The sequence below is a fragment of the Metopolophium dirhodum genome, chromosome 3 (genome assembly GCF_019925205.1).
Source record: "Metopolophium dirhodum isolate CAU chromosome 3, ASM1992520v1, whole genome shotgun sequence".
NCBI lineage: Eukaryota > Metazoa > Arthropoda > Insecta > Hemiptera > Aphididae > Metopolophium > Metopolophium dirhodum.
This window is the reverse complement of record NC_083562.1, coordinates 33,904,257-33,976,345: the sequence shown is the minus strand read 5'-3', so window position 1 is coordinate 33,976,345 and position 72,089 is coordinate 33,904,257. Positions and strand designations below refer to the sequence as shown.

The window sequence follows — 72,089 nt, the reverse complement described above, 5'->3', positions numbered from 1 at the left end:
ATTTCTTTTACATAATTATAAGTCGTTACAAAACAAAACTTTTCCAATAAAATTACATAATATTCTACTGTTTAGTAACGTTATAATTTTAAAATTTTTTTTTAAAGACATATTCCTTATTCTTAACACAATAAATCTTAAGCTGAATATCTTTAGGAGTATTTCAATCTATAAAAATCACATTCCAGACAAGTAGTTATTATTAGCTATGAGTATTTAAAGTTTCTTCGAGCGGAGAAGTGGAGCAACATTTACTAGGTAGGTACTTACCACTGGTTGTGCCACACTACTTCGTTAATCAAAACTTTAAATACTTACTTGTAAGTTATAATAACTACTTAAACTAAGTTATAACTCGTAAGTTGCTCGTCCAAAATTCAATAACTATAAGACAAAGTACTCCAAAAAATATTATGCTTTGTTATAAGGAATTAAAAATGTATGTTGACATTAAAAAAAGTTAAAACATCAAAAACTAAAATCTATAAAAATGGTAAAAACTATAGATTTTGAACGAGTGTCTTATGTCACCCGCCATAGGGCCATATAAGGCGTGACTTATACGATCAATTTTTAAAGCGTAATAACTGATAAGTTATGGTTTTGATATTTTAGTATTTTGCATATATTTTTGGTTAGTCCAAAATATAACTAAGTGGGATGGATAAATACGTTTCACTTACTTGTGATGAAAATGTTGCTATTTTTATTTTGCACCTTTTTGCATATTTTGGAAATGTTGAAGATCACTGCACATTTCAAAACACATTTTTGTCGACGAAAATTTTAAATTTTGTTTAATGCTTATAGTATATCGATTAACGCTATCGTATTGTATATGACTATGGGTTTTTATGAATGCATATTACATTTTTTTCTGTAAAACGCAACACAATATTGGGTAAAGCATGGTGTTATTGGCAGGGGTGTAGTTGTTGGCACCAAGTAATTTTGTTTTTCGAATATAAAATGTTTGATTATGAATTTTAGGGATATTTTTTTTCGATTATTCGGTCATACTGTTACTGTTTTATTTTCAATCTTGATGTTATCATATTATTTATTTGATAATTTGCTCTTCGATTTCGTAATGGACCAGGTTATGTGCCAATAACTACCAAAAACGAATTCTTAAGGTGCCAATAACTGCTTACTTTACCCTCTGTATATTTTTGAACATATTTTGATATTCTTGCAGCATATCAGCATGTTTCGTAGTTTTTTTAGAAAATATAAGTCCTAACCTAAGAATATAAATTAATTATTAATAACCAATACGAGCAATATATATCAAATACAAAACGCAAAGATATCGCAAAATAGTTTTTTTTTATGACTTAATGAGGTTATTGAGTAATATTGTTGTAAAACTATACAGAATAATTTTGCTGAGATTTTGACAAACGGGTTATGTATTTTATTGATAATTGATTGAATGATGACACTGTATTCGATTTTTATAATTAAACACTTTCCGACAACACAAATCTCAAATCTCAAAAATATTATTCTCTATAATTTTGTTAGTTGGTGATGATTATAAAACAAGGATTAAAAATGTTGCTTAAATCTGTTATGACGTCTGTGTTGGCACTGTTGCGTGCGAGTCAGATATAGAAAGACAACAATTAATAGTGTGCTGATGACATCATTGTAGCGGATGATATCTGTGACACCGCTATACATATATAGACTAAACTAGAGAGTATAGATTTAAGTATTAATAATAAGGTAGAAGGCTTATAGACATGTTAAAGTCATCAGAGTACGCACATACAGTGTTAGCATAATATTATAATAATATTATAACCACGTTACACATTCTATGAGAATCAATTTTACACGTTTTAAAAAAAATGATTTAATGATTCCTGGGAATATTCCTAACAAATTATTACCAGACTCGCGATGAACGAATCGTCCTGTATGTTTATGTAATGCGACGTATTATTTTTATATTTTAATTTGTGTTTTAATGGCCCGCGCGGGTTCAATGTTTATTTGCGCGTAAAACAAGTATGCAAAAATTTATCATATTTACATAATATAAATGTATATTATTATGATACGGGAAACAGAAAAATAATATTTTTATATGACGTAAAATTTGAAATTATGTTCGTCTTTATTTCTCGTGTACGCACCAAGTTTAAAAATCGGTAAACATAAATATTATGGCAGTCGGTAGTTTTGTAGTAATATTATTATATTATTTTATGCGCACGATATATACATGCCAACTATTTTATAGTTCACCGCCTTTACACTTACATATTCTATACAGTCATACAATTATATAAGTCGATATGGTCTATACGACCAAGATTTGATACGCAACAATGTCAAATGCCGTGTTAGGTATTTTAATTCTCCGATTATTATATGATCAATCCTTTTTATATTTTAAACAATTATTTAATAATTACATATTTAGAAGACTGGATTTTTAGAAAAATGTTGGTGACTAAAGCATTCATATATTTAAGTTGATGATATTAATACAACCGTACTGCCGTAAGTATTCCCATTGGCGAATGTTAAGCTCATTTATATAGTGCGAGGGTGACCTAGGCAGTATCAAAGGTAGATACTATTTAAAAAGAACGTAACTAAAAACAAATTTATGTTTTTTAATAAATATGTACTACCCACATAATCTATTGTTACGTTCAAATGTATACGTTTTTATACTTATATTAATTTTTTATCATTTCTGGAGGGTCTGGACCACTGAACACCGCTGCCAAAGATATTTTGATATTGGGTAATTATATAATTCGAGGATTCTTTAAACCTATAGAAAAAAGGATGAATACGAGTTTTGAACAATAAGATTCTACCTCTACACATTTTTGTTTTATATATGTCTATAGGTGTTTGCTAGCTATACAAAATATAATAGCAGTAGGACTTAGCATATAAATATTTCGATAACTTGGTAATTATACATGATTAATTTTATTCTAAATAAATAATAGTTTAAATCTTATCTATTATAATAAGATAATACCAAATAAATAGGTACATAATATTATGGCATATTATATACGACATCATGATATGAATTAATTGAAAGTGAATAGAAATAAAAAAAAATTATAATTATAGATATAATAGTTACAGAAATAATTTTATTGTTTTGTTTTTTTCATTGTAAAATCTGTAGATAATTTTCTCGACCTATGTTTATATCCCTGTGTGTTTAAAGTAATTTTAAAGTTTATAGATAATATTTTCGACTAATTATTATCTATTATATATAACCAAAAACTAGGGTTCCATGTCCCTGACACCGTCCAATTAAAATTTTGAATTTAAGCCCAGGGGCTTTCGTTTGTACTCAATCCCTTCCAAAGTAATTCGCAATTTACACTCGGTGGTACTGAGCTACATGCTGGCGACCCCCAATTAAAATCATGGACCTCAAAAATTATTACCATGATCGGCGTGATCTACTAAAACGATTTATGATATAATCAGTTTGCTGTAAACATAATATTATTTAAATTCAAAAATTTGTATCGATGAGATAATCAAAAAAATATTTTAGATTTAATAACATTTAATAATAAATCAAGTTATGAAGGCCATATGATTATACTTATTTAGTAACGAGTAACTTGTTACGGTCTCTAAGAGATTTTGGTACATCATTTTAAATCAAAAGGTTCAAATCCCTCAGACACACTCGCTAGTCGATATATATTATATATATATATATATATATAAACACTATAAATACACGTTTGCCGCGTTTATAGCGAAAATTTCAAGTCGTCATCGATTCAGTAAAATAGATAATAATTTATTATCAGTGTGTCTTATATACGCATACTAATATATTAATAATATGTTATCACACAAATAATCGCTCATTAAATAATATTTTAATAAGTAATATTGTATAATATTGTATAATATTGTATATTATAATTATACAAAATAATATTTTAATAATTTATATTATAATATTGTATTAATTTAGCGGTTTGATATTTGAAGTATATCTACTCGAGTTTTAAACAAATTTAAAGTGATACGGTTATGGGTACAAATGGACAGGATGAGCAGAGAGTGGTCAAAGAGCATATGTCGTTTAAAGAAATTTCTTTTTTGAAATTCCCGTTTTGTTTAAAATTACTCGAAATACGTCATGCTGGGTGGGTAGGTTTGTACACAATCATTACATCGTTTAGAATACAAAAAAAGAGTCTTTAATTTATTTTATCAGTCGTCGCACGGCGCCGTTTCATTATTCATGTACATAATATATATTTTTTTTTTTACAGTGTCAAATTTAAACTTCTCCGACGTTTTTATTCGGAACACGTTTTTCTCGACGCCGAGAGCACAAAAGTACCTACGTGTATATATGCGGTTTCGGGCCCACCAAAAAGATCAAATGTGTTTTACGGGTGTATCCGTGGCGGCGTTTTATTGTACGGACAATAATTGTTGAGAGTATAGACATCTGCAGAGGCAATAAAAAAGACGAACCGCACAAGGCGCACAATAACAAAACGAGAAAAAATAGGGCTACAAAATTATTTTCATATCGAAAAACCAATGTCTACGACTTAGGTACCTACTGTAGTGGTGCGTGGTGGTTTGAAATATATTTTATTTTACGATTTCAATATTTTGTTTATGCAGCCATGCACATCTACGTCTTATGTTCTGTGTTGTACCGAAACGCATAATTAAATATGTCAATATCTATAGTTGAACCGTGTTGTATTCAGGGTGCGTCCTGTTAGGATTTACCCATTGCGATATTTCCTGAGATAATAATTAACCTATCATAAATCTGTTTTTTTTTTTATTATTAGACTCACAGAGACGATGACTACACACATTTTTTTGTTGGTAAAAAAGTTAAAAAAAAGTTTTATTTTCATCGATCTCATTATTTTTAGTAATTTTTTTAGTTTATAGGTAAAACGGAAAAAACCAGTTTTGTCCGGGTGGCAAGTCTCCCTTTACGGCTGATGGGTATTATCTCACGGGACAGCTTGTATAGTATATATGATAATATTATAATAAATAATCGTACCTACTGATCATGGACAAACTAATCAGTAGAAAAACTGTATTTGAAACTGGTTAGTCAACCATTTGTATATTTACCTGTCTAAAATATGTTACGTTGACATCATAGTCCACGGGTCGGAATACTATATCTGTTTCGCTGCTAAATTCTGTCTAACGATTTCATATTTCCCAGGATAGCCACATGGTTGAATCCCCACTGGCCACTATATTAAAATATTTATTAATATTATGTAATATATAATATACTCGGTGCATGGGTAAACTGCATTTCGTGTTAAGCATCGCTTTTTTATTAAGTACATCCATTTTTATTACAATCCATTTTATTCCGGACTCATTGATATTCAATTCATTTTTTTAGTGCACACATTTCCGAACGCTTTTAATAATAAATACATTTGAAACATTTATTTGTTGTGTTTTAAATTAATAATTAAACAGCGCGTATTTAAATGTTGTCCATTTTATAAATGAAAATATTGAATAACGAATAAGAACAATATGAAATACGTAAACATACATGGACGCTCTAAACTCAAACAGAATTAATATGAATTAATTGTTAAAACTTATAACTATTACAGCTATCGATGTATATACACGGAAACAAGTACAGTCGATATATTCAGTAATATTAGGCATATGATATTAGTTGATTATAGGTATCACATTATATTTTATACAGGTATCTGATTTTTTGGTACATCAAGTATCATAATATTATATTAACTTGGTTACCGCCACTGTGACTTTATAATTATTATTAACTTTAATTATTACCAAATTAGCTCCACTCGCCTCCACTAAATTACGGTAAAAACCTAGGTCGCTTATTATGACCAACTTACACACACACTAACTATTTTAACATTATATTAGGCAGTTTGTTATTAAATTCGTTAATCTATCTATGTGTGAACTATATATTTCTTGTGTGCGGCTTTGAGTGAAGTTAAAATTATTGTGTTATGGTCGGCATGTAGCTAATATCCAAAAATAAACCCAATAAATGTCGTAAAAATTCAAAATAAATCTTCTTATTCTGAATAAAATGACATGAATCGTATATGTTATAAAGAGAGCACGGTGCGTAGTTATATAGCTTTGAAAAACAATGCAAATAGCTTTTATCCTTTTATCTGTAGGGCCAGAAGAGCCGCAGGCATATCATCTTTATACAACTCCTTCTTGACCCTGAAGGGCCACATATATAAATGTAACATTATACTGTTTTAATTACCGGAGACCTTGTGTTACCATATTATTTTATTTTAGTTACCTACATTTTTGTCAATAGTTAAACGCATAATCACGGCCAGTGAGCCATCTTTAGTCTTTACTATGAATTATCAATAACACACACACACACACACACACACGTGCGCGTGCGAGTTGTTCAATTGGTATTATATATTATGTAATACATGTGTATATTTGTGAGCGTGCAAAGTATATTGTTGTAAGTACATTCATATTATCATTTTATGTTCCATGCCCTATCAAATTTATATAATAATAATATATAGAATAATTTGTAAAAATCGATATAATGTTGACAATATATTTTATGTATTTACATCATAAAAATATTATATTATATTCAATATAATCGTAAATTTGTTTAGCGTTTGTTGATTTTGATAGGTAAATACTTGAGAAGCGTTAAGACTGGCGAAATCAATAGATTAACTTTTTTAGCATACATGGTATAATGTCCTTGTCGAGCAGGCCGGTATTGCATCTACTCAGTTGGATATTAATTAATTACTAACCGGTATAATATATCATATTATATATTATCTATAATTTATTGTAGGTTTAAGAGCCTCAAATTGATTTTATTTATTTATTTAATCATAAATAAATAGTTATATCCAACCATGTACCTTTCATATAAAGGCATTCTACCTACTATGTTCATAAATAGAATTATAATTTATAAAATATATTATCATGTTAAACCTACACTTATTTCACAACTATAGGATCGTCCATCGTTATAAGTATTGTGTTGATATATTTTTTAAACACAAACAAAAAAAAATACGTGTTTATGGTGCTCTGTTTTTACAAGCTTATTTTGGTTTAAATTAAAACCACGTTTTATCAAACTAATTAATGTAGTTTAAACAGCTATAAAGTATGGAACTATATTGATTATTGAGATATATATTATGTTTAAATTATGATATAAATAACCGGACAAGCGGTAATCATTAGGTATCTTATAAGTTATAATTAATCCATTATATTATTATTATTATTATTTATTTATTTACAAAATACAAGAATATTACATAAATAACATATTATAATATAGTGTGGAGGCCCAAATTAAATATTTTAACTAATTAAATCACATTTAAAATTTAAATTTGAATAATTTTGATTACTTATTTTAATAGTGTGGCAGTGTGCATTAACTTTTGGTTTCTATATTATGTTATATTATTGATATAATGATATCACTATATTATTAATTCATAAAAATAAAAATATGTCCAAACGTTTCGTAAATAGTCCAGGTAGGAAATACAATATAATAACATCATCGACGACGATGGCTGGTGGGCGTGGTATGTCTCCTCTCTCCAAGTAAAACTATCACTCTTGTTGGGTATTCTCCCGCCGATCCACCCTCCCCTTATATCACCGTTGTATGTCCGTCCATTAGTTACCAGTAGGTATAATAGTACATACTACATAGTGACAATTGTTGGTATTCATATTGTTCTATTTAATATTAGTACATTATTGATAGTATTTAAAAACATTAATGTAGAAATACATTTTACTAGCGACTTATAATTATTATAAATATTTTAATACTGTTTGAATAAATAAATAAATTTATTTTTACGTATAGGTATCTACAGACTACAGGGAATAGTTAAGTACCGATCTCTCGAAATATTTATTCTGGAACATAAATACTTATCAGTAGTTACTTTCAGTAGTATAAAATATTAACCTAAAGGCTCAGTCAAACACAAAGCGGTCTGTCCGCGCGGACATTGTAAAATAATACAACCGGACCGCTGTCCGCCGCTTTCTCAGACCGCTTTTTGTTTGACCGAACCTTAACTACATATATTAACAAATTGTTGTTATTTCCAGAAATAATACTGACAATGTCATTAAAATATAAAACTGGCATCCCCGATACATAGTATCTGCAATCTATATATTTATTTTGATATACATTTTAGTATAGGTACAAATACTAAACACCAGTACTGGTTTATTATCTATTACACGGGAATTGCAATTTAATATATTATTTGTTTTATAACGAAATAGACTGTATATATTATAATATTATATGACTGTGTAGGACAGCTGATAATAGTTAAAACAAAAATAATAATATTCTAATTATTGATACACTTTAAGTTTTAACATATTTTTTACGATTTTATAATTATTACTTAATACTTATTAGTAGTTATTACTACTATAATTTTGCATTAAATTAGTTAGGTATTACTACTATAGTTCTAAATTATAAATAGATGATAAATTAGTCAATGGAATTTAAAACCAAAAAAATTTAAAAAAAAAAACCGCTTCACATCAAAATATGTGATCTAAATAGGGACCTATTGGTTTGGGTTTCACGGTTTCTAAAGTGAGATGATTTCGGTCCCAAGATTTTTAAAAGGTTTCGTTCAATAATAAACCTGTTAATCAATAGGTCATCTCTGGTGCAGGTATCGAGCATTCCGGTGGAGTACCTACGATTGCGTGCGTTTTACCTTTTTGGGCATACGGTTGCGCGCAGTGCCGGAATAACAAAGAACATGATTTTGAATATTCAAAAGTGTACGATTGCGCGTGAAATGTGATGCGACGTGGCCAAATTGTTTGTAACAAATTTCAGTTATTTCGTAATTCATTTTTATATTTAAATACAGATACAAATTCATCCATTTAGGAAGTTTTTAAATACATCTACTTAAATACTTATTATTATAAAAATAATATAAAGTTAAATATACGTAAATAACACAAAATAAAACGAACATTTTATAAAAAAAAAAATATTCATAAACAATGGTTAAATATTCGAATAGATAAATAAATTAAAAAGTAAACAATTAAAAAAAGTTGACAAATTACATTAAATATTTTTAAGTTAAATTTTAAAGCCCGATATTATATTATCGCGATACCGATTTCCAACTATGGCTAAAAACTTAAGTAAATTTTCTGTCGTTTTATTTTTTTATACCCTTCGTATTGCTTACACATAAATTCTATTTTCTTAAGTTCTTCCTTCAATATTTACCGTGCACCTATATATTTGGCAACGTTGCTTAGAAGTTAAAATAATTTAGCGCGCGCAATCGTACGCCTAAAAAGCAGTCTTGTAAAGTATTTGAGTAAATGTATTTAAATACTGTCTTGGACGTATTTGTATTTGAAAATCAAATACTTTTGAAAATTCAAACAAATTATTCGTCGGTCGTCACTTTTTTTTTGAAAATTATTTTACTATTTTATTTATAAATTATAAAAATATTTTTCTTTTATAATTGTTGAGAACTCCTGTTCCCTAGCTCTGTATCCACATCATTTATATTTCATTAAGAATTGTTTAATTAGGTACCTATTATTAAAGAATTTCTATATTATAACAAGTTTTATTTATTTTCATTTTTCAGTATACAATTGAAAGTGGTACAAAAAGTTCTAGTAATACCTAGGTGTATCGTGACAATTTTAAATTAGTAATTACAAAATTAATTTAGCAAACCAACTTGTGGAAAAGTAAAATGAAAAAAAGTATTTGAAAAGTATTTAAATACATGGCAAGTATTTATATTTTGTTCTTAAATACTTTCTGAATGGATGTATTTGTATCTGTATTTAAATACAATTTTAAAAGTATCTTTTACAAGACTGCTAAAAAGGCACCGCTGATAAGGACCGCGCGCAATCGTATTGCACCCGAGCATTCGAGCGCACCTCGTCGTTGAGTAGTTAGGTATAAAATGTCCACAATATTTAACTAAAAAATGTCTTTATTCCCATCAAATTAAGATTGTTTTGTAATTTTGTATATATTTTTCTTTGTTTCATCCATTTCATAGCACTCAGATCATTGCAGCGAGTAGGCCCCTTTTTCACAATGTCCGAAAACGATGATAACGATCGTAGACCATAGTACCGAAAAACAAAGTAAAACAAAGATTTACTCGTATGTAAATTGAAACATTAATGCGATTAAATAATTTACCGGAAGCCCGAAGGACTTCCAACAACTAGTCCGCGCGTCTGAAAACTGCTGCAGGAAGCAGTAATGAGACGGGCCGTCGTTCCAGGAAATATCTAAAGTTAAAGTAAAATTTTAAAAAACTACAAAATACGAGTTTAATGTGGAACACATCGTTAAATGTCATACCGGAAGTAATTCGGGCTTCTGCAGTAATCCACGCATCAAACCAATAATAACCATACTGCACATGCAGTGACTGGAGACTGGAGTACTGGACTAATGCATAATTATTAGCGTAATATCAGGCAGTGGATTCAGCCGCATTCAGCAATCGGATCCGACTAAAAATATGTGCAGCCTTGTCCAGTAAATAGCAAGCATCCACAAAATATAAGAAATTTAAAACTTTAAGTCGCGTTGTTCTTTAACTATCATATTATATTATCTTCGTTCTATATTTTGTATAACGTTCCACGTTTAACTAGTTCTGTTTTGGGCGTCCTGTACATATTATACTAATATAATATACAATTTATATTATACATACAAAAAGTGGAAGTCCTATCAAAACTGAGCTCAGACGGTAATAAACCAACAATAATATACGACCTGACAAATAGTGCATAATTATGGTTCGTTGGCATGAGCGAAAACTGGCACTGTTAGACCTATACAAATGTGTGCAGAGCGTCCAGTAAAGTGCAAACATCAACCGAATATTTTGAATTTAAAACTTCAAGTCACGTTGTATCATATAGCCACCAAATTTTATATCGTTTGATTAACAATGTTTTTAATGGGAGTCATAAACTCCTGTCTTTAAGTCATATTGTTCTTCAATTATCATATATCTTCGTTCTATTTGTATAACGTTTCATGTTTGGCAGTTTCGCTATTTATTTATTGGGTGTCCTGTGCATATTATAATATATATATATATATACATATACACAATAGTGAAAGTCCTAGAAAAACTGTGTTTAGGCGATATTAAACAAACTCTACGACCTGACGTCCAGACAAATAGTGTATAATTGGGATGCGTTGACATAAAGACCCGTGTACGCAGTTGAACTTGCAAAAAACATGCGTATAAGTATAACATCCAACAAACATTTTTAATTTACAACTGTAAGTGCGTTATTCTTAAATTATTATAATTTATTATCTTCATTATATTTGTATAATGTTTAATCATGTCTTTATTGGGTGTCCTGTACTCATGTGCCTATTATAATATTATATTACGTAGATAAAAGTCCAATCAAAACTGAGCTCAGACGGTACTAAGCAAACTATATACGACCTGGTAAATTGTGCATATCTATGGTTTGTTGGCATGAGCACAAACTGGCACTGTTATACCTATAAAAATGTGTGCATAGCGTCCAGTAAAGTGCAAACACTAACCGGATATTTTGAATTTAAAACTTCAAGTCACGTTGCTCTTAATTATCATATATCCACCATATTTTATTTGTATATAGTTTGGTTAACAATGTTTTTAATGGGAGTCATGAACTCCTGTCTTTAAGTTACGTTGTTCTTTAATTATCATATATCTTCGTTCTATTTGTATAACGTTTCATGTTTGGCTATTTATTTATTGGGCGTCCTGTGCATATTATAATATATATACATATAGGTAAAAGTGGAAGTCCTAGAAAAACTGCGCTCAGGCGGTACTAAGCAAACTCTACAACCTGACGTCCAGACATATAGTATATAATTGCAATGCGTTGCCATGAAGACCCGTGTACGCAGTTGAACTTGAAAAAAATATGTGTATAAGTATAAAATCCAACAAACATTTTCAATTTACAACTGTAAGTGCGTTGTTCTTAAATTATTATAATATATTATCTTCATTATATTTGTATAATGTTTAACCATTTATTTATTGGGTGTCCTGTTAACAACCTGTGCATGTCATAATATTATATTACGTAGATAAAAGTGGAAGTCCTATCAAAACTGAGCTCAGGCAGTACTAAGCAAACTATATACGACCTGGCAAATAGTGCATAGATATGGTTCGTTGGCGTGAGCACCCACTTGCTGTTCAACTTATAAAAATCTGTGCGTGATGCCCGGTAGAGTGCAAACAATAACCAAATATTATGAATTTAAAACTTCAAGTCACGTTGCTCTTAATTATCATATGTCCACTATATTTTATTTGTATATAGTTTAGTTAACAATGTTTTTAATGGGAGTCATGAACCCCTGTCTTTAAGTCACGTTGTTCTTTAATTATCATATATCTTCGTTCTATTTGTATAACGTTTCATGTTTGGCTATTTATTTATTGGGTGTCCTGTGCATATTATAATATATAAATATACATATACACAATAGTGAAAGTCCTAGAAAAACTGCGTTTAGGCGATATTAAACAAACTCTACGACCTGACGTCCAGACAAATAGTGCATAATTGCGATGTGTTGACGTTATAAAGACCCGAATACGCAGTTGAACTTACAAAAAACATGACGTGTAAATAGTTAACATCCAACAAATATTTTAAATTTCCAATTTTAAGTGCGTTGTTCTTAAATTATTGTAATATATCTTCATTATAATATTAATTGTATAATATTTAATCATGTCTTTATTGGGTGTCCTGTACCCCTGTGCATAATATTATATTATGTAGATAAAAGTCCTATCAAAACTACGCTCAGACGGTACTAAGCAAACTATATATATATACGACCTGATAAACAGTGCATAATTGTGGTGCATTGACGTGGGACCCACTTGCACTGTTCAACCTATATAGAATGTGTGCAGGGCGTCCGGTAAAGTGCAAACAACAACCAAATATTTTAAATAAAAAACTTCAAGTCATTGTTTTTTAATTATCATATTATATTATCCACATTTATTCACGTTGTTCTTAAATCATCATAATACCTATAATCTTTATTATATTTGTATAACGTTTGGCCATGTGGCATTGGGTGTCCTGTGTACATAATATTTTCATATTATATTATACATATAAGAATAATGTATTCATAAAATTGGGAGTCCTAGCAAAACTGCGCTCATGTGGTCTAACAAAATTATACGACCTGACGTCCTCACAAATAGTGCATAAGTATGGTAGGTACGTTAATGACACGAAATATCCCTCGTACACAGTTGAATATACAAAAATATGTGCAGAGCATCCAGTAAAAACGTCTCTTTTTTTGGCATCCTGTACGTGTTGTGTATAAAATTGAGAAACCCGACAAAACTGCGATTCAGCTGAAAGAGGCGATATGCATTTTGTCTCGCCGCAGTTGTCCACCGTCTGAAACAATCGATTTTGAAAATGTTGCGTTTGGCCGTTCGAAAAATACTAAATGAAATTCTATTCCAATGTATTGTATATTGATAATATAGGTTTTGATTATGTTCTGTACTGTATAGTGTTTATTATTTCATTGCTACGCGATGCCCGTTATTGTGGCCTGAATCGAAAAGAATATACCAATGAATATAGTTTAATATAAAAACGTTATGTCGTATAGTTATAACCAATAGACGACGGCACGGCGCCATAATATAAAATGCACCTATGTGCATAACCACGCCATGGTTGTCCAAATCTATTAAAATAGTTGTTAAAAAGTTAATAATACCGTATTCAAAAACCATGTAAAAAAATAATTAAAACCATAAAAATATAGGCCTCACGTCATATTAGTATAAAATTGTAAAATTAAAAAAGAGTGCAAGTAGGTAACCTCGGGGTTGTTATGCTTAAGACACGATGTTATAAACATGTTTAAAACATGAATGATTTGTTTTAAACGTTTTGTTCATTGTTTAAAACGAAAAAAATATATGTTTAAAACAGTGTAAAATCCCAGTGAATATTGTGATTTTTGTTTGGTTTATTATTAATAATAAATTATAATAGATATCCTTCGGAAAAAAAGTTAATGTATAAAATAATAATATCTATTAGGTACCATCCATTATTTTAATTTGTTTTTAAATTTTATTGAATATCATAATATAATGACCACATAAAACATCCATTCAGAAAGTATTTAAAATACTTTTAAGATTTAAAATAAGTAATAAATAAACAGTGAAACATAAAGGTACTAGTACACTGCATATTGGCGTATAAGTAAATTACATATTCAATTAAAATTATGTTATTTCAAATATGAGTTTAGAACTCAAACAATTCATTTTGTTTAAAAATAAAAGTTACACCATCTCTGCAGGGTAACCTGTACTTTGCTGTACAGGAGGTTTTGATAGTAGGTAACCTCTTAATTAAATAGGTAAAAGTACCAACTAGGTCCAATTTACTACCAGAAACTACATTTGAAGACTGAAGTTGTAGATCGAAGCATTTTTTAAATATTTAAATTTTTCATAAATTGCGTGTACACGGATACAAAAAAAAAATACATCATTGTAAAATCAATGCAATATTCATCGCTTCCATTCAGAATTAAAAAAAATGATTTACTACCTACTTGAAATAATAAGCATATTATTATGATTATGTACAGTTGCTTTTCAATCGTTTTTATACAGAAACGTTCTCAATCCGTCAGGGTTTTTGTATTTATTATTGTTTGCTGTAGTCGCGGTCGGTTTGTACTGCTGCAGGGACAAAGTAGTTAAATATTTATTTAGCACGCGTATACTTATCTAGAGGTTAGGGTATGTCTGTGGTTAAATATTGGAAAATTTAAACGTTCGTGAAAATGGGTCAAAGCACAAATAACACTCCTTGAAGTGATACGAATCATTCCCTAATATTTTAGTTTTATGCTTGTTTTACGATTACCCCCACAACTTGACCATTACAATTATTAATATTAATTCATACAGCAACTCTTATTATTCCGTCTATATTTACGGCCTTCTCGTCATTGACGAGTATTTATAATAATTTATAGCATATTTTAGGTAGGTACGTTGACTGCAGTGGCACATTTTAAAATAATGATCACAAGATTAACTAAATTAAAAGATAATTAAAAGAAATCACAGGAATCTCAATTAAAATAAAATATTTCTAATCGGTAGTATCATACCTACAAAGTACAAAGTACAAAGTAGTTAAACTCGGCACGCCTCACCAAGATGTTTATCTTATATTATGTATAAAATAAATGACCTCGGCTGACAATGACAATATTAATAGATTAATGTGATATGGAAACTGAAAAATATACTAATAAAGATGGATGTCTACAACATTTTTATTTGTTATACGGTAATAATAAAAAATACGGAGAGCCCCTGGTTTCACATTATGGCGCCACCGCCTCGCCGCCGACATTCCAATCTAACTGGCAATTGACAACGACTATAATATATTCGTACGACCCTGCTATTGTATGTGTCACCTCACCACCGTCCATGTGTCGGGTTTCCGTAAGAACCTATTTAATAATGTAAAATTTTTAAAGGATCCATTTTTTATGAACTGATTCAGCCATCGATGTATCATTACACATAACAATACATCGATATGTAAATTATGTGTTATAATTTTTGCGAAATACCTATAGGCTATAATAATTATTCTATATCTGCTATAATTACCCTTAGACGGTGCGATATAATATTCTAACACTCGTCGAATTTGGGATTAATAAGTTGTTTTAAATATTTTTTGTTATGTTAATTTATGCACTAAATAATAATACAAAATTAGGTTAATTATATAATATAGAGTTAATAGTAATTAGTAATACAATTATAAGTTACTTGTAATTGTAAATGCAATGGCCGAGAGTATAATAATAATAAAAATAAAAAATAAATTTTAAGTTATATATTAGCATATGTATAGTAATGAGACATGATCTTCACATATTCACCAATAAATGTACAACAGTATTTAAAATATAGATAATAGTCAATAGACAATAGACATATTTATTACCTGCTCAATGCGGGCGAAATTTACAAGCGTCCAAAATTAAGCACCGCCGTTGACACCTACGAGTTGACATCGGCGTTCAACCTGTTAAATAACGAATGACTGCGTAATACCTATTATTATTATTATTATTATTTGGAAATATTAATGTATAATTTATACATATTTTATAAAATAAAATAGTTTATGTTTATGACTTTTTATTTTTCATAAACTTATCTGGCACGTATAGCCACACGCCGGAAAGACATATTACAGGTCTGTGGACTAGGTCTTGTGTAGTAATTAATATTAATAAAATGGGAACCGATTTTTTTGTGAGAATTCATTTTGGTCTATTCTGGCAAATCTAATATATTTTTAAGTACCTACATCGTTCCTTAATTTAGATAAAACCTGTAGTCTAACTAGGAAAACGAAACGATATTTTCAAACTCATACATAATTTAACCTATGTATCGTCGAAACTAGTGTGAAATACCACATATTATATTACAATATGTTATATTCAAAATCAGGCCATAATATATTAATATAAAATCCAAGAATTTACCATGTGTTATATTATTATCTCACAAACTCTATAAATACAAAGAAAAAGAAATAATAAATAATTTTCTTATATTTTGGAAAAAAACACATGTCAATGTATGTTTAGTTATATTCTCATAAATAGTTTTTTTTGAACGTCTTGCATACGACCGTGGGTGATGGTATACAACAATGGTAAGACAGACGTGAAATATCGTTTTGACCCTTTTAGGCAGTTTGTAGGTTCGGACCCTATAAACGTCGAGAACAATATCGGTATTCAAGTTAAAATTACAATAAATATTGGAGGGTAGATATTAGTGAACACGATCGGTTCGGACTGATAATAATATAATCGTGCCATGTAAGCGCGTTTGACCTTGTGTGGATGCGACGGTCCTTAGGGTCGTCACCATTGAAGAGGCGTCGGCCTATAGACATGGGATTCATTTTCATTGTGACCATTGAAAGTATTAAAACTACCTAGACAAACAATCCTGGCGCCGATCGTAGATCGTTATGGCGAATCGTTAAGTTATTTTTTTGTTAAACAAATGGAAAATAAAATAATACGACGAATCCGTGTCTACAGCACACGACACTATTGGTACCACCACCATGTGATACGCATTATTATACAAAACAGCAGGAACGAATGAACAGTTTAAACGCTTCAATGCAAGGAAATGCGGAATGGTCGGGATGCACGTGGGCATCGAATAATATAATTCACAACGAGAGAAACTAGAACCGTTTCAGAGACCCTCCAAACCCGAATCACGATTTCTGGAACACACGTTAACACAACCTAGGTAGCAGTATATTATTATCTGTAAAAGGAGTCGGCGGGGCAGGGGATGTCTTCACGAGTTTTTAATGTTGTATCAATATACTATATAATCACTGGCAATTCGGACCGCACGACATTTGTCATTCGCCTCAACAGCCGGACGCAGCTCTGTTCATATACCACACACATACCTCCGTCGACGATTAAATCATATTATTAATCATGAATGAACTAAAAGACTTATTCACACCCCATGGTATTATATACAATATATTATAATATTTAATACGTGTGTAATATTACGGACTGTTTTATTGCAGCTCTTAAGTTTTTAGGTGTAATTAATATTTTTGTTTCTAGACGAGTTTTACTGCAGTGCATGTGACCGACCTTACTATCTAAGGTCTGGAATCAAGAAACACATGCAAAACTCGCACAATCAGGACTTGGATGGAAATATTATTGATGAAAAAAAAGCTGCCAAACGTCGTAAGTTTATCGTGATATCATATTATAATATTATAGTTTATTGCTTGATATTAAATAATAAGGGCCTTCTTCGATATGCCATCTACCTAAACTTTTTGACGTAGTACATTCTAATATCCTATGCCGACCGTGAATATTGTATTTTTATCTATGAAGTATAATAATATTTTTTTTATTCTTTACTTAATCTTTTTCTATTTAACGGTAACTAATACTAATAAGCCTCTAATCGTACGATTTGGTAACCCCGCGAATATAAAAGGTAGGTAGTTACGTAGAACTAAATCAGAGCGTATCCCGGTACTAGGTAGGTAGTAGGTATCTACAAAATAATGGCCGATAGGTATTTAGGTAATGATATTAAAGGTAGCAGAGCAGGTAGCTTAATATCCAATGACTTGTTTTGTTTCATAAAAATAATACCATGTTAAATTACATAAAATGCGAAACGTCTAGTAGTGGTTCAATTTTTTTTTTTTTTTTAGTTGTCTAAAGACTTTAACGCTAACCTTTAATCGTTTTAAATGTTCGTTGAAATGTATTGTTAATATTTAATAAGTCTTACAAACGTAAGTAGAAGATGACAACTTCGCGTTCAGCAGAACCAATTTCGTGTTGCTAGCAAGTATTAAAGCTAATTTTGATCTATTATCAGACTTGAGCAGTATCTGCGTTTTTAAATTATACAACCGGTTTTTATTATATTTTTTTAATTTTCAAGTTATGAGTATGTACTATATTAAAATTTAAAAGGGATCATAACACGCATAACAATTTATTTAAACCTACGTACAAACACAGTTAATGTAAGCTAGGAGAATGTTGTACGTTTCTGTTGTTTTATTAACAGTTATAGTTAGTTACAATAATTTTTAATTTTTAGACTCTTATACCTACCATATTAAGCACTCAAACAATAAGTATAGAACAAAATAATTATGTTGTTGCCTTATTAGTTGTAAGTAGCTACGATTTTAATGCAGCAGCGAAATATGAATAAATTATTAGGTATATTGATATACCTACTACCTAGCTATACATTATTAATTAAAAACAAAAATTAAATTGTTACATTTTTGAAAGAATACCATTACCAACAAGTAAACAATTATGGTATGTCATATTTTCATATGATTACAATAATATACCTATGTAATATTATGTTTTAATAATAATATCATGAATTATGATCGAGCTTAATTTTCTTTGCTTTATTTGACTTATATAAGGGACCTTGCTACTACTGTCAATTATGAAAAATACCTAATATTTTTACAAAAGTAAAGGCTGTTTATGTTGTTTTTTTTTAATTCAGCGGAAAAATGTCTATAGGTCGTGTAAAGCACATTGAATAATTTTTTTTATTTTATTGAATTTTGAACTGTAACTTAGAACTTAAAAATGTAAATTCTATTAAATCATAATCGTAATTAAAACTAAAAATTTAAAATGTAATGTGTTTCACACGATCCATGACATCTTTCAGCAGATTAAAATTTTTTTTCCAGAACTAAAATCTGGAATAACTTTAATTTTGTCAAAATAATAAGACGTAAGTTTCCGTAAAGTTCATATTATAGTGAATTTTATGTTGTTATCGACTTATTGACATGTACCTATCACACCGATATACTTATCGAGAGTGGCATTCTCACACTATAGTAATAATAATTTACAACTAAGAACTAAGTACTAACACGTAGGTGGCGATAACGAAATTAGAAATTACCTAATTGTTGTCTCTTAAACAAAAGCCTTAGTGGGGGGGCCCTTTAAATTAAAATTTACATAGCCGCGTCTTTATAAAATGAATCTTAACACACCGCGATTGGGACTTATATAGGTTTTGGAGCCGATGTGCAATGCACGCACCTTGCTCACTTGGTAGTTACGGCACTGTTACTGCCCCCAATTACACCTTCCAAGCGTATAGGTAATTAAAGTGACAAAAAATGTGTATATATATAAAAATATTGTATCTGTATAGGTTTTCATGTTAATTCTGATCAAAATAGTGCCCATATTGAGTTGATCTACGACAGGGTCACCGCCAACCGCTCAATTGCAGGCTAGTTACTGATTACCTAAACCTGCACCGTGCCTATACCATTTACTACTATAGCCGGGGCTAGGCGAGTTAACCAATTTTTTCAACTAATTAAGTTATGCCAATACAGGCAAATGGAAGTTAAGTTTATAGTTAAAATTTACTTTTAATTTTTTTTTTTAACTTACAAAAGTTACAAGTTCATGAGAAAAAAATAGTTATTTCTGTTAATTGAAAATCAGTTACCTACTTTATTTTAATCATAATTAATTCATTATTAGAAAAGTATGATAATAATTATTAATTATTAATTTAAAATGAGTTTATTAACAATATATATTGTATATTATACTCTTATACTGGGCAAATTATAGTTTATTATTTATTAATTATTATTTACTTATAACTTATTACTACTCAGTGGTCATTATAATATATCTATGCCTTATTTAACTCGTTTTACATAGTTTGTATACATTTGTATATATATACTTTATTTTGATCGATGTTATAGAATTATTACATTATAGTGGAAAACGTAATTACGAAATCATAGAACAATATTGAAAATACACATAACATTATAATTAATTAATTATTTATGAATAATATTTGATATTTCGGATTATTAACTTTTGTTTATAAAAAAAAAATGTACAAAACAAAACATATTTTTAACTTATAATGGGGTTTGTATAAAGAAAAATTAATTAAACGTTACACTTAAATTAATTAACTCACAAGTTACTATGTATAACATGGAGGAAAATTTAACAGGTTCAGTTAGTAAGTATAGTTACTACTAAGTTCTAAGTAACTAACCTTTAACTTATTAACTCGTTAATGCCTAGCATTCCTAATAAGTAATTACATTTATTTATTTAATTTCTTCAAAATCCGTGGTAATTTAAAAATACGAAAATATAAAATCATAATGTTAATATTATAATTAAAATATAAATTCATAAAAATATAACCTTTAAAATGTTGAAATAATAAATTATTGGTAATTCGATTAGAATCTAGTATTGCAATGACACACGAATATTATTTAAAATTATGGATGCAGTCTGACCATAATAAAAATTATCTGCGATAAGTTCTGAAAACTAATTCGTAGATATATATTTGAAATTTTAAAAACTGTAAGATTTTTATAAGCGGATGTATTTGGGCGTTGCCCGTAAAAATATTTTGTGTTCCATTAGCAATTTATAAATCAATATGCTACGACTAAACTGTAATCGCATTGACATTTGTTTTCCATTTAATGTTTGTTTAATTACCGATAATTTAGCCCGAAGAACAATAATCGTGACATTTAGACGGGATGACGTGTCTTAGTCTTGCTCTAATGTTACCCCCTGTCTCTCCGCCTTAATGTTTTGTATACCATTGTAGAGATAAAATATAATATACTTAATGTCGCCATCAGCAGAATGCCGATGTGAAAGTCTGGTAATGTTTCATTAAAAACACAGATTATAGGTTAACGCGATGACTGTCAAGTTGTTATCAATTAACAAATTACAATTAGAGAACAAAATATTTTTTACATTACAAATGTTCGAAAGATAAAATGACCATAAAAATATAATTAGGAATAAGTTCCCTACTTAGTCATCGAATTCTTTCGGCGTGCGTCACTAACTCGCAAACACAATATGTATAAACACAACCTAACCTATGCGTTTCTTTGTGCCGCAGCATTAATTCGGTATTCCAAAAAAACATTTAATTTTTATATTTTTTGTAGAGAAAAATATCGCAAGAATATTAGTGTTCACCATTAATAAATCATCCAAGAACGGTGATAATATTGTGTGTTCTACGATTACGATATGCGGATTCACGTGCGGCTTATATACGTGGCGCTCCCCAAACGTATTTCGGAATTTTCATGGGTGTGGGAGGGGGCACATAGTTTTCCAAACATATAGAGCTGTGGGTTACATTAATAATCATTTTTTTGTAATCCCGTCAATAAAATGTAACATAATTATGGGACAATGGGACGGAGGGGTCCATACTCGTTGGACCTTCCACCAGCCCGTTAATGCTGACGCTTACCTAACCTAGACGATCCGATTACTGAAAGCTTAATATGTACCTATATTATATGTATTATGGCTAACTGTTTATAGTTTTCCTGAGTGTACGACTGCATTCGGCATCGGAATCATTGTATACCACGAGAACGTAATCATGTGTCTTCTATCATTTACTTCATTTTTGTCTCTCTTTTCAATTATATACTTAGGTTATAAACAGTTTAAAACCCGCTCTATAGCTGTGAATTGTGAAACATATATTTTACTTATAAAACTTACACAGCGTTGTAACTTGTAGATGATTTGAGTCCGTTGTTAGAACTCACATTTCTGTTAGTTCATAATATATTATGTAGGTATAATATATAATTTATGTATTATATAATACATAGAAAACATATTTATCGAATATTAAACAACACACTAATGATGTAATATTATGTATTAGCGTATTGTGCATCGAAAGATATATATCAAACTAAATATACCTATGTATTATAATATATTGATATATATCCATCCTTATGCCTTATGTTATAGGAACCAGGAAAAGGAAAGCTCCATCGCCAGATGCAGAACAGGAAGGTAAGGTTAAAAATCTTCCATCAACTACCAGTAGCATTCTAGTTACCTACTCGAGGAAAACCTAGGCATCTATTTATTTGTAATTTTATATCTAACAGTTTTTTTTTTAAATAACACGTTTAAACGAGATCTAACGTTATTCAAATTAATTAAAATATAGTTACCTAATCCAATTTCAATTTCTTAAATTCTTCTACAATACTTTGAATTTAATAGTATAGTTCTGGCCAACCTTCTTCTACTGCCGAACGTGCAAAGTATAGATATCCGTAAATTTTTTTAATAATTATTTAATTCAACTCACATAATTCACAAAATGCTGGTCAATGTATAATTCGACGGGAAATCGTATAGGAAATATTCGAGTTTTATCTTCTTATGTTATACCCAATCAATCTCGAGCATTGTGAACAGTGGCCAAAAATTCATAATTTTTCATTAAAATATAATAATAACTAAAATTCAAAATATTATAATAATATAATAAATACATAAAAACGATTAAACGAAATATAAATACGCAGCAAATAGTAGAGTTTATACACATATTATACCTATAATATACCTTTGAACAAAATATATAGGTACTAATTAGTAATTATTATAATTAAAACGTCGTGACGTTAAAATATATATTATATCATATAAATCATGGTAGGTATTAGGTACGTATTAAAAAAAAATTAAACTTAATATTATTATAATACGCATTAGTACATTGAACATTACGACATGTGTTATTTTAATAAAATTTCACTAAAACATAAAAGCAACGTTGAAACGTATTATGGCCTTTCGCCATTTTTACAAATGTAAAACTCAACAAGGCCGATATAGTATTAACGGGCATTATCCGTTTGCGTAGGTAGTACCTTTTTTTTTGCGACTCTTTGTTCACAAAAGCACAACTCGATTGCGTTCGTAATACCTGCGCTAGAGTGACCCGAACGTATAGAACTCATTTGCGTCCATCAATTACAACAAAATTACAATTTATCTTTATATATAATATGTAAATTCAAATAGGTACTCTATAAGTTGGTTTAAAAACATTTGGCACCAGTCCAATGTGCGACCTACGTATACATTTTCGGTCCGGTGTGCGGCATACAGACCTATACTGCAATTAAAAATGCAGTTATTAATTATCATAGTTATTATTAAATTTATCCTTTTTTTGTCTGATAAGAATTCATCGTAATTTATGTTATAAAAACATCTTTCATGTCTGATAAAAATTCTTCAAATATAGTTTGCTTGTTTTTGGGTGAAGGGATCTCCACCACTCCTCTTTATGTTGTCTAGGTAATAATGGAGATGCACCGTTTACTCTTATTTCATATCGCTTTTTCAGTATTTTCCACAAACATTTTATGGTTTGGGTATTAGCATTTGTATCAGGATCAATAAACCATTTTTGATGATTCACAGTATTGTGTATGTATCCTTTATTGTTTAATGACAAATAAGCTCTCCATTCAACACTATGGATTATACTTCCTAGTTCTACTTCGTTTTTAACTATAGAAAGGAAGATATCTTCGTCACGTTTTTCTACGATGGATAAACGTCGTTCCAAAATATTTTTTTGCAACAAAATCCAAAAACCCACGAGCCAGATACACGCGTTCCATCATTTTTTGCACCCACTGTATTATTATCTTCTTCTGTATCATCACTATACTTTTCACTTTCCTCATTTGGTGTAATAGCACCACATTGAAGACGACCACGGTTGTGTTTGCGTATTCCTTTGAATAACGACTTATCGATTTGAATTATTATATCTTTTCCACTTAATTTTGATCACTTGTCAAATTTATTAATAATCACATTGTGACATAAATTTAACCAATCGACAGATGTATTCTTACTTTATGCAGTAAATTACACTCATTCGCCGTAGGTCACACATTGGCCCGGCAAAGATAAGGATAAGTTAATCATCAGTAGGTCGCTCATTGGACCAGTGCCAAACATTTTCCTTCTCACTTTTACATGCTAGTAAATGCTTAGTAGTCAGTGTAAACTGGCGAGATTAAAATGATTTTTCTTTTTCTTTAATTTTAATTTAAATAGATTAATAACCCAAACTTAGCCACACAACCATCTGCTGATATCGATCATAAATTGTACTATATCTATCTGTGTAGACTGTAGATTTCATAATCGTTGTATGAGTCAGTTGTCAGTTTGCATGTCGAAATTCGTATCAGCGACTTTTCACGTTTTTCATTGTACGGAAACGTAAGTTTCCAGGTAAAAATTCTGTATGACTCATTCGAGCGATTACCAGCTGTTTGAAGAACAATCGATGGAATCAATACCTTGAATGGGTCGGCAGAAACCTTTTTCAAACTAGGATCTTATGAAGTAATCAACGAATCCCCATAATTACGATCCTACCCGCCCCTGATCATGATGCTGGAGTATAATATATCGACCTTTATATTTGTGATAAAGATAGAATTAAATTCGTATTTATGGGAGGCTATAGTATGGCCAGATCATATATTTTGTTTCTCGAACATTTTCAGAGTATTAAAATTGTTCATTCATTATAAAATTTAAATTTAACTCATATACTTATACACTGTAGAAGACACAAAACTCAATAAAATGCGGTTAATGAAGAGAATAAAAACATAGTCAATACGTTCATCAAAATGTTTTCAACAAAATATATAGAAATAAAACGCGAGGAATTATCTAAATCGTCGTTAAATTTTGTTATGAAATCAACAATATCATGGTCTAGTATTTGACAAACAGATGAAATTAGTTGGGTACCTTAATCAATTATTCTAATGCAAATTTATGGTGTAGGGACCCTACAAAACGTGGTCAAACAGGTCACATCATTAGCATTCGTTGAAATAGAGACGTCATCAGTCGGAGTCCGAATTTCTTACCTAACATGCTGTAGTAATACAAAACTTTCGTAGCACTCCTACTATACCCTTTAACATCACTAATAGGGTAGTATACAACACAGCTAGTATACTAAAATAAAAATATATTTTTTTAAATTTATTTAAATCGTGAATGTTTAAGTATTTATCGTTAATAGTGACTATAGGGAAGAATTTGATTGACCTACAAATTCTAAAAAATGAAATTACAACTATCAAAATAAATTAAAAAAATTACCTACCCATATTACACACAATTTTGATGGATCCCGTAAATTTCCTGAATTCCTATGCATTTTGCAAATATATTAGTTTGTTACTCCTGGTAAAGGTTGTAATGTTATTTAACGCATTAACGCATCCACATTGATAACCCCCAAAACCGTAAGGATTATTGTTTTACTGAAAAAATAATATTTTATTACTTATATGACATTATCAACATTTGGTAAGTTTCAATTCTGAGCTGTAAGTAATATGTATAGGTTTCGCAACGATTTATTTTTTGTACATGTAAGTAATTGCCATTTAGAATGTCGACATGTCTTAGGACCATACTAGAAGTTCCCGAAAGTTTCATGCTGCAATACTTTTTAAATTGAAAAGCTCATCTTGTATGTACCTTCAAGGCTCCAATAAGAGCTAGGTAGATACATTTTTAAATTTTCAAACTAGTCGCTTCATACGTGGCGATAAACTTAAAGAACAATATTGTGATATAAAAAATATGAATAAAATAATATACAACACTCAATTGTTTTTTTACTAAAAGTTATATAATTTAAATAAGTCGATCAAGAAAGAAAAATCCTGATTTTTAATTATATATTTTACCTATGCGGCCTAAACTTTGAGATGTGCGTGTACAATGTTTTTTGGTGTACCGACTTACCGACCGACAATATTGCTCAACTCTACTAATTATATATATATATATTATAAGAACAAAGTTTTATATGCTTTTATTGGATTTCTTCACTGCGATTTTGAATCCCCAAGCATACACACTCACCTCCTCCATGTTTTCCTTTAATAATTCATTTATATTTAGGAACGATATTTGCATAACTTAAATTTCTTACGGAATTTAAGAAAGGTGGTGACTGCTCGCGACTGGTGTTTTCAAACCTTTTTTTGATACTAACGACGTTTATTTATTTTTGAAACGAGCATCAACTTTAGTAAATGATTTTTTTGAACATTTTGATGTACCTATAAATGTAATCAAAATTCGAACGAATAGTTTTTATATAATTACACCTTAAGTAGGTATTACGTAAAATTATAATATAGACTCAGACGATAATTTTAGGTCGATGACGATTTGAAAATATTAGTAATTAAATATTAATAATAATTTATTGATAATATTATAATTTCTAAAAATTGTCTGGAGTACAATAGGTATTAAACAACACACTGATGCGCTGTGTTGCATAAACAATTTATTAAAATAAACGGTTCTCTAAAATGTAATGGACCAATCGTGGAGAAACTAAATCTTGTTTTAGGGACCATTAGCTCACTATTGATTCATTAATAAATGTTTAGTGCAACCCGGCATAACTATTACACCGCGTTTATATATTTTTTTAAACTATGTAGATAAAGGCGGGTTTCCGATATACACGTACGCGTGTATGTGCATACAAATCTTTTGCTGTGATTGATTGGATAGGTTAAGTTACCGCATGATTAACCACGATAACGTGTCGTTGGACCTAGCTGAACATTTTTCGTGTACACGGCAAACGTGTGTGGTGAAAACCCGCCTTAAGGACTGTATTATTGGTACACAAAGTATGGTAACTTAGATACTGCTCGTTAACATTTCGCTCTATGTAATGATGAACATACAAAAAGAAATAATTAGTTATCAATCATTTCGCAGGTACAGAAGTCAACGGAAACAGCGGTGCACAAGTTGGCGATGTAGATCTCGGCGGCGGGCTCGTGTACGCCGACGAGGCCATTTGGGGTATATTATATTGTCTTATTTTTACAATGGCTTAGAATAGATTATATTCGTTTACCCTATTGAAAGATAGAAATATTATCAAACCTTTATAATTTGAAGAGTAGTATTTAATAAAAATAAGTATATTAATCTCATACATTTTATTTATTAAAATTTTGAAATTAAACAATTTAAACCTTCACACTGTTGAATCAATATTAAATTATAATTACAGTTTGGTTAAATTTAATACTTTCAAATTTTTATATACAGCAAAAATAGTACAATCGAAATAAATTGTTAAATACAAATATATTTTTTATAAATTTGGTACTATTTTTTATTTTTTGACTGCAAAGTCCATTACGTTACTTTCGTTTAAATTTTTTCTTGTAGTGCGGAAGTAATGCGGATGCCCCCCAAACATCTGCCCAAGGCAAATGCCCTTAAAACCCTCTATAAAATCCGGCTTTGTATATACTAATTTTATAGACTTTAAGTAGTATATTTTATTATCTTATCATCATTATAACCGTGTGTCTATTTTATATTATTATTATTATTATTATTATTATTGTAATATTATTATTATTATTACTATCTAATGTCATTATTATTTTATTTTATTTTAGATTTATATGCAGAAGGGACAAGTCAAAAATATTATATCAAAATACTCGAATTGGATATTATAAATCGTTCATCAAAATAAATTAATAATTCTTAATATTGTCAATGTTCCTTATTTTTTTTAAATATTATTTTATATCAACATCTTTAAAGTGTAACTATTCTGAATGTAACACGTCACATGAGTCCTACAGACTTGTAGATAGTAAATAATATAAGACATAAATGTTACACTTACAATATATTGTAAGGCCCCCGAGAACGTATGTGATTTTTAAGGAGTTGTGTTCAGGCAATTCTTTCGTTTCATTCGATCACTGCTGGCAAAATACCTAGTGTGTATACTTCCCACCAATCCCCCACGTTGTGCATAAGTATTACCATTGATTATAAATAGGTACTAGTATTTACTAGTATTTATAATCAATGATATTACGCCTACGTATCATTTTAGTCATTAGATCAAAATAATATTCAAAACCAATTTATGAACGTGAAATAGCTATAAAAGTATTACCTATAACTAAAAATCTTGGCACTTTCAAAGGTTGAATTTAAAAAATGTAATGATGTTTGAATGCATAAACAAGATTACGATTCTTGACGAGAATAAACATTTTTAAATATGTAATTAATTTTAAACTTTTTAAATTTGTTATAATAAATAGGTGTATTAACAACTATTAAATCAAAAATCTTTCCATTTGTAAATCGAACCACTAGAGTTACAATAATTTATGTCAGTCGCTTAGGTCGTTTTATGAAAAATTGATTAGGTTCAGCAATGGCCTTAACTGTAATATACGATTTATACATTTTTCTGTATGACTAGCATACTGCATAATTACACTTTAAACAATTCAATAATAATAATTTTTGATTCTATCATAAACTGACCAGGTCCTTGTTTATAATTATATGAAATTAAACTTCGGTGAAAACTGTGACAAGAATAAAAATGTCCTTTTATCTTAAGATAGAAGTTACCAATTTATTGTAATTATCATTTGCGATAATATATGATTATTTTCGTCCGTTTAATTACAATGAACGGTATTAATTTAAAAAAATTTACATTTATTACTCATGGGTATGTCAGAAGAGTATTAGTATCTACACCACAACATGTCTCAATTTTTTACAACATATACAATTTTATATAACTTAATAACTTAATTAAGGGGGTCGGAGCCGGTGCATTTTTCGGTACAAAAACATGTCATTTTTTCGGCGTTAATTGTTTTTTATTACACTCCTATTATTTCAATTCTTATGACAACATTATATTATGTTCATGAGCATGATCTGGAGGAGGCATATTTTGTTTCCTCTGTTCAACAGTTCTAGTTGAAGAGTTTAATTTTTTTTTTAAAATCTAGAGGTTTCTTAAATAATTTATCTAGGCAAACTAAATCAAATAAGATATTTCAGGATTGATCATCTCGTACAGAGTTAAGCAATATAATTTTCAAATACATTATACATAATATAGATTTATTTGTATAGGCACTGTGAATGTTGATTATATTATTATCAATGTTTATTATCTAATAAAATAATATAATAATAATAATAATAAAATTAATAAAAATAATAATGGAAAAAACTAATTGTGGTCTGTGGAACATTTTAACAAACACTGATATCGTCGATAATATAAAATAAAAAATTGTATTTAACAGATGTCACGATTATCTATATAATATTATATTGACTAAAACAAATCGCATTTAAATTTGTTTCAGTGTAGGTATATATATATATCATACAAAAACACATAAATGATAATATTTTGTAATAAACATAAAAAATATATATAGAAAAAAATATATCGGTCGTAAGGCCTACAACGTACATACAAATCTTTAACAAAAATCAACTCGGTTCGAAGCGTCGATTACAAAAAAAATATACCAACACGATGGCCGTTACATTGGACCAAAGATCTGACAGAAATCTTAATTCACTATGTAAAAAAATAAGATTGAACTCGTAAAAAAATCACAATATAAATTTTTATATCATAAATAAAGTCGTTATCATACGTACCTCCTATTATATAATAATGGAAAACGAGTTGACGATGATATATATATAATATATGTAAAATGTATTATGTACCTATATATTAGACGAGAATGTCCGGTAGTCGAAACGAACGCGTCGTACGAAAACTTATACTAATAATGAATAAATCAAAATATTATAATATTATAGCTTATATGAAATGAAAAAAAAAATTATAAATTTAAAAAAAAGTATATAAACTTAGATACGTATAAAAAAGAAAAAAAACGTTTACGCGATAGTGGATAAAATACTGTAGCTGACTGGATCACATATTATAATAAATTAAACGATTATTTTGAACGTTAAAAACGCTACAACATAACGATATTATGACTATTATTGTTTCTGTTGGGGTCACGCGATGAATTCTGAAACCGAGGACGATCGTCTGGAATTGGGAGCCGACGACGACGTGGTCGCGGCTGCCTGCAGGGGAATCGTCGAATCCTGGTGTTGCCCGTGGGTGGGCAGGTCCAGCAGCGTGACGGGCGAAAACCGGACTCGAGCCGTGGACAGAGACGCCGCTGAGCTGTCCCTGGCCGACATGTAACTACTGTCGTCGCTAGTCAGGCTGTCTGGCGGTGTTGGATTGGTCGGCGACACTGCGGGTACACGAGGGCGAATCGTTATTTTGCGTAAAATATGATATTTTATCGCCCTAATCGGTGGGCGCGTACACCGGGAACGAGGGGGTAGTTTAAAGGTTTAAACCACCCACCACCAAAATATAATTATTTGGAAAATTTTAATCCCAATCGGAAGGAGGTTTTACTGATGATTGATGCAGAGCGATTAAACACGTCATGTCTCGTATGCAGTAGCGAATATAATATAATATTATAGATCGTGGAAAAAAAATTCCAAGAAAAAACAATAGTTGATTTAATGTATTGTTTTACAGTTAAAATATTATTTATAGATGAATGTATGATCATTTGTTCAAACCAGTCAATATGTCAATACTTTTATCAATAGTTGGTAGTAAAATATAATTTATTGAAAGAGATATTCAGTAAAACAAGTATAAGTATTATATAGTAGGTAGGTATTTTAAAGACTATATACTCTGTGTCATCTGTTTCCAAACCAGCCCAGGTATGGGGGCGCGACCTAACCGTTATATAACCGCGGAAAAATATAGCACCCTTCCACGCCAATGATATATGTATAGTGGTCGTGGTTCTAACACTTGTGAGTCACAACATGGCGGCAAAAATAGCAAAGCTAGGATGCTAGGCAAACGTTTGTTTTTTTAATACACGAATATGTGAAATTTTAAATTTGTAGTAAATACACTTGTCTTACCTCCTGGACTTGACGAACCAACGGCCGTTTGCCGACTGCCATACACAGATTTCTTCAGGCTGGACCGCAGTCTCGACGGCGTCCCGGGCTGTAAAAAAATATCAACGATATGGTTATGCGCACGGACAACACTATTTATGTATACCTGTACTCTGACTCATAATATAAGAGTAACCTCAGGCGACAGCAAGTGCGAAGCTTATGCGCGCCAAGTTTCGAGCCATCTACAGGATAGTTACTTTATCATTCCGACAACCACCCATAGCTTGCATTTACCAAGATTAATAAGGTAGAACAATTTTTCGGTCGTTGAAAACTAGATCTGACGAAAACCGATTTGATCGTGGGATGTTGTTTGACCAAATCGGTCTCCACCTGGGCTTACCCTTATATTATGTGCCATGCGATAGCTATTTATCAAAATACATGTTCTGTTCTCAACAACGCAGAACGCTATACGCTATACGTTATTACGCTCAACACCATGGCCGCAGCGGTACCATGAGATATTGATTACCTACCCAAAATAATTGAATGATTACAATTGTAAAACAAATTATTAATTATAAATAGCATAATATACTTGGGGGCTAACCTGGAGACCCCACCTAAGAACCAAAATAAAGGTTATCTTAACACTAGACTTCACCTATTCTCAATTCCAAGCTCTCAATCAACATCAAACTACTAATATACAAATCAATGCTAAAACCCATTTGGGCCAACGGCATCCAAATATGGGCATATGCCAAACCTTCCCAAATACGTACCATCCAGCCAACCAATCTCTTCACCAAATAACATATGCACCACGGTACGTCTTAAACCTTTCACTAGTTACACAAATACTTAAAAATTTAATCAGTCTATATTACAGCCAAAAACTATTGCCAAAAATCCACACCAAATCATTCAACTACACAAATCCACTAGTCTCCAATCTAGCCAGTGAATCCAACCCAGATAGCCGGATAACCCCCCACGTAAATTAAAGACACTGGTGCAGTCGGGATCTCTTGAAACCTGACCCGTATCAATTAAAAATAATAAACTTCTCCCCCCTCCCGGGACCCAATTCAAAGGGTTTCCACAATGGTGGGCCTCCCTTTCAAGTGATTTTCATGTTGTTATTTTAATCTTAAGTTATGAAATTTACTTATTGTATATAAAATATTACAGATTGTAAATATAATATTTAATAAAAAAATAAAATACTCTTGGTTTTTTTCACAACACCCCCCTTCTCAACTTGAAAAATAATTCCTGCGGGACTCCGCATAATATAGGTAGGTAAATTTTATGAAATATTAGACGGCCAAAACAACGGTGTGAATCGTACAATACTGATATTTAGGGTACGCACTTCCAACGTAGTAGGTCGGTTTGGAGTCTCGGCCGAGTGCGGTTGCGATAATCGTTCGTCGCTCGTGAAGTAATTTGAATAGTCGCCCGCCCGCCTTTGGTGTAAGTACGGAAGCGACGGCGAAGTCGACGGCGCCCGCTGCGTATGATGCGAAACCGCCGACGAAGGTTCGGCGGGCTCCATGGTAAACGTCGGATTTCCACCACCGCACCGATATCGACTTCGGCTGAACGACGGTGGATCGTCGACGCCGCCGACCGTGTCGTTGTGATTGGCAGTCGGATTGTCGTACGCGTACAAACCACAGTTTTCGTACTCGTATCCCGCACTGGTAACTCCACACCGGTCGTTGGACAGCTGGCGGTATCCACCACGGTCGCTGGACAACTGACGGTATCCTGTGCAATATACAATAATACAATATATTGTAAATAAAATATTAAATAATATATTATAATGTAGGTATAATATAATATAATAAAAAAAGTAGATAAGTGGATGTCGCTCTGCTGTACAGTAGGTTACAAGTGGGTCAATGTATAACGGAGTATATTAAACTTGAATTCAATGATATAATAATCATTGTGTAAGAAAAACGATTCTGAGCGGAGACGGTTTGTCAGTCTGGATGTTTTATATTATTATTATTTATTATATCCTGTAAGTTAAATTGATATTATAATACCTATTATAATTTTTTATTCGTTTCAATGGTGATAATTAATCACTGATAAACAAAGCGTTAGAAATTAAAATCCATTTTTAGCGGTTTTTCGTAATTTGTCGGTAATTTTTCCCGTGGCATTAAATAACTATTGAAAAAATCGAAAAATAACCTCTCTATAGTACCATATCGTCATCCAATCTGCTAAAAGATAAGATACTTTACGTTAAAATTGAAGTACTCCTTCTGGTAAAAATGTTGTATACAGGATAAAAAAAATAAATAAACACCATTGTAAAACCACTAGATCCCTCGCTCCGCTCAGAATCTAAAATATTATATATTATATTATGGGATTTAATAAATAACAAATTATATTATAATCGTATAAACAAACAGTCCGTCGTCGAGGAGCATAATTGATCGGAGTATTGACGCTCAAAACAACTTATAAGTCCTAAATATGCAGAAAAAATCTAACTAAACATTTTAGATTACCTATCAAACAAACATAATAATATACATTATACTATTAATATTAGTGTTATATTATTATTTTTAGTATATTCACCCATAAAAAAATGTTGTAATATTTTATATAGACGAGCAAATAAGGTTTTTTTTTAAATGTTATGGTCACGATGTTTTATATAAATTTGATGTTAATATTATCATATAATATCATGTATATGATCGACAATCAAAGAAAAACGCCTTAAGAAATTATTATCGTAGTTGAGCTAATAATAAAATGTATACCTATTATTGTTATAGACTTATATGAACTTACCGGTATGAGACGCGAAGTCCGTTTGCTGGTAATAATCGCTAGACGAGGTGCCGTAAAAAGAATGCTAAAGAAAACACGAAAATCAGGAAATATACATTAAGGTACGATAACAAATGAATAAATTACAATAATTATATTAAAATATAATACTACAGATTATATAGCTTAAAGTGGTGTGTAAAGTTTATGTTTTTACTTTTATATCATTTTAATATCATTGAATCGTCTTTTTCATGTAAGAAATATTACTATAAAGTATAAATTAAAAATTTCTTACGATCATTTGCTATAAATTATATGAATTGAGGTACTAGAATAATTGTTTGTTGAAGGGGAGGTCTAAATATTTTTATCATTACCCTCCCATCAAAAACCATATATGCACGGAAAAAAATCCCACAAACGTAACTTGCCAATGGAATGTACAATTATTCAATGTTTTTTTTTTTTTTTTTGATAAAGGTAGAAAAACTTGTACAGAATCTTCTATTAAAATGTCTAATGTTAGCTACCTAAGAAAATAAAAACTTATACATTTCTAACTGAAAAATAATTTACATAATTTGAAAATGTTCTCATGGCTATAAATAGCTCAAAAATAGTTTGAAAATGTTACCATATATGGAAAATTATAATATATATATTTGGTGAAAATGTATGATGTTAAAAATTGGAGTACTTGTACAATACCCCAAATGTTGATGGCAGACAGAAAAATAATATATCATTGTAAACACAATACCTATACATTTGTTCACTATACGCTCAGAATCTAAATAATCCATAAATATGCTGAATAACATTGAATCTTACAGTGACGGAAAAATTGTCCACTCTTGTCGGTTTGCATGAAATTAACAAACAATACAGGACACAAATAATCTAAAAATCTCCCTTCATCTTCTCGGAAACTTTAACGCCCGATGAAAATCAAATACGCCCATGCTACTATAATATAGTCAACCCCGGATCAAAGGGTATCAAACAGTATACACTCACGTGGCTTTTCTCGTCGGCGCAACCGACCACGCTGCTCGACTTCCTCCGAGGCGGCGGTCTGGATTTCCGCCGGGAACGGCTCAACCGGTGTTGCGGGCTGTCGGTAAACCGCAAAGGTTTGGCATCTGAACTCTGCGGCAACGGCACGCGAAAATGCTTCGACGACGGGCCGTGGTACGTGTTGTGTTTGTGCGCTGGAAACAAGAAAAGAGAAATCAAAGACATGAATCGAGACATGAGATATACAAACAGCTGACTGAGTCATCAGTCAAACACAACATGGAATCAAGGAAAACTACTCAAACCGTCGTTTTTTGTAAGTTATAATTTTTTTTTAGTGTAATATTTTAGTGTGTTATTAAAAAAAATTGAATTAACTGAGTAAAAACTAAATAATCATTCTGCACATTTTTTTTAATATTATCTTATTATATATGTATATATTATTCTCTAAGTAAAATAAAAGTATTGATTTATGTACAAGTTTTGTCATTCACCAACATGACATTGGGTAATATGCATTGACCGATCGGTTGTCATCGCCACGCAAGACGCAACAGGACACTGATGGCGACATATAGCGTAACCTGACAGTGGATACGACGAAAACTTGAACATTCAGAAAAACGAAACACAGTAATCGACGCACGAATTTATCATAAATCATACTTACGGCGGCCGGAAGAATTGTGTTGGCAAAAATTTAAGTCCGACGTGGAGGTTGTAGTGTTGGCGGTGTCGGTAGAAGTCTGCTGCATACCGGACGTATGCGCTGCATTACGACTAAAAAATAAAATAAATTTAGAATTGATGGGTGCCAATCAATCAACACCTCTTTTATATATCCTTAAACGGTTAGTAAATAATAGCTGATCGCGACCACAAGAAAACCATTGAGCGACCAATTTGTATGGTGATCCGGTCACCAGGAGGTTTTACTCCCTTCACCCGGAGAAGCGATCGCCACGAATCGATTTTCAGCGGTTTACTCGCAATTTCGGAAGAAGATTTCCGACCTAAGTGCCACACATTCTGAGATGGGAAATTCGACACAACCACAAAGGTAGAAATTCTATACTGCACTTGCAACACCTTAATTACGTTACTGGTCGGTATTATCGTCGACGCGAAATTTTACCACCAGTAAATTAATAAATATATTATTGTATATTATTAAAAATCCGTCCGCCGTCTTACCCGGAGGAGATGCACGTCCTGACGTCCGCGCCTCCCAACGCAAAACCTGCCAACATGGACGCGGCTGCTCGCATGACACTCTCCAACAGCGGCGTGGTCTTGTGATTAGTCGATGCCCCAGCAGCCGTCGACGACGACGAAGGTTTTGACGATACGGTCGTCGTCGACCCAACACCGTCGCCCGAGGTGCTCGTCCGGTGACGATCGGATGACCGCGGTCGCTGAGTCCGTAGCCGATCGTCGTCATTTCCGTCGTCGTCCGGCCAACAGTAAGTCGCAGACATTGGCGGGCCACCGTAATCTACGAGGAGAAAATGACAAAAATAAAAATGCTATAATTCGAAGATACAATAATTAGGTATAATAACTATAATAATATCGTTATGACTTATGGTTTGTGAGGATCACCGGATGCGTCACCGATGGTGAATTAGTATTTTCGTTAATAATATTGTTCGTTGTGTTCATTATTGTTATTATTGTTGTTGGTGTATTAATGATTTTGGTTATAGAAATTAGTACACAAAGCCGTTAGTCAAGGTCACCGTACGAGAACATTTTTTTTGTAAATTTGCAAAAAGCCATTTTGTCGAATAATATTTTCTTGTTTATCGATGTTTTTTTTTGAAATTAGAAACATGACGTATTGAATCCAGATTAATTGATGAGGTCATATCTCGTGGTTAGTGATAGTGGAAGGTACAAAACATATAACGATATGTCTTACAATCGAAAGTAAAATTTGAAATCAAAGATGTATGGTAGATCAGTGCCGTAGCTAGGGGAGGCACTGTGCCCCTGAAATATGAATAAAATTAACACAATGTTGTCATACAGTAACAGGTAATAAGTATTCTAGTTTTTGTAAAACTAAAGACAAAATTAAGTGTCCCCCTCCAAAATTTTCTGCATACAGCGCTGAGTAGAAATACGAAATCTCTATAGTACATACTAAAAAACGTTAAGGTATCTATAATATTCCTATATTACTATTTAATGTTTGGCTGGCTCAGAGAGAAACAATTGTATTAATATTTGTATTTTGTTAGACATTTGTTAAGATAAATTAAGATTATTAAATATTAATTATAAAGTATATAGGTATTCTGTTCACACATGCTTACCAAATAAACTGTAGTGACTAATTATCAACGAAATGAAACATGCACAATCTACAAACAATGCTCTAAACTATTGCGCATATCAATCTAATTAGAATACAATACAATATTATACTAGTCCGTACGAAAGAACAAGGCTAAACAATAATTTAAGTCGATAGCAATAATTGTGTCGTTTATACTTACCCCGTATAATAATAGGTGTATAAACATAACAATATTATCATAATAACCTAATTTATTTTGATGAAAGTTTGAAATAATTACTTGCTAAGACTTGTTTCGCTGAACATTTTTTTATTAATTCATTTTGCATATTCCCAGTATAAATATTATACACAAATAGTAATCTATATAATTATTTATAAAAATATCAATGATAAATTTTGAAAATTTGTCAAAAAATAAATTTCTTAAAACTAATTAAAAAAAAAAAAATCACTACGATAAAGGTTAAAAATAAACAACTCTAAGTAAATCGGAGAAAAATTCTTTTAGGGGGGTAAAGTGTGTTTGTGTGTGTGTGTATGTGCCTAATATCTCGGACAATAGGTACAAATTAAAATAATAATAATAAAAATAATTATAATAATAATAAATAATAATAATAATAATAATAATAACAGCCATTGGCTTAAGTCTAAAGATATACAGAATACATTTTTGTGATGTGCAAACTGGAATGTGTGCTCTTTATATCTTCAAAAGATATGAAGTTTAAATAATAAAAATAAACAATTCAACAGTCAAGCAGTGCTTAAAGCACAATAATATTATAAGCTTCATTTTTAAATAAAATTAATAATAATAATAAATTTGTAACAAATTAATAACAATTTTTATATATATAAAAAAAAGACCTTAGAACCAGAACCGTTAAGTTTTTGATCATTTATAAATATATATATATATTATATTATATGTGAATATAATATATATTATTTTGTTTCTACTGTATTCCACCACCGAGAAATGATTTGTGTAAAGGGGTTAAAGGGTTATTATAGTATGTAGGGGATGCAAAAATGAAAATTATAGACTTATGGTCTCGGCATCATCATCATCATCCTTGTCACGGGTACCTATTTCTTGTAAAGCCGCGAAGTTTGAGCGAACCGACAACTGATGTTTTTCTAGGTTGGGTGCTGATCGAGACCATCCTTTAAAAGATGTTGTGGCTGTTGATGACGGATATGATGGACTCCCACAGATAATCTGTACGCGCTCACGTTGATGAAACGTACTTGGGCCCCACGTTTTGCCCTTGACTCCGTCTGCTGGCACTGAAATCATTTATATAGAGGAATACGAGCATAGTGGACCGGCCATATATATCTACCATAGTAGAAAGATTTCACATTTTTTTAAGCTTTGTTAAAACATCACAAAACAACTCAACATATAACATTTTCCACTATACACACTAATATTTTCCTAGTAAACTTTAAAAATCTTTCTTTTTGAAACAAAAACAAGTAGTAGTTTTAATTTCTCAACTGAAATTAGCATATATAATTTTATTATCTTATGCTAAAGTATATCAAATAATCAAATATCTAATAAATCAACAAAATTCCTTTACATTGGAAAAGGTTTTCAAGAAAACACAGACATAAAAAGCAAATCCTTAAAATGCTTAGAACAAAATAGCAAACAAAAATCTGTATGCAGAATATCATAAATATACAACTTCTTCCATAATTGAATTAAAAATAAATTATATTACCATTCAAAACTCTTAATTTTAATTCAATTCTACTTTAGTTTCTAGAAAATTGTGTACGGAAAAAAAATACAAAACAAAAATTTAATTTATCCTAATACTACAGATAAATACATATTACATTTAAATTAAACTTCACCACATAAAATCAATTCAAATTTATTGACCAACACTGGGTGCTCACAAAACAGCCAAAAACATTGACGAACATTCATAAGTAATCATGAACATACCTCGTAATAGAATTGAGAAATATTTCTTTTTGGTAATTTACTACATGTATATTTGTCTTCAAAATCAAAGAATCTATTTAGAGTAATCATCAGTTATCAGTTGTTAGACATGCACAAATTGATCTCATAATATCTGTGTTAAAACCGAGTTTTCAACATTTATAATAAATGCAAATAAACGTGTGACACCTTCATTTGCACAATTTCAGCTTCCCTGTAATAGCGTAATATTTAAACACAAGTATTCTGATAAAATATTCAATTTGTTACTTTAAACACATCCAATATATCAGTTATTGTATCATAAAAATAAAAATAAAATTGTTCATTATCTTTTTATTTCCTTTGGTGCTCAAACATAAAACCTTTAAGTTTTTCCTCAAAAGCTCAAAATCAACTCAACTCAATACTTGTAAGCTTACAGTAGCTATGACCTATGTGAACAGTAAAAATTGATATAAAGAATATAGTAAAAGTATTAAAAAAAAACCAACTAACTTTGTAAGTAAACTATGTTTCATACTTATAGTTTACATTAATTATTTTAAAAGTGTATTTCTCTTTTAACACTCAATACCAAATTAGTACCTTGAAACTATAAGAGGGAATGTAACATTACATTTTACAAAAGTTATTAATTATTTTTAAATTACCAGTTTGTAATATTTTATTGATGAAACACATCTAATAACTAAAAATAAAGAAGAATAGGCACATACAAAGATTTCATGTTGGTTTGCATTTAGACAAAATGTATACAAATTTAAAAAAAAAAATCAACAATATATTAATATAGTCGAAGAAAATATTTTACCTACTACTAAGTCAGGCAACTATAAATACATGGTGAAGATTTAAATCTTTTGAGTTATATAGTAAAATCCATCAGGCCCTTAAAGAATTTATCAGAGTAAATACCTATCTAAACAAACTTTATATATAGGCACATAGTCTAACATTTTGATATACAAGCAATACTCCTACTTCTATCTAATCATAGAAACACCAAACGCAGACATTTTTATACTCACGTGCAATAGCTCTCAGTCTAGGAATATTTGGGGAACCAGGAGGGCTGTTTGGACCAGATGCATCACGATTTTTCCTGTCGCTGGTGTGCTGCACAGTTATTGTGTGTCGAAAATCTTCAGAAAACAAACAAATTTTGAATTAATATCCAAACTTTTAATTTTCAGTGCAATAAAATATATTACCAGATGGAGAACTAATAGGCAACTGGTTTGGTTCTTTTTTTAACATCTTTAAAATATTGGACTTTTTGAAATGTCCACGGCGTTTGTTGGGAGTAGGTATCGCTGGTGATGCTTGTTGCTGTTGCATTATGATATTTAGTTCCCATTTGAGCAATTCCATTTCACGTGCTTCTAAGTCACGTTCTCTCTGTTTTAAGTGTTTTTCAGCAATCTGTTGTTGTACCTGAGCTCGGCTTAATTCTTCTTCGCGACATCGTAATTCCTAAGCACAAAATAACATGATGTAAAATAAATAAAATTAACATTCAGTATACATCAACTTACTTCTTCTTTAGATTTAAAAGCCTTAAGTATGCATTGAAAAGAAAATAGTATAATGTATCATTTATAAAGTATAATTTTTTGTCAAGTTAATATCTTACTTTTTCTTTCATTCGTAGTCCGTCAAGTACTTGTTCAATTTCTACCTTCCAAACGTCTTGCAAGGTATGAAAAGATTCGTGTGGCGTTTGAGTAAAAGCAGAGTGTACAATATCATCCAATGATGTTAATATATCTTCAAAACTAGGCCTCATGTGAGAGTCAGAATGCCAACAAGCTAGGTAATAATAAAATTAATTAAAAACCACAGTACACCAAGTTGATAGTCAATATTAATAAATCTGTATGAATACCCTCCATGAGTTCTCTGAATGGTTGTGGACAAGTGGAAGGTATTGGTAAAGTAAGTTTGTTCACTGCCACTCCGTAAGCAACAGCAAGTACATCAATTCCTTTGTACGGCATTTCACCAGTAAGTAGTTCCCACAGTAAAACACCATAGCTATGATAAAAAAATAAATTATAAGTTAAATTTGAACTTTTTATAATACATATTAAAAATATATTCAAAAATACATGAAAATGTAATTTAATTATTAATTTTGTAAGAGCTAAGGTTAAAATACAGCTTACAGATACCAAATTCAAGAGACAAGAGTTTTATGTATAATATTCAATAGATTTTGAAGATTATTTACTAACCATAAAACTTTACAGATATACCAAAATATATACTATACCAAAATATCAATAAAAATGGATAACAATGTTTTAAAAATAACTAGTTTGGATCTGACATTCTTATTTCATTTAAAGAATTTCTTATCAAAATCAGAACATTGTTATGACTTATGAGGATAAAGATAAAATACTTATGTCATTATAAAAATGTAATTATTATGTCTTTTAAATATTAGTTGTAATGGACATTTAAACATTAGTCATATTTAGACCATAATAAAAACTTAAAAGTAGGAAAGTTAAATAAAATAGTTGGTTAAAAAATGAAATAGTGAGTTAACAAATAACAATGTTAGTAAATAGTACACCAATATATATTATGTGAACTAATAAGATATTTTAAAATATATAGATGATTCACATGTTTTCTATATTAAGTACATTTTACATATAGAAAATGTATTTTATGTTGTTGTCCCTGCTTATGGTCTTATTAATGATTATGAATACATAAAATGCAATGTAAAAAAAAAATTGTTTTCTATTTTAAACGAACAATTTAAAGTAAATTTAAGCACACAATTGTACCTACACTAAACTAATTTTATTTTTTTAAATAGTAACAACTATTTTTTTTTAATTTAGTTTATTAGTTAGAAGTACTTTTTTTCTGAAAAAGTTTATGATTATTTAAAATATTTATCAATTTTGATTCACTTAACTACGGCCCTCTAAAGTTTAGTAAAGTCATTATTTATTTTAATTGAAATAATTAGGATACATTAAGACCTAGAGTTAAGTATAATTTTTTAACTATTGTTCTGCATATCTATAATATATGAACTTCGATAGAAATTGCAATAAAACATGCCAAAACAAACATTCTATTCATTGTAGGGATAGATTCCTATAAAAAGGTTGACAAACATAGTTAGGTTAAAGACATTAAACATACAATAACAAAATTTATAATTTGATCAACACAATGTGCACTGCCACAAATGTGTGATTAATTTTTTTTAAATAATTAGAAAAATTGTCTGTTAAAAATAAAGAAAATTGTCTTTACTTTTTTAATTCCCTATTATCGAATCAATAAAAAACAACATGTACAATGACATAAGATACACCCTTTACATACATATTCAGTACTGATAATTATTCATATTTCATTAAAATATATTTGAATATTAATTTCTCCAAACCTCCAAACGTCGCTAGCTTTTGAGAATATTGATTTTTTTATAACCTCTGGTGCCATCCAAGCATAGGTTCCAGCAGCAGACATTCTAGTTGTCTTGTAAACTTCCCTGGCAAGACCAAAGTCTGTGATTTTTAATGTCTTGAATTGTAGATCGTTGTTTTCAATTGTTTCATTCAAAAGCACTGAAAATGTAAATTTAAAATTATTTATTTTTCATGAACAGTAAAAACATTTTACAAAATATTTTGTAGAATATTTTCATAAAGTTATTGGTTATTTACAAACATTAAAATATATTCTTTGTCTACATCTAATTTCTAGTATGTATGGGGAAATGTGGGAGAACCAAGTACCCAGGGGCCAGGATAGTAACTATTGAAACTCATGTTTAGTCAATAGACTGACCACTGACCTCCCTTCTTTTCTGACTTATCTTCTGATAAACCGTATTCAAGTTCAGCATTGTAGAGTATAGTATGAATAAAATTAAAAATTTGCATGGGGTGGTAAAGTGCATTTTAGCCGATTTTAGTTTTATAGTAATTTTTACTGCAAAACAACAAAAAACAAAATAAATAAACTGACCAAAATATTTTAGATAGTGTCAATTTAGTGATCATAGTGTGTCATTACGAATCGAGTGTTACAAAAATAATAAAAATTATAGTTATCTCATATAATACCAAGTTTTAACTACAACAACACACAAGCTTTCCCGACAGAGAATCACTAACAACAGTGCCTATCTCAACAAATTATTTAAAAACCTTATTATATTATGTATGAATCAATTCATTTAAAATATAAAATTAATAAATTATAAGTTTGTTCAATAATTATTTACTGATAAAACTAAAAATATAAATATTTTTATGAAAGCTCGCCTGACTTCATCTTGCGGATATCTGAAACAGAGATAGGAGATAGGTGGTGTTGTATTAAGATTTTAGATGATATTATGCTGTGCGGTAATTTTTTCGATTAGCCCATCGTTATTATATTGACATTTTAATTTATCGTAAATCTGAGACCGCCAGTCGATCCCGCGCGAAATTTTGAATAAAACAGTGTTGCTAACTCAATTTTACGAAAATGTTAATAAAGTGGTGTTGCACTGTTGCTTCGTAATATCAATTTTTACAATATTCCTTTTTGATCGTGATGAGGAGACGGACTATAATTATATTATATACTAATCTATGAGACGGACACCGGCTCGAATCTCGATTTGTTATTTCATATTAGAATTTAGACAGCTATGGTCAACGACGACGTAGTTTCGGGCTCCCGACATGTTCTTTTGAGTTTTTTTTTCAATTGTTTGCTGGACAAACGCCGTTAAGTTATTAAGTTATTTTTGTTATTTTTCAACGATCACTATTAAAACTATGTGCCGAGTGCTCTTCGACGTATTATTTTGAGTTTTTTTTTTAATGCTTTCATGACAAAACCCGTTTGAATATTTAGTCGTAATAGCAACATGTGCGACCATCAGTGCATCAATGATAATTGCCAATCAAAACCTAAACAGAAGCTGTTTGTCGCCCAAAAATCTGTGTGCAGTTATTATAATGTCAAGTACAGGACAGACCGCCAAGTGTGTGGGGCCTGTATGCAGAAATGTATCATATATTTAGATAGGATCGGTAGGCGGTTTAAAAACGGAGAATGTATACTCGACGAAAAATATCCAAAAAAACAAACCGGTGTAATTGAGTTATCAGACTCTGATGACGATAATTCCGCCAGCGATAGTGCCGTCAACAATGATACCAAGCCATCAACAGAAGACCTCAACCCGCAAATAGCTAAATTGAGTACATCATTAAATACAATCTTGAAGGATACTGTTGGGCCATTATTCAAAAAACAAGAAGAATTATGCGAAAGCTATTTGATTTCTAAAAAAGCCAAACTAGTTGTTGTTAATGAACAATTAAACAAAATAGCGGAGGAGACAGATCAGGCAATCGCACGACTATACAAAAACTTATACAAGTTTGATAATCAAAGGAAGTTTAAGTTTGACGAAGAGGTAAGTATTGATGATATCGCAGATGATGTAGCCATTGTATCAACTAAATTATTACCTGGATTGCCGGATGGTTTACCCGAAGAAGGCAAACTAATAAGACACTTACTAAAAGTAGGTGACAGAGTGTATGGGATGAAACATTCACAAATGCAGCCGTGGATTGAGGCGACTATTAAATCGTCAGTTAGTGACACATATTTTAATATTATATTTGACGATGGAGAAGAAAAAGTTTTGAATTATAAAAATTTAGCATACATGGATACTGCAAGCCACGCACAGTATCCAGTAGGCAGTAGAGTGATCGCTAAATTCCAAGATATGAACATTGAATTGACGGATAAATTCTATGTAGGAGTAATTGCAGAACCACCAAAATATCTCAACAATTTCAGGTATGTTTAACTCGGTTTAATACATTTTAATAAATAATTTAGGTAGGTATACCCTGTCCAGCTAGAGAACGCGCCGATTCTGCGCATCCCCCGCGTCACCATGTTACTGAAACCGGTTCCCCAATGGCAGGTTGTTGCGTGGGGGAACCAGTTTTTGTCGGTGCACAGTGCGTTCTCTCACTGGACAGAGTAGGTAATCTTTATGGAAAATTGACATTTCCCCCCCCCCCTCCCATTTTATTTAAAGTTTATTGTTGACTAATAATATTGAATTTAATAATATACGATATACCTAATATTATTTATTAAGTATTTAATATAAAATTATTTTTTTTTAATAAAATATAAAATAGTTTTCATTTTCATAAATATAATAGTGTATAAATGTATATTATGTTTGATCAACTACTTGAAACAAAAAAAATTTTAAAATAAATAAGTATAAAATAAAATATAATTTATAATTAATCACTATTGTGATTAGTCAGAACCGGAAGATGAACTAACATATTATATTAAAATTACTGACCATTTGTTAAACTTGATAATAGACAAACTCTAAACAAAAAAAATAGTTTTGTACCTACCTAGATTAGAACTATTTGTTTTTCAAATGTTTTAATAACTAAGTTAATTTATCCATCTGTTATTCAAGTTATGTACACCATTATATATTTTGCATATTAAATTATATAATATGTAAACATAAGAATTATAGTAAAAAAATTTAAATAAAATATCTGTCGATGAAGAAGTCATAGGAAGTCATGAAATGTTAGTCTCTGCTGCCAGGTTTTTAATATAAAAAATAGGTTTATATGGTTCAATGCTAGATATGTATCCATAATAATGTCTGTCATGTCATAGAACCTAAATTTTAATTTGAATAAAATAGAGGTATATCCACTTTAATGAAAAACCCAACAATTTACTGAAAAATTTTAAAAAAAATTTAAAAACATAAAAAAAATTACCAATGGTTTTAAAAGAAACTTATAATATTAGTTACCTATTAGGTAATTTATTTTTATTTAGTTTATCATATTGCCCAAACAAACTTTTATTATTATTATTATTATTGGGAGATACCTACGTATCCCCGTTATTTAAATAAAATAATATAGTAACAACAATCTTATTTAATATCAAATAACAATAATTTATCCTACCTATTAGACAATGAAAGATATTTTGAAAAATATTAGTGTCAATTTAAAGAAAAAAATTTGTACTGCTCAAATTTTTAAAAAAATGTCATATTGTTTAAAAGCAGACAAAGAGCAGCTTAACAATTTTCTCAAATAACTAACCTATATATTTATCACAGCTTATAATATAATACTTTTTTGATCTTCCTCAGGTACATGATATTCTTTGATGATGGATATACACAGTATGTATACCATAAGAATATTCGACTCGTGTGTGGTGAGTCACCAAATGTAAGCGATGATGTACATGAAAATATTAGAGAATTTGTGAAGATGTATTTACACAAATATCCAGAACGGCCTATGGTGAAGTTTAATAAAAAACAAGTAGTACGCACAGAGCTTAACAACTCATGGTGTTCAGCCAAAGTGAAAAACCTAGATGCATCGTTAGTACAGTTAAAATTTCTTGATATCAAGGTAGAACACACAGAATGGATGTATCGGGGCTCAAACAGGTTAGGCCCAATATACAATAAATTAAATAGTAACAATCAAGATAAGCGTGTACGTGGTACGGTGTTGACTGATGTTAATAAGTTATTAAATCGACCATACATAGAACTTGAAAACCTGACTGAAAATGAAAAAAGTTATAACAATGACAACAGTGACAATACTCAAAATCTTCAAGAAAATAATGGTGTAACTAAATCAATTGAAATACCAGTAAACTGTCCAAAACCACTTCCTTACAAGCACCATGAGTGTTCTCATTTTTGTATGTTATGGGTTCACTATGACTACAGTCAAACAAAATATATGAATGTTTTAAGCATTCCATTACATTATGGATTTACGAGGTCTGTATCAACAGACGAAAAGTTAAAATTAAAAAAAGTAATATATACCACTCCTTGCGGGCGTAATATAGATAATGAAAACAAAATGTACAATTACTTGAAACTGACAAGTTATGGTAATAGCCAAATGACTATCGACTTATTTAATTTTGATTGTTTGGTGAATCCACTATCTTCGTTCAGCGTACCAGAAGCGTTTATTCGTATAGAAGACATATCTTATGAGATGGAGTTTAAATCAATTAGCGTTTTCAACAGTTTGAATGACTTAGTACCAGACCACATAAAGTATATAACAGAACGCAAGACAAGCCCTGGCGTTAATTTGAATATAGACCCCAAATTTGTATGTGGATGCGATTGTATTGATAATTGCGAAGACAAAAATAAATGTTCCTGTTGGCAACTTACTTACGAGGGTCCAAAAAATTATCCCGCTATTTTCAAAGACCATGACGACATTGGCTACAGTTCCAAACGGCTACACAAACAAGTAATCACGGGTATTTTTGAATGTAATACCAGTTGTAAATGTGAGAAAACTTGTTTAAATCGTGTTGTTCAGGAACCACTGAAGACGTCACTGCAACTGTTTTTAACTGAAAAAAAAGGCTGGGGGGTGAGAACGCTCGCTGATATTCCCAAAGGCAGTTTTGTTTGTACATATCTTGGGGTGGTTCGCACAGAGAAAGATGCTGATAATGATTTTTCGTTAAACTGGGGCGAATATTTGGCAGATTTGGATTTTCTCGAGACAGTTGAAGAGATCAAAGATGGATATGAAAGTTATGTGGTACAGCCTGAAGTTGAAAGTGAAGATTATACTAGTTCATCTGATGATGAAGAGTTTAATCCTAGTTGGGCAATCAAGAGTAAAATGAGTATGTGTGAATCTAGAATGTTATTAAGGAAGAATTTACAAGATACAAATACAAAAATTGATGGAAAACATGAACTGTCTAAGTTAAATACTCAACAAAAAATTGAAAGTAAAAACACATCTTTGCTAAGGTACCTAGATAAAGACTGTGGCATCTACACGTTGGATGCTAAGGTCAGTGGAAACATAGGTCGCTATTTTAATCATTCTTGTGACCCAAACATATTTATTCAAAATGTTTTTATCGATACACATGACCTTAGATTTCCATGGGTGTCATACTTTGCACTATCAAATATTCCAGCAGGAACCGAACTAGTATGGGATTATAATTATATCGTAGGCAGCGTGAAAAACAAAAAACTTATGTGCCACTGTGGGTCAAAAAATTGCAAGGGCAGACTATTATAATTTGTATTTATAATCAATATTTTTGTAATTATTAATTAATTGTTGTTTTTTTACATAGAGACAACAGAATATGTTATACTTCAATGATTTACCTATGTGTGTGAAAAGTATTATTGAATATAAAGATTGAAATATTTTAATTTTAATTTTTCTGAGTTCAATATTTTGAAGTCCAACAGATCAGTATAGTTGCATCTCACATACTATTATTTTCACATGTTTTTAGAATACTTATAAATATATTATTAAGTTAGGCAATGTCCTATGTTTTAAACGGAATTGTTCAGTTTTTAATAAAAAGCATATTTATATAAGGTTTTTTTTTGTTTTGAGATAATAACAATTGGTATCATTACTAAAAGCGCGGGCAAGTGATTAACGCTCTGCTATACATCAGATGACTAGATGAGTCGCAGTAATGGATGTGTTAAATTTGAATTCGAAGATTTAAAAATCATTGCAGGTATACGAAAAACGTTTCCGAGCGAAGATATAAAATTATTATGAATATTTTATGATATTATGATTAGAGTAATATATTTTTCTATTAAAGGCATTGGGCTACAGTAGGTTAAATTCATTTTTGCCGAAAAAATTGCATTTGAAAATGTCATTGTGTGTATAAAATATAATAATATACTTTTAAAGTTTCAAGTACCCACAAATATTTTTAAATTACAGCAAAATAACTAAAACCTGTAATGACATTTATAAAAAATAATATAATTGAAAATAGCTCAAAACAAGTTAAAATATTTTGAACATTTTATTTTTATGATAAAATAAACATTTTGTGAAAATGACTAGTACCTCTTATGGTTATTAGTTTTTGAATTATAACAAAATAAGAAACTCGTTCTATGAGATACTAAATAAAAACTAATGTGATTTATGGATTTGGCTTTCAGATAGTTCAATATACATGTTTAAAAATATGAGTGATAATATAACTATGTAATCAAGTAAGATATGACACGAAATTGAAAATTTCAACTTTGATTGACTGTTTATTCTTACAGAAAATGTTACAAAATTTTATTTTCTAAAATATAAGATAAACAATATTACAATAATCAAGATTTAGCATTCTAAATTGAAAACATACTAACATTAAAAACAAAAATGTGAAAAAACGAGTGACTAAAAAGCCAAATTTTTTAAAAAAAATATGACCAATGTTTTACACAAATAGCTTTGATGTTTAGCAACAATAACAATCATAAATCAATTAAATCAATTGTTATTGTTAAGCTACTTATTTTTAAAAGTAAAATAATATTTTTATGTTCTAAAGAATCTATTGTTTAGTTGTTTTACCAATACAAGTAGACTTTGTAGTAATAATGAAATAAAAGTTTTTAGGATATCAAAAAATACAAAATTTGTTTCAAATTATTTAGACTTATCATATTGGTTAGCAAGTACCTAATAGAAGTAAATAAGATAATAATTGATAATTTTTCTAAAATATAAGTTGTTTTTATTAAAATGTCTTTATATTTCTTTTCAGACTTTTTTTATAGGTACTGTCTTTAAAGTTATAAACACTATTTTAAAAAACATTACATCATAAAGATTAAATATTTATAAATAGTAGAACAATAAAAAACTATAAAATTTTTATCCGATTAGGTAGCTAAGCAACTGTCTTATGTTAAATATCATTATAGTATGATTATTATGATTTATTACAATTTGTTTAGAATATATTGGTATAATGTTACAATACAGAACTAGGGGACCAATAAAACAAATTTTGAAGTTTTTCCCAAAAAAAATCCTTATAGCTTCTGAAGAAACATAAATATACTCTGTTCCATCCTAGAGTGAACCGCTTTCGCACATGCAGACTGAGCCGCTGAACAGTGTCTCCCCCCCCCCCCCCCATGCGATGGTTATGCGTTCTGTGATTGGCAGACAGTCGTCGCCAGCCATCTGATGCCTGTGCCAACACTCTCACCGATGTCTGGAATATGGTGGGGATGCGCGGAAAAAACGTGTTTAGGTCAGTTGAGTGGTTCACTCTTAGATGGAACAGAGTATAGTATTCACTATACACAATATTTCAAGTAATATATATTTAGCAATGGGCATAAATAATAATTACCTACATCATACTTTTTAAATTTCCACATAGCTCAAAATTCTATAACCATGATATTGATTAAAATATCAAGAATCTCAGAAGTTAATCAAGATATAATCAAGAATATTCAATGGTGACATGTAAGATGTAACAATAGGTTAATTATCAGATTTTGAAAAAAAGCCTAGTTATTTTTAATAAATGTATGGTTTTAAACAGTAATAGTTTGTAGTTTATTTTGTGTTAGGATCATGAAGCATTATCAAATTAAAGTTAAATCAACAATACAGAAATTCAAAGCATCTTTAAAAGAAAAACAATATAATATTCTAACCATACTCGCCCGTAACATAGTCAAAGGCCACTGTATAATTCACATTCTGCACACTAAGTTTTTATGGCACTGCTTCATAAAAATTTAACACACCGGATTAGTAGTAGTAAAACTTTAAAGTAATTAATTTACCTACATACCTAAATATTTAATGACATTTTAAAAATTAAAGTCCATAAAAGTTAAGTAGGTACTCGTTTAAAAAAATGGTTGGGTAAATTAATCGTTTTTAAATACCTATTGGATATAATTTTAGAGCTATTCCAAAAAACATAATTATATATTAGGTACCTACTTATTAATATTTAATGTAACTAAGTACCTACCTATATATTAGTTGAGGTATTTAACGTAAAAAATTAACCCCAAAATTAACTACCTAACATTTTAGAAAATTGTTTAGATGGGTAACAAATGTTGTAGGTACCTAAACTAACTTTGCTACCTATGTTATACACTTATAGGCATGTTTAAAAATTAAAAATATGAGTAAAATGTCCTGTAAACCCATTATTAAATAATATTGCTAACTCACCATTTGATGATTTTAAGTCTCTGTGAATTAGCGATATTGGCGCACCATTGTGCAGATAGTTCATGCCCCTGGCAATTTGAATGGCCCAATCAACAAGTACGTCTGGTCGTATTTTCCGTCCCATCAGTACACGATTAAGTGAACCCCCTCGGGCGTACTCCATAATGAGGCACAGATTTGGAATTTGCAAACAAACGCCCAACATGGACACAATGTTCTCATTGTCTAGCAGCCAAAACAGGTTGGCCTCTTGTTTGACATTCTTCACCGTCTCGCTGATGTCTTCATCAGGGTCCTGGCGTGCAGCTTTGACGGCTACCTCCTTGTTGTTCCAATAGCCACGGTAAACCTTGCCAAAACCACCAACGCCAATGACTTCTTCTAGCTCTAGCTCTCCAAAATCAATTTCGGTGATGTGCGCGTTGCCAACCACTGTAGTCACGTTCTCCAAAATGTTGTTCTCGGTGACAAAGTTGGCTGGGAATATACCCACCTTGTCACCGAGCTTTCCCGTCCACCAACCCTCATCGCCAGATATCTTGGCGTCTGTGGACAGCACCTCGACAATGTCACCACGCTTGAGGCTTAGCTCGTCCTCGCCCTGCGCCTCATAGTTGTATATGGCTGTCCACAGTGGCAGGTTGGCGGCGGCCGCCTGGTGCTGGGTGGTGTACTTGTTCTTGTAGTATGACGACGAGGCGGTGGTGTTCGCGTATGCGGCGTTCGGGCCGTGGAACTTTGTGGTCCGGGACGGCGAGTAGGGATTTCGCAAGTTGGGACTTCCAAAACCTGGGCCTAGGTGTTCCATGGACGCCGACGCCGGAGGCATTCGTTACGGCTGCTACCTGATTTCTACAGCGTCACTGCGATGATTCCGTCGGACGGACACTGACATCATTCTCGGGCGCCGCCGATCGCGCGATTCGTCATTCGTGTCGTCGTCGCACGGGTACGATTTTTTTTTTTTTGTTATTATTATTGCTGTTCAATGTAATATTATTATTCTGACAATCCGACTGCAACATATAATATTATTATAATAATGTTGGTGGTTCACGGTGTTATTATTATTATTATTATCGGCTTATCAATGTTGTTGTGGCCGTACAATCTTGCGCGCGCGCGTTGTCACTCATCAGTCGTGGTCAGCGTAGTTTCGCTAATCGCTATTATAGGCAATAGAATAGGTATTGTTTTGACGCCGAGGAATCGAGCGAGCGGCTGCGATTCTGCGAAAAGTTTTGTGGGCTCGTGGCGAAACAACACTATATCCAGTATCCGCTAGGCGCTAACGTCACCAGTCACCACCACTCACGAGAGACGAAAACTAGGTATAGATAATAAAATAAAAAATAAATATTCTTATTATCTACGACGAGAACACGCAAATCATAATTTAACGGAAAACAAAATTAAACTGAATATAAAAAACGGTATTGAATTAAATGACCATATTAAACAGGCAATAACGATTGACGAGATTAAAATAATGAATATTATTTAAGTATATTTTGACTTTAACGTGAATCGATCGCCATTTTGAATTTTAAAATACTGTTATCTTCGTTATCATTCAGTGTGATACAAAAGTGTATAATCACCTCGATAAATGATAATCACAGAATAATTTATCGCAATTCGCAAGGTTTACAGATTATTATACTAATTAAATAGGTAATCTAAAAAAGTAAAAACCTTGAATTTATCGTACCAATTATTGAATTATATTCTGTGCCTCTCAGCCTCTGTGAATTGTGATAGGTATAAATAACGATTTAAGATATTTAAGAATTTTCGAAAGCATAGGCCACAGACTTCTATACTACACGTACTCTATATAAATCTGTGATGTTTGAAAGTGGTAAATTCAAATTTTTTACAATAACGTGGGTCGTAAAATATGAGTGAAGAGTGAAGACATAATTGTAATACATTATTATTTAATATTTACTATTGGACATTCGTACATTCTTACTTAATTGTATTTTATACTCTAAAACCAATAAAACTACCTCAACTATAAATATCACGACTTGTAAGGAATTAATATTGTTTCCTTTCGTTTTATAATATTTGGTATGTACCTAGTACACTTGTATATGCACCTACCTAATCATTTAGTTATACAGACATCTAAATATCTACTGTAAATGGTTTTAAGTATTGCTACAATTAATCACGAGTGTAAGTTGGGTAATTTCTAAATTATTGTATTTGTTATTCCTTTTGATTTCATGAAATGTCAGTTTGCTGTCATTTTCGTTACATCTCGACTAAGATATTGGACTGATGAAGGCTATCCTCACTAACTTTAGCAGATAGAATCCAATGTGTAGATGCCACAGTCTTTATCTTGATACCTTAACAAATATTTGTGTTTACTTTCAACTCATTGTTGAGTATTTAACTTAGACAATTGATGGTTGCTATCTAATTTTATATCTGTATCTTGTAAATTCTTCCTTAATGACATTCTAGATTCAAACATACTCAATTTACTCTTGATTTCTCAACTAAATTTAAACACTTCGTCATCAGCTGAACTATAAAAAGTATAATTTTTACTTTTGTAATCAGACTAGATCACAACTTTTGTATCCATCTTTGATCTCTTCAACTACCTCGAGATCTAACTCAAGACAATCCAAATCTGACAGATATTCGTTGCCGTTTATTGCACAATCATTTTTGGCATCTTTCTTTGTGCAAACCTCTTCAAAGTATGTAAAAACAAAACTATCTTTAGAAATATAAGCAAGATTTCTCACTCCCCAGCTTTTTTCAGTTAAAAAATTGCGGTGAAGTATTAAATGGTTCCTGAACAACATGATAGAGCGCATACCAAATTAGCATTGATCGGTCATGTATGCAAATAAACTCACCCGGTATGCTAAACAAAGACAGCTGATTCACCATACAATCAAAATTAAATAAATCTTTAGTCCTGTCTCCTGTGGTTATTAACATAACCCGTCATTTTCAAGTAATTGTACATTCTGTTTTCATATAGGTATATTACTATTTATAGTTTTGATTTTTCATCTCTTAATCTATCATATAAGGTCTCTTATACCTCATAAATCTATAATGTAATAGATTACTTATACCATTAATATATTTTGTTTGACTGTAGTTGTAGTGCATACATAAATGAGAACTCTAATGGTGTTTTTGGACAGCTTGCCGCTATTTAAATTAATTTAATAATACCATTATTTCTATATTTTTTTGAGTGTTAATAACAATATAATATATATGTTGTTAACAATATAAATACTTTTTTCATTTTCAGTCAGGTTTTCTAGTTCAATATACAGCCGATTTAATAACTTATTAACATCAATCAACCATGTATACGTTTATCTTGATTGTCTATTGCGCCTAACCTTTCAAGCCCTATTCTTCTTGATATCAAGAAATTTTAACTGAATTAAAGATGTATCGTTTTTAACACCATATGCTGTTTAGTTGTACATGTTCTATTTGTTTTTTATTAAAATTTACCATATGTCGTTATAGATATACTGAAGGTATTTATACTCTATTTTGTACTCAATAATATATTAAACGTTGGTAGGTTCTTACTTCTTACTCATAATGTTGCTTACCTAAATCTTCTAAAACTATATTTATAGTTTTTAATTTTTCTACTATTTATACATTAATCATGAGTTATTACTTGAATTACCTATTTAGCTTAAAAATAAAATGGTCTAAAAAGAAAACCATGTAAAAATAACTTTACCTACTATTATTTTAATAAAAAAAAATGTATAAATTACTTATAATCTTATTAATTAATATGTTCGCAGCCTTTGCTCTTTGTGCGCTACTTTATCAATGAAACGGTCTATAATTTAAAATATTTCAAAAGACAACATCTGGCTGGGTGCTCAAAACAATTGATAATAAATTATTCCCGAAAATGGACGACACAAAAGTGATTGCCTCACTTGATACTTTCTACTCTGCGTGCATGGATTTGCGAAAACACAACTACGACAAATGCATTGAGAGCTGCACAATCATATTATCGAAAAACCCTTATGACCAGGTTGGTGGCAATTACTTTTATAAATTTACAACTGCCACTAGAAATTATAATAATTTTTAAGTTCCGAATAATGTGATGGTATGGTAACATTGGTGCGGCATACCAGACATTTATTTTGGTTATAATGACCGATTGATTCCATAAAACTTTATTTATCCTCCTTCTAGTAGGAATAAGCATACATTTAGTGTGTAGGAAAAAAAACTTAAGTAAATTCTATTGCTAATAAAACACAAGTAATCTATATCAGCAAATATTAATCATCAAACAGTTAAACGGGAAAGAAATAATTAGCAGTGATTTACTTAAGGCAATCATAGACTACAAAGAAAACAATGCAAGATTTAGAATAAATGGGAAAATCACAAAATTAATACAAAATAAACCATCATTATTATAAACCAGTGATCACATTAAGTAGAACTACATATTTGTTATAGGTACTCTTGCAAGTTATAGATGTCCATCTTTTTTCTTGCACATAAGTTTATGATATATATTTACTCGGTAGACTTATTTAAAATTGTATCTTGCAAGATTTAATTCAAACAATTTTCAAAGATTTTGTAATTTATAGTCGCAACTGTATAAGTAGCACTAATTGTTTGAATACATTCAATAAATTTATATAATATTATGCTAGGACCTTGTTCTGTCGTCATATCAATTTTTAAAATACATAAGTGAACATTTTAACTGTAAGGAAACATGTAGGTAGGTAAAAGTAATTGTATGGAACTCTAAATAATGAACTAAAAATAATTTATAGTTTTATCTGTTTATAACACGTCTTATATCCTCCATTCAAAAATTATAAAAACAGTTAACTCTCATTATGTAGAAACTCAAGGGGAATAAAAAAAAATTTGAGATATTGAGTTTTATTGTAATGGTAATTTTAAAAAGATTTCTATTGAGTTTGAGATTTACAAAAATTTGACATATTGACTTTCGACATAATAAGAATCTACAGTATACCTATCTTGAATTGTATCTATAATGTATGTATTATTTTGGTATGTTTTAAGGCGGCATGGGCTCTAAAAATGCGTGCATTAACCGAACAACTGTCTATTGATGATATTGAAGCAGAAGAAGAAGGCATCGCTGATTCTTACTTTAACTCTGATGCAATAGCTGAAAATGCTAGAGTAGGTACATCATTAAGAACAGCACAAGACACTAGTAACCAAAGGTGAGACAAAGTGCATCAGTTTTACGTTAAAATGTCAAGTTAAATTCATATTATCTTATGATAAAAATATAAAATTAATTAAAACTGAATAATCCATTATTTATTTGTAGGCCTCGTACAGTTGGCGGAAGGCCCTTAAGTGGTATAGTTCGTCCATCAACTTCATCTGCTGGAGGCAATAATTTACAAGTGGCTTTGAAAACACCACGTACCGTCGGTTCCTCAAGACCGTTAACGTCTCAATCAGCTAGAAATATACGCCTCGGTACTGCTTCAATGGTCTCCCAAATTGATGGTCCTTTTATTAATATATCCCGTTTAAATTTTCCTAAATATGCATCTGATAAACAACTTTCAAAGTTGTTGTTTAACTACATATATTATCAACAAAACGATATTAGAAATGTAAGTATATATTAATGGTTATTTTAGTTATTATTGTTAAATGTGGGTATTTGAACGTACTATGAATACTTCATTTAGGCATTAGACTTTGCTGTGGAAGCAACTAAATGTTGCAACTTTGAGGACCCTTGGTGGAAAGTGCAGCTGGGAAAATGTTATGTAATGTTAGGATTACTACGAGACGGGGAAGCTCAGTTTAGATCTGCTTTACAACATGGACCTAATATTGAAGTGTTCTTGCGACTTTCACGATTATTCATTCGCCTCGACCAGCCTTTAAGTTCATTAGACATATGTCAGAAAGCCATGTCTTGGTTTCCACATGAAATTACATTACTCATCGAAATGGCTAGGTATAACTAAATACAGTTGTAGTTTAATGTATTTATTATTTCTCCTGCACTTGTGGTTTCATCAATTTCCACGTAAATAATGATAGCACTTTATTTTTATAATGTATTATATATTATAATTTTTTTCACACGTTGTTAATACACAATTATTAAATTCAAATTCAACTGAGATGACTAAAAATTAAAATTTGCACAGGGTCACTGTAGAAATCAAATTAGTGTACATCTTTATATTTATTTAGCTTTATAATCAATGTGAAGTATTATATACCGTCTTACACAGATTCTTCTAAAATAGGTAGTTATAAATGTGCATGTTTATGCTAATTTAATAAAGTTGTATTTCATATATATTTTTTTTTCAGAATATTTGAGGGTCTAAACAATATACCAATGTCAGTTAAATACTATAGAGATATACTTGAATTGGATGCAACAGATATGGAATCAATTGCGTGTATTGGATTACATCATTTTTATTCTGATCAGCCTGAAGTAGCCTTAAGATATTATAGGTTGGTATATAATTTTAAGAATTTTGTTCAATATTTCCTTTTGTGTTTGAAATACAATCTAAATAATATTATTTTTACAGGAGACTGCTACAAATGGGTTTATACAATGCTGAGCTTTTTAATAATCTAGGACTGTGCTCTTTCTATGCCCAACAATTTGATGTAGTTACGGCATGTTTTGAAAACGCATTAAGATTGGCATTGGATGATAATGCAGCGGACGTCTGGTACAATATCAGTCATGTGGCAATTGTGAGTATCTATTAAGATATTTGTATAATAAGAATGGTTTTTAATGTTGTACATTCCATAGGGTTTTGGAGATTTGGATATAGCCGAGCACAGTTTGCATTTAACATTGTCTTTGAATAGTTCTCATGGTGCAGCTTTAAATAACTTGGCTGTATTGCTATGGCGCAAAAACAATGTGTCTCGGGCAGAATCCTTATTGAACTCTGCAATAGCAGCTGAAGATCACCTTTATGAACCACATTATAACAGAGCTTTACTAGCTCAAGAGGTAAAGACTTTGTTTTTAAACAACTTAAATAAGTTGTGTTAAGTTAAATTTAAAAATCTCAAGTAAGTCATTAAATAAAAATGTTAACAGTTTACATTTTTTTTAAAAATTAAATTCTAGTAGAACAATTAAAAACAATTTTGAATTTTATAATACAATACTCACAACTTATTTGTATAATATTACTTTAACTTAATTGTTTTTAACTGATATTTAAAAAGATGAATAATTAATCTTAGAATATAAATGAAACATTATATCTAAAATGGATTGGATTGTTGAAATTTTCTTTGATAAAAGCTCTTATATACAAAACACAACATCAAATAATATGAATATAATATATCTCTTGTTTTATATTAAAGAAATATTTCAATTAAATAAGGTATTTTGTAAATATTAAATAATTTATAACAATACATTATATTACTAAATAGTTAATTGATAATATTTTCTTTTTCCAGGAAGGTGATCACCAAACAAGTTATGGTATGGTAAAGAAGTCGCTCTCAATATATCCTAATCATTACAATTCTAGAGATATTTTAAACGAATTAAAAAAATACTTTTCTAGTCTTTAAAAATGATTAGTTTAGTCTATAATTTATTAATTAATTGTATAATTGTATCTCTTGGTCATATCTTTAACATGTAATTAAGGATGACATTATAATTAAATATTATCTATCAGGTAACATTTTTTTTTACTTATAAACAAACTGGTTGAAATAAATATATATGTTTTTTTCTTTTTGCTTTGTAACATTTTTGTTGGAATTGTCTAATATAGAATGAATAAATAATTGGTCGTGTTGGATTAAGATATGTTACAATCCGATGTTAATTCCCTTTTTTGCTGCTATGGGCAGAAATTCTCCTTGTAAGTATGGATTAAAAGCCTGTAAAAACGACATTTATGTTATATTGTATTAATTATTAAATGTTCTTGCTGTTGTTCTTATGCACAACTAGCATTATTAATGTACCTAAAAATATAACTAGAAAACTTAAGGAAAAAATACTAACCTTCTTAACGTGGAATTTTTTTGCAACCAAACTCTTATGTTCATCATCTACCTGTAAAGATTAATACATAGTCACATCTTGAGCACAATAAAATATTGAATAAATATTCAAAATACCTGAAATGTTCTTACAAGTTCGTCCACGTCAACACTGTGTTTGGTGCCTGTATTCGATCTTGCGCAGTCAAACATATGTTCAGAATCACACATGCATTCTTGAGATTCCTGATAGTCTCGACTGAACGCCGCCGTATTTTCAAAATCCATTATACAACCATCTTCATCTGAAAGTGTAAGAGTACCGTTTCTTTGACACTTTTATTTTCTTAAGTTTTCTATTTTAACTTTTTTGACATTTAATATTTGTTAATACATGGGATGATTAATTTAAATGTTTAATATAATATACTGATATAGTGATACATTCATTTTTGTATCGAGATCTTTTGATAGCTCCTTTATAATAATGTCCTGCCTAGATAGTGGTGGTCATAATAAAAAGGTTTTGTTAATATTATGTATGGAACATTGTGCTACTGTGACTGTTCTGTATTGTGCCCTTGCTGGTCTTCATTTTAACTGGTTCATGAGGTATTGTAACCTTTGGTTCAATTTAAAAAAATGTATTTTCTAATAGCAATGGAATTGAGACAACTTATTTTTTACACTTCCATGTATTGCAGGATGTTTTCAGAAAACATTTGAAGTATGCAAAATTATAATATTTTAACATTCCAAAATTCACATTTGAAAGTGGTGCTTGCACAATTGTTTAGAGATTCAAGATGGCCAGTAAACATTTTAAGTTTTGAACATCATTGCACCCAATATTAAATAACGGATTGAACAACGTTTGAATCATATAGAGTGGGCAACAAAGTGCAAGATGTCTGTTGGTACAAAATAAACATAAACCACTTAAAAGTAAGGATACAATTATAGGTACCTACTACCTAGTACCTACTGAATACAGCACAATCGTCTTTACATAATAATAAATATTATAAAATTATATCTGTTTTAGGGTTTTGTTAAATAACTTTTTTCTTATTTTTGACTTTTAATTTAATTACAATTCCCAGAATTTATTGTGACTTAACACTTAAATTGTACTTTTGAATTCAAGGGTTCAACTCGTGTAAGTTTCAAATAAATAAATAACTAATAAGTATTACCTATTAATTTAAAATTAACACAATACCTTATGCAAACCTTTCTTGTCATTACACAATACATATATATCATAAAACCTACTCTAACTATTCTAAAGTAATGATTTTGATTCCTAAATTGTTTCATTCCTAAAAATATTTATTTTTTTAATTTAATAAGAAAAATCGTAGGCTGTAGTGATAGTTTTTATTCTAATCTATTTAAAATTGTTAAGAATGTAGTACCTAGGTAGTTACAATTTCAGTTTTAACTATTTGGTTATTTGTTATTGACATTTTAGTTGCTATTGTTCCCGAGTTACCTAACCTTAAACTGAGTTTTGTAATCTACTTTAGTTAGCCAATAGGTGTATTACGATTTACGGAGAAGACAAGAAGTTCACTTACCCGTGTATCCCACCGGACATGGGTTGGGCGGGTTGCAGTAAGCCGGCAGCGCGGCGTCGGTTTTCACTTCATTTTTGTTTCTCGTCGGACTGTCTGGGTTCAGGGTCTGAACCCCTTCGCCGGCACCGCCTGAAACATGCAGCCAGGAATAAAGACAATGTAGGTATTATAATATTGTTATAGTCTATAAACAAAGGTGGGAATTAGGTACTTAGATAAAAAGTTATTTGGTTTTTAAGCTTTTTAACTTAACTATAGTTGCCTAGTTAATTTTATAATCAACTTAATAACTTAAATTATTCAAGTAATTTAGTAACCGTCGTAATAACTTGGCCATATTTCACAGTTTATTAAAATAATAAAATGCTTAGTTAAAATAAACTTTAAATACATCTATACCTGTTATAATTATTTAATTATTTTTATTTGATCATGCTGTATGTACCAGTAGCAGATTTGATTCGTCTTCTAAGGGGGTTGATATTAAATGAGTTAGTTAGGTACCTACTAAGTACTGACGTGTTATTACCTAAACCAGTACAACTAGCCAGAAATTAATAAATAACTATACATTAGCGCAAATAGGGGGGGAGGCTTGGGGACTTCGGGACTTAATCCCCCCCCCCCAAATTTCTGCCAATTCTACCCAATTTATTAAGATATAATTTCCTTATTCGAAACCATACACGTTACGATTTTTATACCGTGTCTGCCCGAGTAACCGGGAGGGGGGGGCCAAGGGATTCCCCTCCCTCCCAAACACAGTAGTTTCCCTATGTCTTACACTGTGTTTAGACAATTTTGAAGCCAATTTTCGTTCTTTTAATCTCCTCATGCCCCGGATCTGCCACTGATAGCAACCATTACTAATTTCCACTAATTATTATTCTATCCTGTAGTCCTGTAACCAATAGCAACCATTTAGGTGTATAAACAAAAATGTTCACCGTAAATCTCAAAATTCCTGTTTGAGCACCCTCCTGGTTCAACATTGAGAACCTAAACCATCCACGGGCCCACTCAACCCCGCACAAACAATTTCATCAAAATCGGTCCAGCCGTTTATATGAGGAGTTCAAATAGCCAATAGATACACACGTACGGAAGAATTACCTATATAATAATATATATTAAGATAATATTGCGAATCGCCCTTCTAAAATCCCATGTTTCTGCATCTCCAGGCGCCATCTATAATAATATAGACCATAATATATATAGAGAGGAAACGAACGTTGCACGTACCGCTCATGTACTGCGCTCCCCACAGCGTGCCATGTTGCACGTACTCGTTGTCCCGGATCGACGGCACTGCGTTCGGGCCGTCCGAGGCCGCGTCATCGTAGTCGGCTCCTGTAGGTTCGCGTTCGGTGGTCTTCATCCGTGGCCCGTACCGCGCCGCCGCGTCGTACTTGCCACCGTCCATCTCCGACTTGACGATGTCCTTTTCCAGTTGGCTGATAACGTTCTCCAGCAGTTTGCTCCGAACGTACTCAGAGTCCTGCGAGATTATCGTGCAAACGAGACGATTTAATAACATAATATTATAGTTGTTACACATGCCTATAATATCACTTTGTATAATATAATATGAGTAATCAAGGCCGTATCTGAGGGGAAGTCCCAGGGGCCTGGACTCCCCCCCCCCAAAATGTCTTCAATATGTCTTATTTTTAACCAAATATCAAAAACTAAATTCAATAAAATTACAATATACGTGTTTTACATTTTTATACCTACAATAATTTCATCAAACCACGTTTACTAGATATATAGATAATGGAGGATTTAATTTACACTTAACTATAATATACATTTTTGGAGGAGCAAATTTTAATATTAGAGGGGTTAAGTCCCTCCAAGCCAATCTCCGAATTGCGCATATAAATTTATATAATGTATAATGTATATAATATGTAAGTATGTTTTTATAAATTACTCATTACTGCCATCATGGCATCATCACAACAAAAGCTTGACACGTCATATACTTTTAATAATATATTTTAATTATTAGCTACACTTAACTTTGTATAAAATATTAATCAAATTTGATTCAAAATAAATTATAGCACTAGGTAATAACAAATAAGTATTATTTAGTACTTATTTTATAAGTATTAAAAATATATTATGATGGATTTTGAACTTTTGAAAGTATATCTCAATATTCACAGGACACACGTCGATGTTGATGTGAAAGTTAAATATTAGGTACTACCTAGTACCGACTGCTGGGAATTTCGAAAGATTTCCTCCACTGTTTGGCAACGATGACCGATGGATACATTACAAGTGTGAATCTGGGGACTGTTCTCAGAAATAGAAAAAAATACATGTCGCTTAATTGTAACTATGAGGTAACTTGTAATTAAAGTCAACTTATAATGATGATTAACTATAACATTTATAGCTAACCCTCTCGCGCGTGAATCGTGTGCCATTCTAGTATCATCATCATGCGATACCTATATCGGAAATTTGTCAATTGTCTATTTGAGTAATTAATTATGAAATGCGTAAATTATAATTAATATTGTATCTAGTATCTATTGGTTTAATGGTTTTTGGATGTTTACCATTAGTATTTAAAAACATTCCACCATAAATAAGGACCAGCAATCAAACTGTATTCAAGTGTTTTGATCGTAAATAAATTACTTTAAATAAAAAAAAATAATAAATAAATCGATTCTGTCAAAATTATCACATGATAAAAAATATATATAATAAAATAGGTATTACGATCATAAAATGTCTATGCGCGTTGGTTAATAATAACCAAATACCATTCAATATTTATATATATATTAAATAATAAATTAATAAATACAGTTCAGAATTTTACAATTAATGAAAGTTATCGCGGTGTTTAGGTTTTATGTATACAACTCTGAAGTTATTTTATATAAAAAATCACAGTTGGAAAAAATCCATTAAAAAATGTAATTACTCAAATAAAGTCATAATGATAATATATGGTTCGCTGCTCTTACACCACAAAATGTCAGTAAAATATTTCACTGTCGGAAAAACAGACTTTATTTTGACAAAAGGTTGACAAGTAAATAATGGATTATTTTTAATGTTTGTTTTTTCACAAAATTATACTGAAAATAAAACACTGTTATGTATTATGTAAGGTAGACAGGTAGCATAATACATTTGGGATTACATAAATTCTATTTATATAGGTATACTTGTTATATTTTAAGGTTCACTGTTTTTCAATTAATTTCAATAAATTAATTATAAGCAGCATGTTTATTGTGCAATGTTGTATGTATAGTGTGTACCTGAATAATTGTATATAGTACACTGCACTACACGACGGTACACGTATATCGTACACACTTTAATTTTAATTTTTCATCAACAATATAATATACCTATATTATTACAATATAAATATTCTAAAATACTTCAGATATTAAAATACCATAGTGATATCATAATATACAATCCACGTCATGTATGATATTATGTAAGTATGTTTGATAATATAATAGGTAACTATAATATTTAAGTACTTATATACTATATTTATTATTTACATACCACATTTTTTTTTTAAAAACTGTTTTTAATAATTTATGTATAAGCTTGATTTGTATTTCTTTACAATAAATTATGTATGAGTTCTAATTCCATTTACTATCCAGGAATCAGGATACTGGATAACATAGAAAAGTATATTATACAAACATGAATCACGTGAAAAAGATATCATTCATTTAGAACCTCAGAATTTTTTTTTCTATTTTAGTAGGTCTCTAGACCAGTTTCTTTTAAATCGACGTGTGATTTGTGGTAATTTGAGAGAAGACATGTTTTTAATGAAAGGGTTATATGGTTTGTTAATTTTGAATGGAAAATTTTATAGTGGCTTTTAGCAAGATCGTTTACTGTTTGAATTTTTAGGTCATTATGGAGGGCTGAATTTGTTATGTACCCTGGTGCGCCGGTGATAAGTCTTATAAGGTTATTTACTGGAAAGCTTGTATAGGACGAATGTTTGAGGGTTTATCTGGGCCCCAAATTTGGATGCTATGTGACCATACTGGCCTGATGATTGCTTTGTAAAGCAGTAATTTGTTTTTGAGACTCAAGTTTGATTTAAGTAGAGGTCCAAGTAGATGGAAGCCAGAGTTAAGTTGTTTTCGATTTTCCTTGGTGTGGTTTGACCAAGTTAATCTTTTATTCAAAGTGATACCTAGGCAGTGTTGGGTAGTAACGTAACGCAAATTACAAATTACTGTAACGCAATTACTTTTTCAGTAACGCAGCAGTAATTTCATTACATTTTACTTAAAGTAACGTAATTGTAACAAAATTACTTCTGAAAAGTAATTTCTATGAAGTAACGCACTAACACGTTATTTTCCACGTTATTAAAATAATAGTTTTGAATGTATTACAGGTATAGGATATCCCAGAGAAATTAAAAATCAATTATATTTATTTTTGATTCCGATAATAGTTAACAATATTACTAAACATTCCAGGAATAAAAATTATCACTTTATTAGCAGAAAGAAAAGAGTTCGGTTTAAAAATAAAATTTAATAATAATTAATTATGATTTATGACTTATGACTATATAGCCTTATAGGTGAAATGATTGTACACTTGAACATAATACTAATATAGGTATTTTATCACTAGGTCTATGATTGTAAAATATATACATAATAATTGAATCATATGAATTGAATATGGTTTAAAAAAATGATAAAAAAGTAACGTTATTTGTAACGCACTACTTTATTAATGAAAAAGTAATGTAACATGATAAAAATAATTTTAGGTAACGCAAATGTAATTTAAATAAAAATATTTGAAGTAACGAGGAACGTAATTTCATTACTTTTTAAAAGTAATTTACCCAACACTGTACCTAGGTGTTTGGTTCACTGATGCTGTGGATTGGCTTGTTATTGAATTTTAGTGGGAAGCATTCCATTTTTTTAGGGAAAAGTTAACATGAGCGGATATTTCGTCATTGGTTTTAATTTTCTATTTTTTTGCCCAAGATTCTATTTTATTTAGATGTAATTGTAGATTTTGAGACGCGATATCAGAATTAATTATTATTTGACGTAAGTATTGCTGTAATGCTGTGTCGTCAGAAAATGAGGCGAGAAGAGTTTTGTTTGTTGCATAAGTATATCAGCGGTGAAAATATTATAAAGTATAGGTGAAAGGTCACTACCCTGGGGAATTCCAGCTTTAATATTCGGAACAGTTGAATGATTACTTTTTTGACGAACTGAAAACGACCGATTTTTAAGATATGATTTGGTTATTAAATAATATGGCGAAGGGAGAAAGTGTTTCAGTTTAAATAGAAGCCCGTCATATTAAAACGACTATCTAGAAATACCTATCTAAATGGTTTGTCAGGTCGTTCGAGTGGAGATGTATTATCACGATGTCACGATGATTGATAAATCTTTTGGTCGTTTTCCAGAGGGAGACATTGTTGGTAGTCAGAGTAATTAAATATTTACCAATATTACCCCTATTTCTACAAAACAAAAAAGGTATAATTTTGTATTTTTAAATTTAAACCGTGATGTGATGAGCTTATGAATTACAACACAACATAGTATAACCGATGCCTGATAATAATATTATATCATATAAAAAGTTTATTTTACAATGTAATGTGAGATATACCCATATTCGTACTGTATGTGTGTATAAAATATGTATGATACTGTAATAGTCAATATAGGCGTATAGTGGGTTTGTTCTAACGCATATATGCCATATGCGTATACCACGTATTATAGGTATTAACTACTTATAAGTATGATTGACATTTTTAATTGTTAACCATTATTATTACTATTGTGCAGATTTTTATTGTCTCTATAAATATGATATTTCGTGAACAATATCTATAATATCGATGTTTCAAATATTTTTTTACAGCCAATGGGCGAGATGATCTTTAGATAGAATTTCCTCGCGAACTTTTGAATAACAATCATAGTTATAAATTTATAATAATATGATATTACATTGAAATTAGGTAGGTACCTATACATATTATAATATGATATTAAGTCGTGAGCTTTATTGTATTAATCTGTTGTTCGGGACGTTCGGGTGGTGATGCCGCGCTACTGCAGGGATCAAACGTCCACGTGTCAATACGTCATTAGTCAATAATTACCCGGAATATCGGACGGCGGACGATTATTGCATTAATTAAAATGTGTATCACTGCAGGTATACCGTATACATTAATTACTAATTACTAATTATGTAGTTGGTAGGTTATTTATACGTGTTATGTTTTTATGTAGTTTATTGATCCACGCACATAATTCACAGGTATCCCACGTGTGTGGTGTGATCACGTAACCTCGGTCATGTGAGATAGGTATATAGAGGTACCATAAGTGATACATAGGGTTTTGGCTGTGGTGTTTTTTTAGATTTAGATCTCTCGTAAAACGTATGTTCGCTGCATATGGACATTATGTCCCGGGCATCGTATGCGCAGCTTCGCAGCTAGAATACCGACGTTAATAAGCATTAAGTAGAAATTATAAATTCAGTATTTTCCGAGGTATTTTTAGCAGGGCCGAATTTAAACTTTAAGAGCTAAGTGCGAAGAAGATTTTGGGGCTAAAAATTTCAAATTTCTCCTGTTGACTGATCATAATGATTGATTAAATAACAAATGGCCGAAAACTTATACATTTTGAGAGCTGTTAAGTGTTAAGTAAATTCCACAGTACAAAATATGGACACGGAAGTCAATACCCATTGTTTAGATAAGATCTACACAACATTCAACTTTATGACATCACGGCCAGTCTCGACCCGTATACATTTTTTTTACTTCTTAAAATCAACATTTTCACTATAGAACATAATTAATATTTTTTTTCAGATATATATGATTGGCTTAAATTAAGCTTTCACATATTTTAGACCAAGGGGCCCCTAAAATATGTGCGATTATAGACGCCTTAATGCATCAAATCCTACTCTGGTTTTCAGCAATCATATTACATAATAGTATTGTTATTGCGACTATATTATAATATATGGAGTCTAAAATTGATACTAAAAAATAAATACTCGTAGTTTTTTGCCACCCTTTCACTGCCATACTCACGTTTATTTTGAACAATTCAAATATATTATACACTAGGTACAGCAGTGGACAGTTTAATAAATATGTTAAATATACGTACCTATACGTATTGTTTAGTGTAAATAGATTATTTGTGTAGATAAGAAATAAAAAAGCAATGATTTTTCACTTCCCAACCCAGCATGCAATTTCAGTATCGACCATTAGTTATACCTTATCTAACTACCACCACCAGTCGTCTTACGCGTTTCTTAACTAACACATACGTTCATAGACATTATAATATATCGTACTGTATAGGTATACTCACTTTTATATTTGCCGAGTACTTTCCAAATGCGATTACATAAGCGGGCGCCAAAGCAATGCACAGTATGATAACGTTCGTCGCCATAATGATGGAGCTTCTCGTATGCCTGGAACGGATGGAAACGAAGATGAAAACGGACAGATGTTAGGTAGGTAAGTGCACGCGTACACTGCGAGCGGGCGTACTGCAGTGTATGACGATGATGTTACAATTTATAAATGTGTGGGAATATAAATGTATATATATATATGTGTGTGTGTACATCGACGACGTGACGAGGACTCGCGAGTAAGGCGCGCCGCGGTGGTGATTTTGGATTTGAGTGTTTTTCTCCAGGATTTTCTCGATCGTCCTACCCGCTACGATAATACCGATGACCGACCTTCCGCACGTCACTACGTATGCGCGCGATTAAACATTAACAAAACATTCGATGGTCGTGTAAAATATTTTACCCTCCCTAAATTATTGTAATATTGATGTTACTATTCGTGCTATTAATTATTATTATTATTATTATTATTAAAAACAGATCGCGGGCGCCCGCAGCTGAATAATATGCAACTGATGTTCGCCTACTTACACCGACCGGGGAAATGCACTCGCGACGCGCTGCAGTAGGTATATTCTGCACAGTGTCATATGATATTATTTAAATACCTACCTTAAACCATGAACAATAATCGCGTCTCGTCGCACGTGTAAGTCGACATTATGATACGACTACAATCTATATCGAATGAAAAAAATATCGTCGTCACAAATGAACGGGTTATATTATTATTATTTATTATCATTACCTATTATCTATAATAATATGTACCTAGGTTAGATACACCGTCGAACGCGGAAACGACCCGTTCCGCCATAACCCGCGATGCGGCTGTTGCTGCACTATATTATTATTATACTTTCATCGTATCGAAAAAACCGCGGATAACGTCGTTGTAGAAATACATAATATTATTGCGAATCTCGTCCGTAGATCACTAATGATTATCACATTTCAAAATTAATATTATTAACACCGTCGTAGATCGCGAACAACGTATACCGCTCGTCCCGCGTGACGCTCTTACATAGGAACCTATGCACTTTTTTTTTTATTTTGGTAGGTATTACGTACTATGTTGCTTGTATTATTATTTTACCATCCGTATCGCCGTTATTTAAATTACCTTTTTCAACGATATGACCCGCATATATGTGTATCCACTCCGTGTTCCACAGGTAGACGACGCGTCGGCGGGGGGGGTCAGTCGTGTGTCGTGTGTGCGGCGGATCAATAGGCGCGGCCGCCGGCGATGTGGGTGCGTGGCGTTTGGCGTACGCGACGTACAGCGTATTATTATTATTATTATTACGAACCCCGTCGGAAAACTCGGCGTCGGCCGCGAAGGCGACGGTGACCGACCTCAGACCGCGACGCCCCCCGACGAGAAACGCGCCCGGTGACTGACGGCGGCGGAAAACGCTATTTTTATTTTATTATAATGCTATTTTTTTTTCCTCCTCCGCCTGTAATAATATAATTTATAGCCATCTGTCGCTGCAATGACGTTCGTTTCGACGATTTTCAAAATTATAGCAGCGCGCTGCAGTGTAGATTTATAATGGGTACCTATTTTAATGACAAGACGCGTATACTGTACATATAAGTCTGCAGTAATGGCGTCCTATACAAATACAAATTGCTTAAGCTCTAAACAGAGGAAAATGAAAAAAAAATCATGACCGACGGGGAGGAAAATGCCCCTTTCACCACCCACAACTCATCCGACGACGTCACTAGATCTGCGACGGTATAACTATATATTATTGCAGCCTGCAGGCATCCAGCTGTATATAGGAAGGGTATGGGATACGAATCGATTTGCATATAGGTACCTATCACCGCGTGACATAATATATTATGGTATATCATTTTATGTGGTTTATATAAATTATATGGATGAAAAAAAGAACGACGTTTTTATATTTTGTTTAAATGCAAATATATATTTTATGTATACCTATCTACTGCCCGTTGACGAGTAATGCAAAAGCGCCGCACGATTAAACGATTTTATTACGGTCGCATTAGTTGCCACTTAACACTTTAACCGGTGTTATGAATCGTATTATACATTTAACAGCTTGTAAATATATTCATTTATACATATGCCTTATCCGTATTATATTACAGTATTATACTCAGTGGCGTATTTGAGGGGAGGGACAGTGGGGGCGAATGCCCCCCCTCCATGTCTTGAAGAATAATTGGTTTTTATATAGTTGTAATAGGTACATACGATGAAGGCAAAACGAATTATTTTTGATATTGTACATTTCAATTTTCATTTAATAATATGAAAACATATGTTATAGCTGACTGGAGTTTCTAATAAATTTGTTTCTACGTCCTGGCGATGGGCGTTTACTTCGTAGTAGTCAGAGCAGTAATCGTATCACATAAACAGTCGCATACTCGCATAACTATTTGCATTATATCACCAAACCCGGATAAGGGGGGCAGGGGGGCCACGTCCCCGGGGCCCACGTATATAAAGGGCCCATAGTCTTCTCGGCTTAAAATTAGAATTTATCACCAAATTAAAGATATTATACTATATAAATATTATTTTGATTTATAGTAAGTTGACCAACCTATGAAACTAAATCAAATACGCCACTGATTATACTTCAATATTTCATTATCATTTTATTAAGAAGGCGCTGTTCGTGTCTATATTTAATAAGGGGGAATATTTAGGCAATATTCCATCTCGGTGCCATCGTCCGTGGCCTTTGCGTTGGTTGTAAATTATATTACGGCGGTGGAAAGGCTGACTGAGGTAACCCTCAAAAACCAAATTTTACACGGCACACTAAAATAATAATAACTTTGTTCCGAATTAATCTTTTTGTGTTAATTTTTTCTTATTGTAAGACTATATCTTGTAATTCTATGTGTGAATCGAATTAAAAGAATGCTTATTTTATTCATAATTTAATCAATTACCAAATTAGAGGTATTAGTGGGTTATATTAAGTGGCTGGCTAACATAAAAGTCATTGTTGGTTACATCTTACATCATGTGACATTAAAGGATATCTGTGGGTTACACTACTTTGCCAAAAAAATAAATAGTATCCAAATAACGTAACCATCAATTACGTAAATACTAAATTCATTTAAATAACAAAAATATTGCATTCTTTTGACAATTTATTTTGATGATAATTAACAGTATTATTATTAACAGTGATATTGTGATTACTGATTTGTGATTATCAAAATGATAAAGTTCGCC

The 72,089-nt window shown here is 30.9% G+C and overlaps 4 protein-coding genes across 13 annotated transcripts; 2 read left to right on the top strand and 2 right to left on the bottom strand.

Moving 5' to 3' along the window:
- Nucleotides 1-29,646: 29,646 nt before the first annotated feature.
- Nucleotides 29,647-52,778, bottom strand: LOC132941148 (mitogen-activated protein kinase kinase kinase 10). Of its 3 annotated transcripts, XM_061009077.1 has the most exons (15): nt 51,747-52,778; nt 43,058-43,238; nt 41,525-41,673; nt 41,273-41,448; nt 41,175-41,195; nt 40,851-41,112; nt 40,668-40,781; nt 38,763-38,963; nt 36,560-36,860; nt 36,036-36,145; nt 35,363-35,556; nt 34,364-34,427; nt 32,910-33,307; nt 31,547-31,634; nt 29,648-30,843 (listed from the first exon to the last, which is right to left on the bottom strand). In XM_061009077.1, exons 1-15 carry the CDS (start codon nt 52,573-52,575, stop codon nt 30,596-30,598), a joined length of 3,336 nt encoding a protein of 1,111 aa, XP_060865060.1. In that variant the 5' UTR covers nt 52,576-52,778; the 3' UTR covers nt 29,648-30,595. The 3 variants fall into 3 exon arrangements, with proteins under 3 accessions (XP_060865062.1, XP_060865060.1, XP_060865061.1); XM_061009079.1 differs by lacking the exon at nt 38,763-38,963 and having other exon boundaries at nt 29,647-30,843; XM_061009078.1 differs by lacking the exon at nt 41,175-41,195 and having other exon boundaries at nt 29,650-30,843.
- Nucleotides 43,979-49,121, top strand: LOC132941149 (histone-lysine N-methyltransferase eggless-like). The gene is made up of 2 exons (XM_061009080.1): nt 43,979-45,486; nt 46,847-49,121. The coding sequence occupies exons 1-2, from the start codon at nt 44,537-44,539 to the stop codon at nt 48,789-48,791; spliced, it is 2,895 nt and encodes a 964-aa protein (XP_060865063.1). The 5' UTR covers nt 43,979-44,536; the 3' UTR covers nt 48,792-49,121.
- A 154-nt stretch (nt 52,779-52,932) lies between the features above and the next one.
- LOC132941150 (tetratricopeptide repeat protein 8) lies at nt 52,933-59,391 on the top strand. 4 transcript variants are annotated; one of them, XM_061009082.1, is made up of 10 exons: nt 53,433-53,671; nt 54,324-54,729; nt 55,559-55,800; nt 56,829-56,995; nt 57,106-57,400; nt 57,479-57,753; nt 58,119-58,268; nt 58,349-58,520; nt 58,582-58,788; nt 59,253-59,391. In XM_061009082.1, exons 3-10 carry the CDS (start codon nt 55,672-55,674, stop codon nt 59,367-59,369), a joined length of 1,512 nt encoding a protein of 503 aa, XP_060865065.1. In that variant the 5' UTR covers nt 53,433-53,671; nt 54,324-54,729; nt 55,559-55,671; the 3' UTR covers nt 59,370-59,391. The 4 variants fall into 4 exon arrangements, with proteins under 4 accessions (XP_060865066.1, XP_060865067.1, XP_060865065.1 ...); XM_061009081.1 differs by having other exon boundaries at nt 53,433-54,466; nt 54,532-54,729; XM_061009083.1 differs by lacking the exons at nt 53,433-53,671; nt 54,324-54,729 and adding an exon at nt 52,933-53,077.
- Nucleotides 59,355-70,148, bottom strand: LOC132941151 (neuroendocrine protein 7B2). 5 transcript variants are annotated; one of them, XM_061009086.1, is made up of 8 exons: nt 69,597-69,953; nt 69,461-69,526; nt 68,797-68,902; nt 62,618-62,873; nt 61,373-61,501; nt 59,931-60,097; nt 59,815-59,865; nt 59,355-59,687 (listed from the first exon to the last, which is right to left on the bottom strand). In XM_061009086.1, the coding sequence occupies exons 3-8, from the start codon at nt 68,878-68,880 to the stop codon at nt 59,616-59,618; spliced, it is 759 nt and encodes a 252-aa protein (XP_060865069.1). In that variant the 5' UTR covers nt 68,881-68,902; nt 69,461-69,526; nt 69,597-69,953; the 3' UTR covers nt 59,355-59,615. The 5 variants fall into 5 exon arrangements, with proteins under 5 accessions (XP_060865069.1, XP_060865072.1, XP_060865068.1 ...); XM_061009089.1 differs by lacking the exons at nt 69,461-69,526; nt 69,597-69,953 and adding an exon at nt 69,975-70,148 and having other exon boundaries at nt 59,946-60,097; XM_061009085.1 differs by lacking the exons at nt 69,461-69,526; nt 69,597-69,953 and adding an exon at nt 69,975-70,147.
- Between the last annotated feature and the right edge of the window lie 1,941 nt (nt 70,149-72,089).

Bases quoted from the DNA above. Each gene is read 5' to 3' on its own strand.
- LOC132941149 (XM_061009080.1), top strand. From the start codon at position 44,537: ATGTGCGACCATCAGTGCATCAATGATAATTGCCAATCAAAACCTAAA. The intron at 45,487-46,846 runs GTATGTTTAACT...GATCTTCCTCAG, and splicing joins AAATATCTCAACAATTTCAG to GTACATGATATTCTTTGATG.
- LOC132941151 (XM_061009085.1), bottom strand. From the start codon at position 68,880: ATGGCGACGAACGTTATCATACTGTGCATTGCTTTGGCGCCCGCTTAT. The intron at 61,502-62,617 runs GTACGTGCAACG...TGCATGTTTCAG, and splicing joins GGGAGCGCAGTACATGAGCG to GCGGTGCCGGCGAAGGGGTT. The intron at 60,098-61,372 runs GTAAGTGAACTT...TTACACTTTCAG, and splicing joins ATGTCCGGTGGGATACACGG to ATGAAGATGGTTGTATAATG.
- LOC132941148 (XM_061009077.1), bottom strand. From the start codon at position 52,575: ATGCCTCCGGCGTCGGCGTCCATGGAACACCTAGGCCCAGGTTTTGGA. The intron at 41,449-41,524 runs GTATTCATACAG...ATTATTACCTAG, and splicing joins ATTCAGAGAACTCATGGAGG to CTTGTTGGCATTCTGACTCT. The intron at 31,635-32,909 runs GTGCGTACCCTA...ATTTTTTTACAG, and splicing joins ACCGACCTACTACGTTGGAA to CCCGGGACGCCGTCGAGACT.
- LOC132941150 (XM_061009083.1), top strand. From the start codon at position 55,672: ATGGACGACACAAAAGTGATTGCCTCACTTGATACTTTCTACTCTGCG. The intron at 55,801-56,828 runs GTTGGTGGCAAT...GTATGTTTTAAG, and splicing joins CGAAAAACCCTTATGACCAG to GCGGCATGGGCTCTAAAAAT. The intron at 58,521-58,581 runs GTGAGTATCTAT...TACATTCCATAG, and splicing joins ATATCAGTCATGTGGCAATT to GGTTTTGGAGATTTGGATAT.